General features: G+C 52.5%; 3 protein-coding genes across 3 annotated transcripts; all 3 read right to left on the reverse strand.

Annotated features, from left to right (window-relative positions):
• Nucleotides 1–30,583: 30,583 nt before the first annotated feature.
• On the reverse strand, nucleotides 30,584–30,769 carry KRTAP8-1 (keratin associated protein 8-1; the record flags this gene model as incomplete). Its single annotated transcript, XM_081138640.1, has 1 exon — nucleotides 30,584–30,769. One exon carries the CDS (start codon nucleotides 30,767–30,769, stop codon nucleotides 30,584–30,586), a length of 186 nt encoding a protein of 61 aa, XP_080994766.1.
• Nucleotides 30,770–38,709: 7,940 nt separating this feature from the next.
• On the reverse strand, nucleotides 38,710–39,031 carry KRTAP7-1 (keratin associated protein 7-1; the record flags this gene model as incomplete). The annotated part of the gene is made up of 1 exon (XM_081137680.1): nucleotides 38,710–39,031. Exon 1 carries the CDS (start codon nucleotides 38,971–38,973, stop codon nucleotides 38,710–38,712), a length of 264 nt encoding a protein of 87 aa, XP_080993806.1. The 5' UTR covers nucleotides 38,974–39,031.
• A 17,164-nt stretch (nucleotides 39,032–56,195) lies between these two features.
• Nucleotides 56,196–56,981, reverse strand: KRTAP11-1 (keratin associated protein 11-1). Its single transcript, XM_081138967.1, has one exon. The coding sequence runs from the start codon at nucleotides 56,949–56,951 to the stop codon at nucleotides 56,523–56,525; it is 429 nt and encodes a 142-aa protein (XP_080995093.1). The 5' UTR covers nucleotides 56,952–56,981; the 3' UTR covers nucleotides 56,196–56,522.
• Nucleotides 56,982–70,992: the final 14,011 nt, after the last annotated feature.

Here is a 70,992-nt window from a genome sequence, read left to right on the forward strand (position 1 = left end):
CACAAAATAAAAGGCATCTTGAGGCTCAGACTTTCGTCATTACTGTATGTGCCCATTCCCATGCCCAGCAGCATCCCCGCCCGCCCGCCCGCCCTCTCCAGCGCTGGCTTCAAAGCGGCACATAAACTCTGTAAGGCCGAGAAAACAGATTCTGCCCCAAATCTGGGAGAAGCCGGAGATCATCCAGCTGAGTGTCCTGCTGAACATCCGGCCTGCGGACAACCTGCTCTTCCCCATGAGACCGAGACCGAGACCACGACCACGACCACGACCACGACCGTGACCGTGACCGTGACCGTGACCGAGACCGTGACCGTGACCGAGACCGTGACCGTGACCGTGACCGAGACCGTGACCGTGACCGTGACCGAGACCGTGACCGTGACCGAGACCGTGACCGTGACCGAGACCGTGACCGTGACCGAGACCGAGACCGTGACCGTGACCGTGACCGTGACCGTGACCGTGACCGTGACCGTGACCGAGACCGTGACCGAGACCGTGACCGTGACCGTGACCGAGACCGTGACCGTGACCGTGACCGTGACCGAGACCATGACCGTGACCGAGACCGTGACCGTGACCGTGACCGAGACCGTGACCGAGACCGTGACCGTGACCGAGACCGTGACCGAGACCGTGACCGAGACCGTGACCGTGACCGAGACCGTGACCGAGACCGTGACCGTGACTGTGACCGTGACCGTGACCGAGACCGTGACCGTGACCGAGACCAGAGGCCCGGTCAGGCTGCTCCCAGGCTCTGACCTGCTGGCTAACCATCCACGTATCTTGTTTTAGGCGACTGGGTTGCGGCAACTCGTTACAGGGCAGCGGGTGGTTAATACACGTGCAAAGCCCAGGGAGCCGCAGAGCTGAAGCAGCTCTGTTCTCAGTCTCGCGTCGCCAGGTGCAACTTCTCGGAAGCCCCCCCTTTACCCCGCGTCGCGCGTGACCGCGAATCGTCCTCCCATCGACCACGAGCGTCTCCCCGTAGGAGCCTGTGCACCTCCGTTCCCGCCTCCCCAGGTCTCACCTCCGTACTCGCGCATCCGACGTCCCCGTGAAGTTCACCGTAACCGGCCCGGCCGGGGTGGCTCCGCGGCTGAGCGTCCGCCTGGGAACCAGGAGGTCAGGGCTCGATTCCGGGTCAGGGCACAGGCCGGGTTGGGGGCTCGATCCCCAGTGGGGGCCTGCAGGAGGCAGCCGATCGGTGTTTCTCTCTCTCTCTCTCCCTTCCTCTCTCTCTAAAAATCAATAAAAATGTATATTTTTTAATTTTTTAAAGATCACCATAATTGAACTAATTGTCAAACTCAACTGATGTTTGGAAATAATTACTCTGTTCTTTTATGAAGAAGCAGATATTTAAAAGGGTCAAACCCCGGAAACATAAGCTCTCACTTTCAGTGGCTTTATAAAGCTTTGCCTGGGTGCTTTATGTAATAATTCATTTTTAAAATGTAATGAAAGCAATCCTGGGTCACACAGAGGCTCCGCCAGGAGGGATGAGCGGCATTTATCCTCAGGAAGCATCCTGTTCGGGGAGATTTCTATCTGCTGCCTTGCGAACAGTGGCAATTCCTCCTCGAAACTCTGTCATCACCGAGGATCTTGAGGACGCGGACGATTAAACCTTGGGCTGTAATCGCCCCGCTCTAAGGCCGCGCTTAATTCTCGCGACACTCGCATCAGACGGGCACTGCCGTTCCCCATCATATATCCTTTAAAATACAGTTTGAGGAAGAAAGTAAATTTTTCAACATCGCCAATCAAACAAATAAACGGCAGAGAGAAGATTAAAACCTCGAAGCTGGAATCTTCACGCCGGGTCCTGGAAACTGGGTCGCTCTCTGCCAAATAAATTTAGGCTCAGAAATGTCCAATCTCAATGAACTAAAACCGCCGCTTCTCGAAACAGGAGATTTTAACGGCAATCGATGCTCCTTTACTATTTCTCTCCGAGTCGGAGGCCCCCGTGACTCAGAGCGTCACCCACCCCACCTCCCACCGTCCTCCTTGCTTCCCATGGGACGTTTAACCCCCATCAATACCGGTTTAATTTAAATGATTCTATCCTAAATCTAAGGAGCAGTTTGAAACCTTTCTAATTCCCCTCCCAGAGGTCACCACCCTGTCGATCCCGGTGCCGTTAACTCCAGGCCGCCAGGAGGCGCGGGGGGCGCCCGCCTTCGGGAAACGGAACTTAACTTGCAGGTTATTTTATTTTTAGTGAGGAAAGGAAGGTCCCAGACGCACGACCTCGGTGACGGCTGCAGAGAGAACCAAATCGCTCCGCATGTGAAGGGAGAAAGGGGGGGGTCTGGGAAAGGAGGCGACGTGAGGAGGGTGGTTAATGGGGAGACAGCTGACCAGACGGAACCCCCCCATGCGGCGGGGGGCAGGACGTTTATAACCCTCGCTGTCTCTTAGCCAGGGCAGGAAAGCGCACGTCGGAAGCGCGGCTCAGGCCTTTCCACAGGCGAGCACAGCTGTGCGAGCACCGTCCCGATGGAGAAATTCAGCATCGGTTCCCGAGGCCCCCACGGTGCCCTCCCCCTGGTGACCCCCATTCGCTTCACTCTCTCCCCGAAAACGGGAAACCAGGGCGCAGTCGACATCATGCCCTTTGACGCCACACGCCGGTCTTACCTGTCTTCAAATTTCACGTAAGCCGAATGCACCCCCCCCCGATTCTTCTGTGCATTGTGGTGACTGGACACTTCTCTCCCATTTGCAACATCGAGGAAACGTGTTTGGGTTCGTTTCTTCATGGGGCAGGGCTCCGAAAACGCCGTGTTTTATTTACGCGCCTTACTGCTGGTGAACATCGAGCTGTGTCAGGTTTGGGCTGCTGAAAATACCGCTCCCAGGAATACCCGTGTGTCTCAGTGAGCACACGCACGCCGTTCTCGGGGCGATGGTCTTCAGCATAGGGTTACTCGGTCGTGGGGTTTGCACGAGCTCATTTTAAAAGACACTGTCAGGAAAGTTTCCAAAACTGTACCAACACAGGTCCCCTGTGGCAGTGAACGGAAACACACCGACCCTGATCGTTACCCCGACGCTGTGTTCGCTCCCTCACTGCCTGCTGGGCGGGGATGAGTCCGTATTGCGGGGACTCCTGAAGACACACACCTTCCAAAGTGTTCGTTGGCTATTGAGTATCCTGTGGGCTGAACTGTCCAAGCTCATGTTCATTTTCCTCCCGGGTTCTCTTTTTCTCCTGATAAATTTATACTTTTCACGTAGTTTGGATACAAGTCCGTCGTCAGATATAAGTAAATATTGCAAATATGTTCTGAGCCTACGGCTTCCCTCCTCCCTGCGAACCTCTCTCTAGAGCACCTTCAGGAATATTGAAGATTAAGTTCAACATTTCCTATAGGACTCATCAAACGCCTAAGACCTGCTCCCGCCGGAGTAAACCCGGCAAAATCCAACACATCATCTCAGCATCGACCCAGACGCCGCCTCCTCCAGGGGGCCCTCCCTGCTTCCACAGCCTGACTCTCACGTCCCCTCTGAGGCTGCGGCCCTCTGTGATCCTGACCACGACCCGTCATTATTTGCTCCTTGATTACCGGCCTTCCTTACCGAATTCTGTTTGCTTACCAGGGATGCTTTCATATTTTGTTTATCCCTAAGTCCTAGCCCGACGTTCGGTTTAAGGAGGCACTGAGCAAATTCAGGTTAATGAAGGAAAGAATGAGCGAGACAATCAAGTGATTAGTGAAAGACAAAGAACCGTTAGATCTGATGATACTTAAGACCCTTTCCATTCTAATATCCCATTTGTATTATGTTAATAGAGAGATTAAAAATTCAACAGTAATAGTTCAAAGAACTGTAAACATTAACAACTGTATTTGACTGTAAATCCTCCCGCACGCGAACCCATGTTTTTCTCAAAAGAGTCCCGTGAGAAACGATTTCTAATTTGCAAATAAACAGACTATGTTCCTGCAGGGCCACCCCGCCCTCCAACACCAGGGCCAGGGCCAGGTCTTCTCAACCCAACATCGATCCTTTTCCCTCTGAAATAAAATCACTCGTTACTGAGCTTTTCTTTACAAAGCTCACCTTCTGCATCTTCACAGTAACAAAACTTAGGACTTTCCTTTTACATCCACATTTTTTTAACTTCCTTTCTGACCATCGCTGTCGTTGAGCCACGGACACGTCTTAACTGAACGGCCTTCACCGGCTCTCAGGGTGGCTGCCAACCGCCCTTCAGTCTCAGGATGATGCTCTTGTGGCAAAGCTACACCTACTTGTCCCTGGTGCTGGAGGGAGGGGCCCCATTACTTTTATCACTAGGGGGCTTGTAACATTAGAAGCTAGGGACAAAGGAAAATAGCTTTTCTGGCAGTTTTCATTTTAAATCTTATTGATAAAGTGTCGTAAATCCGCCGCCTCCTGGTGAAAGACCTTTTATTCGAGCCTCCCTCCGCCCTGTTTAATTAGTACGGGGGCTACGCTCCCTCTTTTCTACAATAATCTTCAGAAATGTCAGTCCTTCCAGACTCCAGAATTGACTGCCAACGTGTTTCCCACTGCCGTTTCCACCAAGTAGGCTTTATGGCAATAATCTTTATTTGCATGAGTTTTCTGCCTGCCTCCCTGTGGTCGTTAGACCCCTGGTGAGCGCTTACTAAGCACGGACAATGTAAAAGGCACTGGATGTTGAATTTGAGAAACAGGTGTCCCTGTCTGCTGCTTACCTCCCTGTTTCAGCTTCCCTTGGACCCCGAGTGCCACCTGCCTGGGACGCAGGGCACCCCTCTTTCCTGGAGTCCCCTCTCCCTCGGCGCTCCACTCCGGCCTCGCCTTCCACGGCCACTGCCCTGGTAAAAACTCCAGTAATGACCACGTCCCAGCCCTCGGCCACCTCTGGCTTCCTGACAACATGCCTGTCTCGGTTCAATCCTGCTTCTCTGAACATTTTTATTTTTCCTATGCCTCTCTTTGAGCTTTATTTTAGGACAAAATCACTTTCTTTTTCCTCAACAGAAATGCACTTCCATTTCTCATACCTTCTTTTTTATTGAATTTATTGGGGTGACCCTGGTCTACAAAATCATACAGGTTTCAAGCGTGCAATTCAACAAAGCATCGTCTGCACGCGGCGTCGTGTGCCCCCCAGCCACGCAAGGCCTCTCTCCATCCCGGTTCCCCCTGCTTTGCTCACCCCCACCCCCTCCCCTGGTCGCCACCACACGGCTGACTGTGCCCATAAAGACCCCAAATAGTCCCAGCAACCTGAGAAAGAAGAACAAAGTAGGAGGGATCACCCTGCCTGGTATCAGCTCACACTACGAGGCCACAGTAATCAAAACAGCCTGGCACTGGCGCAAGAACAGGCGTCCAGATCAACGGCACAGAGCAGACCCGACAAATAAGCCCAGGCCCTCCGGTCAGTTGCTGTTTGACGAAGGAGCAGGACACAGTGGGATAAAGACAGTCTCTCCAATACGTGGTGCTGGGGAAATGGAGCAGGTTCGTGCAAAAGAGTGAATCCCGTACCTTCTTTTATCAGAAACACGCATCCGGCTTTTCCTGCACACGAAGGTGTTTACGTTATGACTGCTCGTGGCCTTCGCTAGATACATTATCCTTCTTAACCCGCGGACTTCACGTAAGTAATTAGGGGCTGGCAAACTTAGCTTCTCCGGGACAGAAAGCCAAAAGGAAGTAACTTACGGTCAGTAATAATGTTCTAGGATTTTATCTTGTTTGGAGAATGATCTATATAGTCAATAAAATTCATTATTTAATTGAACGAAACTCCCAACTTTTAAGTTACCCAAAAAGATTTGGGGGTTCTAGTTTTTAAAGCACAAGCACCATAAAACATAATTATCGCACCTAAAATTTTATCCCATTCTTACCTATCCTAAATCCCTTATTTATATTATATTTAGATTACTCATAAAAGCTCCCGAGATATTAGACAAAGTCAGCCACCATCTCAGGGGAATTTCCTTGCTGACAAATTTTGCAACAGAGGACACGTGAACTTGACTAAATAACCCAGGTAGAATGGAAATATCCTATTTGAGTTGATAACTCTAAAGGCATGCCTGTGTTCATTAAACTGACAAACTAATTTTAATTCTGAATATTTTCTCAGACCACATGAACCTGAAAAGCATTTGGGTTCGTTTCTATTCTATTTCTGGGAATTTTCAGGAATACGTGGTTTACACAAGCACTTGATTTTCCTGAAGCCAATGAACTAGATCTTTTACAGGTTAGTGTTGGGGACACAATCGAGAGGTAGAAAGACATCATGTCCCTATAACGTGCACACGTGGGCACACAGGACAGGCAGACGGAGGTCTCATAGCTTTCGCTTTAAAGATTTTAGTCACGTCTCAGGCCCAAAACTCCAAAGAGCAGTTGGATCCAAATTGTATTTCTGACACAGGTACTAAGATTACCTGTTCAGATGGCCAAGGTTTGGTTTTGCTTAGTTTTGTTTTAACTAAAGGTGTTGTATTTGAATGTTGCACAGGTCCTTTTAGAGCTGGGGGCTTTTTAAGTCATTTTATCTTTAAGAAGCCTCTGCAAACCATCGAAAAATGTCTCCATTGTCTCTGAAGGGTTTGGGACCCTCTCTTTAAGGGTGCACCGGGAGGCACATCTGTCTAAGACCAAGGTTCCCCAGCACGGCCACTGCATTCCTAGGTTACCAAAAACTCACCCATTTTTCCAGAAAGACACAAGGTGCTGGTCCAAGGACCAGGTGGGGCCCATCTCACCCTTGGAATCCCTAAAACGTCTTAACTAGAAGGGCCCTGGTTTCCCACCACTGACCTAAAACACCAGGAATCGCTGTTCTTCCCTTTAGAACAGAATGGGGACTGATCAAGAGGCTTCAGCAAACAGAAACAGGAGCAGCAAGCGAAGGAGTGATCACCAGGCAGGGCATCGGCTTCGTGAAAAAATAAAACAGCCCGGCCGGGCGTGGCTCAGCAGTTGAGCGTCGACCTAGGATCCAGGCGATCGGGGTTCGATTCCCGGTCAGGCAGGGCACAGGCCCGGGTTGCAGGCTCGATCCTCAGTGTGGGGCGTGCAGGAGGCAGCCGGTCAATGACTCTCATCATTGATGTTTCTCTCTCTCTCTCCTTCTCTCTCTGAAATCAATAAAGATACATATTTTTAAAAAAAGAAAATAAAGTTCCAAATAAAAACAAGGAGCTCAAAATACAAAGAGAGCAGAGCTTGGACCCAGGGGAGACCTCACCCTCCAAGCCCGGGGTCGCGGGCGGTCAGCGGGCTCCGTGGGCTCCGTGGGCACCTGCGCCTGTCTGCTCACCAGCCTCAGAGCTGTTCTCAGCGTCTGATCACCGAACAACGTCGACTTTAACCATAAAACAGCCGGTTATTTTACCAGCACAATGGGTTTACCCGGGGAATAGTGGGAGAAGCAATTCAGCACCAGGAAACTGGCAGAACGCACAGGCAAGTCCCGGAGGCCAGGAGGGGTCCTTTATGGGGAAAGAGGCAGCTGGGAGGAGTCGTTTTGCGTGAAAGGCCCTTGGAGGCCCAGGAGGGTCCAGGGGGCCTTTCCCGCTGGCTGGGCTTTCGGGGGCCAGGAGGATGTTTCCTGTTGGGGTCTGTGGTCAGGTCTTCCTGGGGGGGTGCAATGGACCGGGAGCGGCCGTGCCCCGGGGCTCCCCCTTCTGGCCGCCTGACCCGCTTCACTTGTTTGTTTTTATTGAATGTATTGGGGTGACAGTGGTTAGTAAGGCTGCACGGGGCCCAAGGGCACATCTCTGAGACACGGGGTCCGTACATTGCGTTGTGTGCCCACCACCCGAAGTCGAAGCATCTTCCGTCGCCACGTATTTGGACCCATTTTAAATGACGTTTCCTTTATTCTGTGTCACACGCCCAGGCCACAGCCCTGGGGGTCATACTTCACGAGGACGTCCCTTCAACCACCAGCATCCAGCAGTCGTGGGGCCTGGCTCTGCCTCCTCCGTATACCCCCCCCCCGGGCTCTGCACCCCCTCAGGCCTCGCCCGAGTCACGTCGTCATTGTCACCTTTCCTGCATCGTTGACATAAACTCCTCGATCTTTCTAGCACCAAACCATCCTGCAAACCACGGCTGTCATTTTTCTGACTTACAGGCCTGACTGTGTCTTCAGCAATCCGAGGCTCCCCGTCGCCACGGAGTGAGACCCGGATTCGGAACCTGACATGGACCCTGCGTACGTCCCAACCTTGCAAACCGCTCCCAGCGCCGCGGGGCGGCTGCTAGACCACGGAGGCTCGTCACGGGCGGCTGCTGAGGTCAGGGGGCCGGGAGAACCCCTGGTTTCACGCTTCTCTGCCTCGTTCACGTGCTAGTCGCCCGCTGGAATCGCGCCATCAGCTCTTCCCCCGTTTGCGCAGGGGGTGCCCGGCCCAGTTTTCCGTTACTGGCTTTACCAGCGAGTAGCGCGGGTTCAGGAGGGGCTGTTTTACCTGTTCCTGTTACTCACGGTGATTCTTACGCACAAAGATTCATCGACAAGCCTTAATTACAGCTGCAGGGCACCTACAGAGCGTCCTCGCAGCACTCTGGGACAGCCTCCATCTTGGTGTTTATTTATGTTTTTATAAAGTCTATGAACACCTTGGATGCCGTAATTTCTTTTTTTATTAATTTAAATTCTCCCACTGCCTATCACAGACAGCAACTGGTATATCTAAAATCTCATTAATTACTTGCTACGTGGCACAGAATGGAATGGACTGGAACAGAAGGGAAAGAAATGAGACGGGATGGATTCCAAGGGGGGGACGGGATGGGATGGGATGGGATGGGAAGGGAAGGGAAGGGAAGGGAAGGGAAGGGAAGGGAAGGGAAGGGAAGGGAAGGGAAGGGAAGGGAAGGGAAGGGAAGGGAAGGGAAGGGAAGGGAAGGGAAGGGAAGGGAAGGGAAGGGAAGGGAAGGGGAGTAGACTGGGTTGGAAAGGAATTTGATCGAACACAAAAGGCTAGTTCTTGCAGCGATGTCCAGTATGAATTGGACAAAAGAACCAGTGAAGTCATAGAGAACCTTCAAGAGGTTATGGCACCAGACAAAAGGCAAGGGATTTCTGGCCTACAGCATCTGAAATGTCTCTCCAAAGAGGAGGCATCTCCAACGTCATGAGACGTACAGACCATCTGGCCAGAGCCTGGCGCTGACACTGAAGGAGAAACGGGCGATGTTGTTTTCAGGTCTTTGCGACTTCGTGACAAGGGCGTCATGTCAGCGCTTGTTGTTTTTTTCTTTATAGCTAAGACGACCTTGGCTCTCTGTTGTGAGCTCTGCGGATGAAGGAAAGTTTCCCACAAAGCGCAGTGAGAACACGGCCCCGTTTATACAACTGGGCGAACGAGCACCGACACTTATCTCCGCCGGGTGCTCCACACCCAGGAGACGCTCGTAAAAGGGGGATCTAGTTATTAACGTTGCACCTTTGGCTACGGTGGCACCATTGCAATCCCTCATTATCAGCGCGGTTTGCAGCCATTACATCATTTATTTTGTTATGTTAGCGTAACAGCAGGCGGGGGAACCGCGACGGGGTAAATGTGGGCGTGATCCTGCTGGGAACGATCCCACCAATTCCGCACCAGACAGTTTCCTTCCCAGAAGCTCTGGGTCACCAGCCAACTGTAACGCTGAACGTCAGGCAGAGCACAGATTTCACTGATAACTACAAATTACTGATTTAAAATTGCAGGGCAGCCCGAGGAAGCCAGCGCTCGGCTGGTTCCTAACCCGTGAAGAGCAGGGCCTGGGGAGCACTGAGGCTCACGGCCACCGACTCGCCACAGTCCGGCTGAGCGGCAAACCACGTGTGGTATCTGATACCAGTCTCCTTTCCCGTGCCAACGGCATGATTTCGCCGGGTTTTTCAAGAGAAGACGACTGCAATATTTTGCATCTGATGTTGAAAAATTAAAAGGGAATTATCGCAAAGAAAATACAACTGTGCCCCTACCGCATCCTATGAAATGTTTGTATGTAGCTACCAGCTGAAATCCATGAAAGGACCCACGACGAACCAGGCTTTGAAACGGTGAGCCAGCCCTGGCAGGTGCCGCTCAGCGGTTAGAGCGTCGGCCGTAAGGGCATGTACCCGGGTTGCGGGTTCGATGCCCGGGCACAGTCGGCACACGTGTGGGAGGCAACCGATAGCTGTGTCTCTCTCACATCGATGTTTCTCTCTCCCTCCCTCCCTCCCTCCCCTCTCCTCTCTCTCTAAATAAAAAAAGAAAGAAAAAAGTCAACAAAAAACATATACTCACTCGGGTGAGATCAAGAATTAAAAAAATCAAAACAATCATTTCTGGGTGGTCAGGTCCCCTGAACAAAGAACAATTAGAGGAACCGAACGGGAGGCTCCACGTTGTTCGAGGCCTCAGAAGAGCACATTGCTGACAAATTAAATGACTCTCCATGTTGAAGAAAACACCATAAACAATTGCACCGGGGGCCAGCCGGGGGATGCAAGGCATCGCCCCGTCCTTTCACGGCTGCGGAGCCGGGCGCTTACGCTCGGTCAGCGAGAAGCGAGGGCCCCACCCCGGGTCCTGCCCCCCTTCCCCAGGCTGAACGCTCCCTCCTCTGAGGAACTGGTACCGTTTGCCAGGTGAATTCACTTAATTCCAGTCTCCTCTCCCTTCCCTCCGACGCTAGCAAGGTTCACCTCCCTGCCTTCATTTTAAATTTGGAACCGACACTTCCAGTAATAAATGTTGCAAAATAGGTGCACAGTGAAATAAAGATAAATTGAAATAAATGCAAAAATATAACTCTCATTGGCATCTTATCTAATCCAACTCGGAAAGGACTGGGGCTTTCACCAACTGAACTAGGAAAATACCCAGACCTTGTGTTCCTATGATCAAAGTTCTTATTGAAACCTGAAAAAAAAAATAGTATTCTAGCACTTCAATTATTTAAGTGTTTAGTTCCTACACACAAGTGTCTACATATGCCAAAATTTCTAATTTTCAAATCTTTTTCACAGTCCTATAAAAAAGTATTGATTATGTGACAGAGAAGCCTACCCTCCATTACTAAGAGCCCCTCGGCCATCAATTAATGCAATCAATGGGCAGCCAGACCACGGCGCTGAGCACGCTCTGACTTCATCGGCGATTGAAGACTCCAGCTTAGCGCTGAAGAGGGAACCTAAAAGAATCAAATCTGTTATAACATTTCACCTGGCTGATCAGAGTAAATATCTACCCTACCCTTTTGGGGGGTTGGTTTGTGTCCAGTGAAATGTTGCTCCCCTGGGTCTGCAGAAACACGCTCTTGGGTAGGACCAGAGCCGCAGGCCGCAGGGGAGGGCACGTGCGCAGAAACAGCCAAGACTGGGGTCCGTCTTGGAATTGTAGTCAAGTCCCTCTTACATGTTACTTCTAATATGCCATTTTTTTCATGTATATGCAGATTCTCTCATTTTATTTTTTCCAAGATCTTAGCCTACTCGCCCGAGGAGTTTCCTACCTCGATTCACTGAAGTATAAGCCATATTTCAAGCATGAAGACTGAGCCTGAGCCACAGAAGAGATATAAATAGACGTTCTCAGTTAGCAGGAAGCCTCTGCAGCTTATTTCCTAATGGACTCACTAAACCACTCGCCCACAGCCCTGCTTGGTCATTAACTAGTCCTCAGGGTAGTTCAGCTGACAGCAATTGACAAACACAGTCATATTTTATGTTACAAGAGTAAAAAAGCCTATGATTTTTATAAACGTTGTGGTAGGCAGGAAATAATAATTGTTCTACGTTATAATAAACCAAGACTAAGCGGGAGGTTTCTCAGATAATACTGGTCTAAAGCACTCGAAATGTAGAAATTGAGCCTGTGAGACATTACAGACGAAAAGGAGAGACCCGAACAATACGAGCTCTTCCGCCCGGTCTCCCCTCTGCGCCTTTGTGTCCCGCTCCCCAGGAGGACGGGTTCTTCGGGAACATTCGGCTTAGATGTGACCTGGTTGTAAAGGTAAAAAGAACCGAAAGTCTTTAACAAACACAAGCAGAAACACATCCTGTGAGGTGAATCTAAATGTATTTATTTAAGAACTGTGCTAATACATATAAACTACATCGGTGGGGAGGTTTGGACGGCAGAGTGGACACCCCGAGAGCAAACGCTTGAACATTTCTTGCATCCAGGTGTTGGGAGCTCTGCCCCGGGGCTGAAGAACAAGCTGCCGTGTCCTGATGTCCTCGGACCTGCCCACAAGTGACCGAGACCAATGTGAGGAAAACCAGCCCAGCCTCCTTGACATCGCCCAGGACACCGGCGAAGGGCGGAAAAGCTTCGGGAGTCAGACGTCAGCAGCAAGACGGCCAACATCTTTGGGAACCAGACGGCCCATAGAAGGAGCGGCCACAGCAGAGGCGCGTCCACAGCCACAGGTGACCCGCGGCCACCAACCCGCCCAGAGCCTCAAGCACAGCCAGGCTCTGAGCTGCGTCCTGGTTACAGCCACAGCCGAGGCCGAGCCCACCTTTTCTGTGCTCGTGCAGTTTCCACACGTGAGATTCAGCTTATGCGTCAGTGAGTCTAGACAGGGGACTGGGCAGGTCAACTGTCAGAGCCCCGTTATGTCCCAGGGATGGGACGGGGCATGTCCCAGAAATATAAGAGCCGAGGCCACACGCACAGGTCCCCTAGAGTTCCCGCCAGAACTGAAAGGCACTGGAGCGGCAGGTGACACCTGGCTTTGTCATAAAAGGAGATGACGCCGTTCAGAGCTCAGGGGCCCTGCACCGACCCCGCCTGCTCAGCCTCGGCCCCTTGGTAGTTTGTAGTGTCTCTGAGAAAGGTCTGTCCCTGCAGTGAAGGGACAGAGTTTAGTTGGGTTTTCCCCAAATAAATCTTCAGGGTAAAATAGGAAATTATATTTTTATAGAACTAGCTCTCCAGTGTTACCCTACAATGAGCGGGCGAGGGCCCCACGTAAGCCCGAGTCCACGTGCGAGTTCCCACGGCAAACCCGGGCCTGTCTCCCCGCCCTGCCGCTTCACCTCTGCCCACAGGCTCAGCGCCTTCCTCCTGCGGTTTTCCCGCATCAATTAGCCGGGAAGCTTCATCCCACGAACGCTGAGGCCTCAGAGGCAGAATCCTGTCCGCGTCCACCTGCCTTCAAACAGCTCCCAGCGGCGAATCGGCCCACGTGCCACCAAATCTACAGAGTTAATTGATGGGAAGGTTATCAACACAGGCATCAAAAACCATGCTCTGCAGTGAATAATCTATTTTTTTCTCTCTGTATGTCTTCTCTAACTTGTTGGTGGTTCATTTTGATAATTTATGCATCCTTTAGGTAACTGTTTTGTATATTTCTCTTATTTCTATTATTCTAAATGCATTCCTATGGTAAATGCAGTAAAAACTGTTCCACGCTTTCAACATAGACTCCAAGTTTCTGCCGTTCGTTCTGTTTCCCTTTTTCCAGGGCCAGACATCACTCGTCCTCTGGCCATCCCCAGATGGAGCCGTAACACGGTCATAAATATGACGCATCTTAAATGGGGTGTTTTACGGAGAGATGGAGGGACCACAGTGCAGCCACCCCGAGAGCTCGAGGGGCGAGCACCCGGCTCGCTGGTGCCAGTGTTAATATTCCCAATCTACTCCCGGGCGCTGCGCTTGGGTAATAAATTAGATCGGTGTCCTGTTATCAGTGACTGGAGGGCCAGCCTGCAGGTCAAATCCAAGCTTAGTCATCGACCACTTGGATAAATTTGGACAAGTGCCACCTCTCCGTCTCTCGGTGGCTTCATTGGTTGAGAGTAATTGTGTAAGTGACCGGATTAAATAAACTAATACACCAAGCACTGAGAACAGTGTCCAGAGGTGGTAATTATTACATTAACCGTTAACTACGGCTACGATGGCGGAATTACACTCAGAGAGTGAGAAAGATGACAAACGTGGCCTCACAGCCGATGGCACTTCAGGGATAAAACAAATAGAAATGAGAGAACGGACCGGACAGACTTGTTGGATTGAACACAGCACTGAGGACAGGACATGCTCACGGGGCGCTTGGGGCTGTAGGTCTTCCAGAAGGGAATAGTTATTAGCTTTGCTGCTTTTTACCTGCAGCAGAACAGATGCTAATATTTCATAGGAATATGAACAGTTGGCTTTGACTATTAGTTTCACAGTCATGGAATTTACAGATAGGATGCAGTTAGACAGTTCCGGGGATGAAACAGGTAAATAAGTTGATGTTGCTATAAGGTAGCTTCCAATTTAATGCTCTATGTATTATTCTATTTTTGGAAGATAAAAGTGGAACAAAGATACTTGCCCCCAGGATTATAAAGGCATTGCGGAAAGTGAGAAATACAGTGAATGCATTTTCTGGAAACTTGGACTTGCAGAATGGCGTAATATGCCACCTGCTCGTGCTTCTGGAAGGGTGGGAACTAGAAGCATTTTTTAGGGAGGCCTGCAGCTCGCGCCGGGTGGCTGCACCTGGGCCAGCAGCACTGACACTGTTCATTGGTTTGTTCTTGTTTTTTGAATCCCCACCTGAGGGCATTTTTCCGGTTGCTTTTCAGAGAGTAAAGGGGGAGAGAGAGACAGAAACGTCGATGGAGAGACCATCAGCTGGCTGCCTCCCCACACGGGCCCGAGCCTGCAGCAGCGGATCTGAAGTCATTAGCCCACGTGGTGTTGTTTCTCTTAGAAACGGCAGCCTGCGGATTAAAGCTGATTAACCCTGACTGGAAGCCCGGCCTGGTCAAGGAGCACCGTGCGCTCGTCTCCCCGAAGGAGAGCCAGGCGCGGCCTCCACACCCCGAGGGACAGACCAGGCTCTGGCGGGACCAGGCGTCTCCCTCCCTCGGCCGCTGCCAGGAGCTCGGACCCCCCGCAGGGAGTCAGTGGTCCCAGGAAACAGCAGTCGGAACAGCCCGTCACCCAATCAGACATCCCAGGGAATTCCCACCCTTACGCCAGAGTGCGAACAGCAGCTGCGAGGAGACACCTGTGCTATCGTTAGAATACAGGAGATTTTAAAAAGCCTCCCAGGAGATCCCACAGAACAGCCAGAAAAGCCTGGATGAGGAAAATCACACTTCTCCGTGGGGCTGACCAAGAGCAGGGAAGGCAGGGAGTCCTCCTTGTACTGGATTCAAGGGAGAAACGAGCCGGCCGGTGCGGCTCAGGGGTTGAGCGTCGACCCGGGAACCAGGAGATCGGGGTTCGATTCCCGGTCGGGGCACAGGCCCGGGTTGGGGGCTTGATCCACAGCAGGGGGCAGGCGGGAGGCAGCCGATCCATGACTCTCATCATTGATGTTTCTCTCTCTCTCCCTCTCCCTTCCTCTCTCTGAGATCAATTTAAAATATATATATATATTTTTTTTTTAAATGAGAGAAAGGAACCCCAGACAAGGGCAGGGAGCCCCGGGAGCCTTCGTCTCTGAAGGCAGGTGCCTGCTCCAGGTGCAGGCAGGTCAGACCCAGGGAATTTCAAGGTAACCCCCGTGGTTTCCAAGGGGAAGGAGAAGCCAGCTCCCGGACGCCCCCCAACTCTCTGCAGCAGCAGGGACTCGAAGGCTAAAGCCACGAGCACCCCCAACGCCGCCCGGGAGCCAGGAGAGAACACGTCCCGGCTCCCGCATCCGGCTCGCGAACACCCACCCCCGCCACCCAGAGCCAGTCCCGCTGCCTCCTCGGGGCCTGACCCCATCGCGACCGGCGGCTCCGGGCCGTGACTGAGAACATATAACACGGGACAGCAGCCAGGGACACGTCCCGTCCCCGACGCGCAGCTCGCCCGCCGCGGGCGCAGGAGCCCAGTCCCGAACACACCTTATCTCAGCGCTGGCCGCCCGGGCCGAGCCCGGCTCGCGATGGAAGTCCTTCCAGACAGACAGACAATACCCGCGTCTGACGTATTCTAGCGCTCGGCACAGTGTTTGCCCCGATATAATCTAGCGTCGCAATTGAAAATCGTGAGCTCGATTTTACAGAGAAGGAACGTTTTCCACACGTAAACGCGGCTCCCTCTTTCCCTCAAGCTGTCGCGACTGTCGGCCTCCCAGGGGGACCCTCACAGACCCCCCTATTGAACACTCCAGACCCCCCAGACTGTCTCATTAACTCTCATTTCTCCCCAGAGTTCTTTTCGCCACGTGACAGGGCCTCTTATTTATCGTAAATGCCCGACCCCCTGCTAAACGGAACGGCTGGCAGTGCCGGGTTTCCATCCAGAACAGTCACCGGTGGGGAGCAGGTGCCCAGACGTATCTGCCGAGCGAAGGCTCGCGGGTGAACGAGGCAGGTGACAGTGTCGTCAGGGCTGGAGCCCGAGACCTGAGCCACTCGCACAAAACAAAGATAAATAACCACGGGGACAGCGACCACACTCCTGTTATGCAGGAGGCGACCCCCGCAGTCCCGTCGTGACTGTTAACAAGGTTCTGCCTCGGTCCGTTCAGGCTGCTCTAACAACACACACACCGGGTGGATTATAAACAACAGAAATTAATTTCTCACCGTTCTGGAGGCTGGACGTGGGAGACCCGGGTGCCGGGGGGTCGGGGGGGCCAGTTCCCAGTCACCGCCTCCTCCCTGGGGCCTCACACGCAGAGGGCACAGGATCCCGCAGGCCTTTCCCATAAGGGCCCGAATTCCAATCACGAAGCCCACGCTCTTAACGCAAGCGCACCCCAAAGGCCCCGCCTCCCGACAGGGTCGCGTTGGGCATGAGGATCCAGGGCATGAATCCGGGGAACACGAACGTTCAGTCCGCAGCGGCCCCTTGGAACCGACCGCAGTGTTCAGTTGGGATGATAAACTATCACCTGTTAAACGCCATGCCAGGAAGTTTGGATTTTTTTTTCTCACAGGCAGCTGGAAGCTAACAGGACTTACAGCAGGTGAGTGACATAAGCAGACAGGTGTTTACAACACACCATTTGACGGCAACCACACGGTTGAAACGGCGGAGAGGGGCCGGCAGTTTGCAAAAGAGTCAGGAAGCCAATCTACACCTTTCAAGCTGGAGACGGTTCTGGCCGACGTGAGGCGCCGTGGAGACCGTGAGGAAGGGAAAATCGGAGACGGAAAGGTGGGGGACGTGGCAGCAGGATTGGGGTTCACTGCTCAAGGCGCTCACAGGGCAGGACGGGTGAGCGATCTCAGCCTGGGCGCGGTGCCCACCGGGAGGTCGTCCACGGAGGCGGTTTAGTCGGCAGTCGTGACGAACGGTTGCCGGGAACACAGTCGGTCTGGCCAAGTTCAAAGTTCATTTTGTCCAGTTTCACATTCCGAGGGTTTGAGGAGTCACACGGGCCCGGCAGCTAGCTGGTGGCAGCCCCGACGCCGTTTGAAGTGGCCCCACTCATGTCATTCTTCAGATGTGTCATGTTTTCTCAGGAAGACGAATTAATGTCACGGGAATACCGTAAGTTTTAGAAATAATATGCCCTTGTGTCCCCCCCAAAATTACAGGAATGACTAAAAGGCACCATAGAACAGACATAATCCGTCGTCTGGGCACGTATGGTTCGTCCCCTGGCCACTAATGTAACCTGTGAACGCTCGGGGCCACGTCAGCAAACAGTCTAAAACGATTGTCATCCGGCCCCTCTCTGCCGCCCACTGGACGCCACATTTTAGGTGGAGACATGCACGCTGTTTGTTCACCCCCTAGGTCCTCAGCTCTCAACAAGTTAAAACCAGAAGGCCAACCTTCAAGGACTGAATGTTAGGAGCATTAGGTATAAACAAAAATATGTTCAGTGCTCCAGAGACTTTCTTAGGGAATATTTATGTTGTGGATCCTAACGAAGAATGTTACCTTGTTTGGGGGACATTGGAAGACTTGTCTTTGGACATTTTTGGTACCAAATAGATCAAAATACTTCCACGTTTCACCGGTGATCAAATGGACAGGACCCGGGGGAGTCGCCATTCTAAAAGAAAGCCCAAAATCTAGACATGGCTCTGAGCAGCTCTGCAAACCATGAAAAAAAAAAAAAAAATTCCACCCAAATGTGAACCTCTGAGAATTTAAAATCATAAACAAGTCAAGCAGAGGCGAGATCAGGAAAGTCAGCAACACTTGGCAGGTAGACGCTGCACACAGACAGAAACCCGGGACCCCAACTGAATACGAAATGAAATACATAAAAATACCACAAAACAGACCCCAAAAGTCACAAAGGAGAGTCAGCCACTGCTACTCTAGGAGAAAGAATACTTTAAAAAATTAGCGTAGCCCGGCCAGTGCGGCTCAGTTGGCTGAGTGCTGACCTGGGCACCAGGAGGTCACGGGTTTGATTCCCGGTCGGGGCACAGGCCGGGTTGTGGGCTGATCCCAGTCGGGGGCGTGCGGGGGGCGGCCGGTCAGTGACTCTCATCATCGATGTTTCTCTCCCTCCCTCCCTCCCTCCCTTCCTCTCTCTAAAAATCAATAGGAAAACTATCCCCGGGTGAGGTTTAATAGCAATAAAAAGCACCCAGAGACGACGGCTCCGCGAGCTTTGCAGGGCCCGCAGCTGCTGTAATGAATCCTGTGCTCAGGGGGCTGTTCTACTGCTGGCCCCTGAACTGAAGGCAAGTCCAGGAGAGACACCAGGACCGTCCTCAGAAGGACATTTGAAGGGAGCCTTTCTGCCCCTTGCCTGTCCCCCTAACGGTAAAGCCACATAGGCCACATCGCTTATTCAACAGGTCCCTGGGCTGGGCTTTGAAACAGACAGAAATTCCCTCCCGTCTCCAGCCTTCTGCCTTCCTATTGCTTTTATATTATTCGAAGGGCTGATCTATCCCCAGAGATTCACCAAAGTGCTGGTTTATCAGCAAAACGCTCTGAATTGCTGAGCAAGCACAAGGTAAGCTGCGTGGAGCCGTCCCAAATAGACGTTTAGAAACTGAAGAGCAATTAGCGCACGTGGCGGAATAAATGCAGCAGGCAGGACACGTTACTTCCCCGGGAAACGGAAACCGGAGGTGACCTTCACCCTCAGAGTCACTCACGAGGTCGCGTAACCGCAGGGCGCCCGCGAGAGCAGCGGCCGTCAGAGGCCGTCAGCGGGGCCCGGGGGGTCGCCGGGGCTGGGGGAGCCCCGAGACGGGTTGATGGGGTCACAGGAAACATCCTGGGAGGCGCCTGCGAGGATCTCCCGACACCCTCGCCGACACCCCGCTGCTCGCTTGCCGGTCCTGCCTCTTGTCAAGTCAGCGAGAGTGTTTGCTGCCCCCGAGGAGCCGAGCTCAGCTCCCGCCTGTCGCCCGGGTGTCGGCCTCGCTGCGTTTTATTGACGGACAAACAATGTTTAGCTCAACCAACGGTCAACTCACAGAAAGGTCGCTGCCCCTCCTCCGCCTCGATTCCCACCCTGTTGGTGATTACACTATTTTTATTTTTATTTTTCCTGTAGTTGAGCTGTGATGTGGGGCATGGATGGTGGTGAGAATCTTTGAGGAGAAACAGAATTTAAAAAAAAAAAATAGATTGAATATCAAAATATACAGTATTTAAAAGAGAAGACAAGCCTATTCATAAATGTGACCTTCTAGGAGAAAATACACAGGAATGTCCATGACCTACCTGGTGGTGAAATTTACGTTAAAATCGTTTCCACGCCAGCAGCTGAGGGAAGCGAATCTTAGAAGCCGTCCCCGGGGAGACGGAGGCAGACACGGGCCGGGGGTCGGGGGCCGTGAGCGTCTCGAAAGCAAAGTGAAAGGCAATGTTTTCAGCACAACGGCCGAGACAGCCGGTCAGTCCATGAACTGACCGTCGGGATGAAATGAACCTGTTTCGGACACACAGGATCTCAGAGGGGTCACCCAGAGACCCGCTTGCTCAGAAAGCCAGGAAGGGTGTTTGTCACCAGAGACCCCGAAATCCGAACCCCAGTCCGGGCAACGGGGGGGGGGGGCGGCTGTGCGTCCGCCTCCAGGGCCGCAGCCCGATGGGATGGGCAGCTCCGGGGGGAGGTCTCGGGGGGAGGTCTCGGGGGGAAGGTGGCACTGAGGGGCTCTGACGTGTGCGGACCTCCTGGGAGACCCCTCGGTTCTGCCAAAGGGACCGACAGGGCTTCTCACGGGACCTGCAGGCAGCTATTGGTTCCCGGGAAGGAACCGCGGTTCCCGTAGACCGTGGGTTTAGGGTGAGCGTTGGGCGTCCCCCAAAAATGTACACACACTGTGAACAACTATGAAGGCAGCGTTGATTAAAATGCATTTCGTTTTCGAAACTGAGCTGTCGGCTGTCACGGCGTGCATACATTTGGGGGGCGCCCTGTGTGTCCAGCCAGGCCGGTGTGAAAATACGCGACACAGCCGGGCGGGAAGGCGGGGAGAGGAAGCGCGTGCGTGTCTCGGACGAAGGACGTATTTTTTAAATCTTCATTTTGCGTCGTCAGAAGCCAATATATTACGGGCAAACTTGAGAAAGCAAAAAAAAATGTAGAGTAAAATTATGTAGAAATAATTCAGTATGAAAAAAATGCCTGAAGAGCTTGACCATGGTGGTCACTGGGCAGAATGGGCGGCGGGAAGGGGCAGGTCAGGGCCGTGCTGTTTTTGGCTGTTTTGCTGTATAAGTTTCTTTTAATGCTTCGATCATTTTAATAGTTAACTAACAATTATAGAAGATAATTTCAACTCGCAGTGAGAGCTGTGAACAGAGGACTTGAGGAGGGGGTGTCAGGGCCGGCCCCCCAGGGTTCACGTACCTGCAGCGGCCTGGCCTCGGGCGCTAAGTGTCCTGAACCTCAGAAATGTCTCCAGCCTTTGACTTGGTGTCTCGGCTCTAACCGGAGTCTAAAGCCGGGAGATGATTAAAGTTGGGCAGAGCGATTATTCGGTGACGTTCATTAAAACACTATTTCAGCCCGGCCGGGCGTGGCTCAGCGGTTGAGGGTCGACCTGGGATCCAGGCGATCAGGGTTCGATTCCCGGTCAGGGCACATGCCCGGGTTGCGGGCTCAATCAATGACTCTCTCATCATTGATGTTTCTATCTCTCTCCCTGAAATCAATAAAGATATATTTTAAAAAAAACACAAAAAAACTATTTCAAGTGGCGGTTGTTTGGAAACGTCCTAAATAAGTAAAACTGAGATTAAATGAGTGAACTGTGCTGTGTCGATGCAGGAAAATATGAAGCAGTCATTTTTTAATTATGTTTTAAAATACCGTTTAATTACATAGGAGAGTATTCAAAACAACCTCCCTACAAAGGCTATAAACTGTTTTCCTTTCCGTCACTGAGGCAGTGACGTTTCCCTCGTGAACAGCTCATATTTACGTTCCTCCCGACTTTCCTCGTTTGCCGCACTGCTCACAGGCTGTTTTTCATTTTCCTGCCGAAGTTTATCAGAACCCGCATTAACCTCACCTTTTCCTGTGGAGCTCACTTTCCTTCTGCGTCTTCTAACTCCCATCGCTCTTCTCTAGACACTCCTTCAGCTTCCCACGTCCTTAATGAAACTCCGATCATAAAAAGGATCCATATTCTGATAAGAGCTCGGGCAGAGCGCAGGGCGGGAAGATCGCCGGCTCCTGCGTGTCACCCCCGTTTCTCGCCTTCGTACGTTCCTAGCGTGTAGCTGGCTTGGCGTGTGCGGTGTTTCCCCGGGACGCGTCTCTCCCGTGCCACCTTCCATTCTTGTCACTTAAGCTTAGGTCGCCTATGAAATCGACTCCTCACCTTTGAGGTTCGGGGATACCCCCCAATTTAGTGTCACAAGGAAGGTGGTGAACACGTCGATGTTTCTCTCCAGACCAGCGTTTCTTAAAAAGTGATCCGCCCGGCCAGGCGTGGCTCAGCGGTTGAGCGTCGACCTGGGATCCAGGCGACCGGGGTTCGATTCCCGGTCAGGGCACAGGCCCGGGTTGCGGGCTCGATCAATGACTCTCTTGTCATTGATGTTTCTCTCTCTCTCCCTGTCCCTTCCTCTCTCTGAAATCAACAAAAACGTATTTTAAAAAGTGGCTGACCAGTGCTGGTCTATACTAACTGACGGACCAGTGCACTTGCCTTCTAGACCATGTCGTGGGCGTAGCTGCCTCGGCATCTCCCGGGCGGCCGGTTAAAGCGCAGGCTGCTGGCTCCGCAGGTCGGGGACGAGCCGGGGGCCTGAACGTTCCCAGTGGACGCCGACGCTGCTGGGCCAGAAACCACACGGCGAAAACCACGGTTCCAGAGGCGAGATAAAGAGAATTGTCCCACAGACAAATGTAGCTCAGAGCAGCCCACGTTCATCTAGTCGGTTAATTGTTCATTGAATTTCAGACAATACGTGATGCATATTTCAATACAGTTATTCTGTGTTATCTGTGACCTAAAAATCAATTGGTTTGATGTTATTACTGGACTTTGGACATTCGTATATAAATCAAATTAACCTGGACATCACTAAATCCCCATTGCCGATAGCACAGATGTCAGGGCGAACATCGCTGGGTGATGTATAAAAATCAACCTTCATTTTACTGGATTTAAACATTGTGGAGTTTTTTTACGTTAAAAATGTAACTGAAACTATGACCATTATAAACACATTTAAACAACAACAGAAAATAAAAAGACACTCAAACCGCATGTCCTACATCAACTCGGGTCAAAGCAGAGGTGCCCTCAGGATGGCGAACCCCTGACAAGTGCGTTAGAGCAGAACCTGCTCCGAACCGAGCCCCGGGCCTGAGCCCTGAGCCTCGGGAGAGAGATGCAGAGACGCCAGGCGGACGGGTCTCAAAGCGAAGCTGGTTCAGTGTGTGCAGAGCTGGGCTTGGGGCTCAAAGGAGGTGGAATCGCCCTGGCCGGGTGGCCCCGCCGGCTGGAGCACGGTCCACGCACCAGAGGGTCTCAGGTTTGATTCCCAGTCGGGCACATGCCCAGGCTGCGGGTTCTCTCCGGTCCCGGCGCTTACAGGAGTCAGCCGATCGGCGTTTCTCTCCCACATCGATGTTTCTCTCTCCCTCCCTCCCTCTCTCTCAACACATCCTCGGGTGAAGATTTTAAAAAACACAAAGAACTAGATGCCCCAGGAGGCCTCAGGCGCCCAGGTCAGTCACTGGACTCCTGACGACCAGCGTCTTTTATAGGCGAGTGGTCGGTAACTTCCGTAGCCTTGACCCCGGCCGTAGCCCACGGGGAAGAGACTCCGCTGTGTCGCCGCCGGTGGGTGCCCAGGGGACGCCCGTAGCCTCCCAGGAGCCGTTCGGGTTGAAGTCGTCTGGAAGAAGTCACCCCACGCTGCCCAGGAGATAAAGATTTGATCGGGCGGCTGGGTCGACGGCGACATCAAACCGCAGGATCCTTCCCGCCCCGCGACTTCCGTAAGCTCAGCGGAGGCCCGTGATGAAGGAACACGCCTCCTTCGTGCTTTAAACCAGAATTTACGTTCTCGTTACTCGCCCAGCTCTGACTGAAGAGCGACATCCTCGCGAGGATGGAAAGACGCCTGAGCTTGATCAGCTGCCAAAGTCACAGGAGGGTCCTTCTTTACGGGTCTGGCCCTGTAATGAGAAGTCGCTGCCGAGCCTTCAGAGTCTTCGGTTAAATCAGACTCCAGCTTCCAGGCCTCGCAGGGTCAGAAGCCTTCTGGTTGCGACGCCAAACCGTGAATTTGCTGCACAACCGGCTCCATAAAGCTCCCCACGGGGACGGGGGGCTGGATATTAAGGAGCCGGGGGAGCTAACAAAGCTTTGAAACTGGACGCGGGGGCAAAACAGGCCTGCAGTCAGCACAAACGTGTGCAGCCGGCGCCCTAATCACAAAGGGCCGGTCGCGCGGACACAGCGGGGCAGGAATTCTAGCAGGAGCGCCAATGCCCGCTGGTTCCGGGGAATTAAACTGTAAGGCCGATGCCAGGGCCAAGGGGAGCGTAGCTCAGCGCTCGGGGGGCAGAGGAAAGTCCTCTTTGTGATATAAATCACAGAAACAACCCGCGGACGCAGACAGGAGCCCTGGGTGTTAACAAATTACTCACGGCGTCCCGGCCGGCGTGGCTCAGCAGGTGAGCGTCGACCTAGGAGCCAGGCGATCCGGGTTCGATTCCCGGTCAGGGCACAGGCCCGGGTTGCGGGCTCGATCAATGACTCTCTCATCATTGATGTTTCTCTCTCTCTCCCTCTCTCTGAAATCAATAAAGATGTATTTAAAAAAAAATAAAAATTACTCACGGCGCGTGTTAGGGACAGAGGCTGGTCTACTCAAGGGTGGGCTGCTGCCGTGGGTAGAATGGGCTTCGTGCTAGTGGGGGGACTGGGCTCGGCTCCGGATTCGTGGGAAAGAGGGACTCGATGGCCAAGGAGCGGGGAGAGTCGGCGGAAGGAAAACCACTGGGAGGAGACTTCGGGGGCAGGGGTTGGTTTTAACAGAAACCTGCGGCCGGGCGGGAGCCCTCAGACCTGGGAGATGGGGGAAGACGAAGACCCGGACCAGGCCGATGTCCAGGGCGGTCAGACAGGGACAGGGTGGAAGTTCTGGTGCAACCGGCCCGGCAGGTGTCACTGTGCCGGACGATGCAGAGACCCGCGTGCGGCCGAGCCTGGCCGGGAGGAGCTCGGGGGAGCCCGGCTTGAGCCGGTCACGGAGGAAGCCCCTGTCGGGCGAGCGGGCCTCTCTCCCCGCTGGTCCCCCCTCTTCTCTGGCCTCGGCCTCTGCACCGTGTGTAACTGACTCACCCTCCCAGGGCAGAGGCGTCAAATCGTTTCTGACGTTGACGAAGAATTATACCGGAAAACGCTCCATATTTGCTTTTCTCTAAAATACCAAGAGGTGCAGTCGAGCGACTGTCCCTGGGAGAGCCGGGGGACGGAGGCCACTGCGTGAGGTTGTTGCTTCCGCCTCTCGGGACCCTGATCCAAGGCGTCCGCGGCCCCTGCGCCTTCCCAGGGCGGCGTTTCTGGGCTCGCAGTCCACACATTCGGGAGCCTCTCCCGGGTCCCAGGAAACCCGAACCTCCGAGCGAGCGCCGTCTGCAGGTGCGAACAAACGGCCTCAAAGGAGCTCACTGAATCCTCAGGGGCTCTTCATTTTAGTTTAAATAAACATAATATCCCGTCTTTTCCTCTATGATATATTCACTGGGGGCTCAATGTGAGCCCTAAGCTGTGCTTTATTTTGGGGACGCGGCGGGGAACAAGAAGGAGGGGGTCCCTTCAGGCGGCCCACAGACCTGCTGGGTTCTATGGGCGTCGACCCTGCTTAGCAGGCGGCCGGCGGCAGGCTCGGCACCAGGCCGGCCTGGGTGGTAACCCCGGGCCTCCCGCTTGGCGACCGACCGGGAGCGCGTCTTTGAACTTTCCGATTCCAGCGCCCTCGTGCGTCAAATGAGGTAACAGAACCTGCCATGCAACCAGCCTCGAGGGGTTGCTAAGAGAAATAACGACCTACTGCGAGCCCAGAAACGTACTCAGTGTTGGTTCTCTTGCGTAATTATTTTTATGGTTGAAACGACTGAAGAATCACGCTAGGATCGGACCAGAACGAGAGCCTCGCTCATGGTCTCAAATACAGCAGCTGCAGGAGGTTTGCAGGGTCCTGAAGGATCCCGGGATGAAGGCACACGCCCACCAAACATTCGGCTCAACAGTAACCAGGCCGCCCTAGTGATGGGCACGGGGCGGGGTGGTGGGCCGGTCAGTTGGTTGGTTGGTCGGTCGGTTTTAGGTTGATTTAGTGGCACATAAGCCACCAGGCAGCCGTGAGCACCGATGCCCGCCGGGCACCGGCGCTCACAGCTGGGCGGCTCCGGGAAGGGCCACCCTTGGGCTGAAGGAGGGAGATGGGAGCTCGGCAGCCACACCCGTAAGCGTGACCCGTTGCCAGCTCCCGCCTCGCTTCTCGTGTCTAACGCTACCGGCAGCAGCGGAATCCGACCTTCTCTGGAGAAGAAAACATCCCCCTTTCCGTTGTCGCCTTTCCCGGGTGCGGGAGGCGGGGCCGGGGTAAGTCTGCGGAAAGGAAGGTCCGCGCGACCGGGCTTCTCGCGCTGGGACGCTCTGCTCTCGGCCCCCCCTCTTGCTGAGAAACGGCGCTACGCCGACGTAGGACTGACCCCGCTTCACCGAGACGGGTGGGGCTGGAAGGAAAGCTGGTCCTCGAAGGAGCGAGAAGCTCGAGGACAGTGGGACAGAAGCAGAAGAGGAGATGCAGGGAAAGAAATCGGGAAGGCCGCCCGGCCGGGAGCGGTTGGGGGGGCGTCGTCTGCGCACCAGAAAGCGCTGCCGGTTCAATTCCCGGGCGGGCGCACACGTGGCTTCAGGGGTTCGATCCTCTGTCAGCGCGTGGGAGACACCCCCGGTCGTGGTCTCTCTCTCACTAAAAATCAGGAAGCGTGTCCTTCTACACGCCTGCGGTTGGCCACGGCCTGCCAGCTCCCCGTCCCTGGCTGCCTTCCTTTCACGGCCAGACACTTTGCTGGGTGACGTGACCAGACGCCTGGTGACAGGCGGAGTCCCGTGCGGGGAACTCGTCTCGGCCGGCCCGGTGACAGTCGGCAGCTGTTAGAAGCCATCAAGGTCGCCTTCGGAGATTCTTGGGAAACGTTTAGCAGGAGAGCCAAAGCACATTCTCTGCGGGCGCTGCCCTGGGAAACCCCTCGGGCTCAGGCCTCTCCCGCGAACCAAGCGGCGACTATACATCGGCGTTCCCACGCCCACCGCGACGGGGAGCCAGTGCCCCTGAGCCATCAAGGCCTCGGGACACCCGGCGACTGGAGGAGAGGCCTTAGAGTGGACAGCGGGCCCGGCGGGGAGCATCAGTGAAAGGCAGAGAGTGCGCTGTTGACGCAGGGGGTCGAATATTAGAAATAAATCAGAAAGGAACCTTGCAGCACGCGAGACCCCGCCTCTGCGCAGGTGCGTCGGTTACGGAAACGGGCCATTCAGAGGCCAGGTGAGGCCGCACAGGTGAGGTGGCGCCGGATTCTGTCTGGCGACACTTAGCCACAAACTCGTAACCCAGGGAAGGACTCAGGACGTTCCCAGCCGCGCCAGGCTTTCCAGGAAAAAATATTCTGAACCACCTTAAAAATATGGGAAGAAAGCACGTCTCTCCCTCTGTCTCTCTCTCTCCCCCAAAGGTGCTTCTGTAGATAAGATGCCTTAACATTCACATCGCCCCTCTCGGCTCCACAGGCCTCTGTTCAGCTGGACAATCTGAACGATGCGCAGCTTAGTTTTTCAAGTAACAAGAAGAAATAAACAATGAGCGAGGAAGAAGGAGGGAAACACGACTCTTCTTCGTGTGTGACCTTCGGCGATGAACCCGAGTCATCAGATGCGCGGACACCTGGCTCCCAGGCCACGCACGGCTGTGAAACACGGAGAAGCTACAAGACGTTCGCGGGGGGTGATCCACAAGCTCCTCGTGTTTGCTGAGGGAAGCAGGCAGTCCAGCCACACTCACCGAGCGCCTACTGTGTGCAAAGCCCTCAGCGCCGGGACGGAGCCACAGTTAGAGACAGACGCCTGCCGTCCCCGCAGACCACGGCTCAGCCCGAGCACAGCGTCCAGGGCTCCTCCTACTCTGGGTTTTCACTTTAACCACAAAACGTATTCATTCTGCTTCTATTTTCAGGAATCCTATGTAAATATGGATGAATCTCTCTGTCCCTAGATTCAGAACAGAAGAGGAAGGTGAACGGGGTGGGAACTGGAAGGCCAGGAAGGAAGGTCCTGGAAAGGCTCCGGGTCGGGGCTGCACAGGCTCCCGGCTCACAGAGATGTTTTTTTTAACACAAATCTAGGACCCCATAGAAAATCTTCTCATCAGAGTTTCCAAGCATGAATTCTAGTTAAACACGCTGAATGAGCCCTGGCTGGTGCGGCTCAGTGGCTGAGTGTCATCCACACACCAAAAGGTCGCCAGTTCTATTCCCGGTCAGGGCACATGCCCAGGCTGTGGGCTGGATCCCGGTAAGGGGCCTGCAGGAGGCGGCGCTGGATGATGTTTCTCTCTCTCTCTCCCTCTCCCTTCCTCTCTCTCTATAAATCAAGACAAATATATATTTTTTAAAAGATGGAATGTCTTTCTCAACCTAGATTCTTTTTAAAAAATCACCGAATGGCATCCAGCAGGGCGGAACACGTTCACGTTGTGTAGGAAAATATGAGTGTATAGAGCCACCCGACAATGTTCTGTTTCCTCTAACAGAGCCTGGCGTCCAGCCTTCAGCTCCAGCGTTGGGAGCGAGGGGCTCAGCAGACTGTGTCTGTGCACATCTGTACGTCCTTGGGGATGGAAGGAATGTTCCCGCCTCCGCCTGATGCTGTTGAGATGTAAACAATTTTCCTTTTCAGAACTCAGTTTCCTGAGCATAAATAAATATGTAAGAGTGTGTGTGTGCATGTGTGTGTGCATGCGTGTGTGTGCGTGTGTGTGCGTGTGTGCGCGTGGTGGCCTGAAACGGTGCATCTTACAGTGTGGCCCTCAGGTCACCTGAACTAGGACCCCCGGGGTGCTTCTAAAACTTCAGATTTCTGGTTCATCCATGTTGTTGCAAGTGACATGATTTCCTTTTTTAAAAATAATTATAAATTATTATAAATTAAAATAATTTTTAATTTTTTTTATTTTAAAAACGTTATAATTTAATACTATTCCACTGTGTCTGTACCACATCTCTCTTAGCCACATGTCTGTCTGTGGACCCTCAGGTCGTCTCCATGCCTTGCCTGTTGTGAGCGGGGGAGCAGATATCTCTTCATTTCCTTCAGGCACGAGCCCAGAAGAGGGGTCACTCGATCCGAGAACAGACCTGCCTTTAATTTTCTGAGAACCCTCCTACTGATCCTGTAAGTGGCTGAACCCAATTTGCATTCCCACCAACAATGCGGGAGGAGGGCTCCCCTTTCCCCGCCTCCTCGCCAGCACGTGTTCCGTCTTGCCTTTTTTAATCAAGGCCAGTCTGCCAGGTGTGAGGCAATCACTCGTCGGGGTTTTGGCTTGTGTTTCCCTAATGACTGGCGAGGGTGGCACCTTTTCACGCACCTGAAGCAAAGGTCACTGGACGAGGTGCTGGGTACGTCCCTTCGCTCGTTCGTGGTGGTCGTGTCATAAGGTGCACACCTATCAGATGACCCTGCTGCACACCTGAGACATACAATCTTTAATTTGTCAGTTATACTGCGGTTAAGCTGGAAAAACACTGAGGTTTCTGGACCACACTTCAGACACGCCCGTGAGAATTCCCCGGGGTGAGGCTGCCTGGGGGGCTCTGCACAGCACAGCCGCGGGGACCCTGGATTAGACTCTCTCCGGGTCTGTGCAAGCAGATTCAGTCGTCATCCAGGAGCCAGCTGGACGCCTTCTGGGCCCAGTTACCTCTCATTCCTGCGCAGCCCTGTCCTGGTCCCCCCGCGAGGTCGGTTAAGTCACATTCAGCCTGAGGCATAAGCCAGAGAGTTTCAAACGGGAGCTTCCAGGGGCTGCACCAAGGGTCTACCGGGAAAGGATCTGCTAAGTACATCCATGCACAGGATGCTTTAAAAATATATATATAACTATTGGGCATAACAAGGTGGGGAAAATGCTCTATCCTGGAATGAACTGTCCAAAGGGCCTCCCCGTTTCTGCCTGTGAGGTGGGTCGTACGCAGTAAACCGCAGGCAGAGGCTCCATAGAGAAGCTGCGGAGCCAAATCCTCTCCTCGCTGCCTAAAGTGTTGGGGGGGGGGGGGCTGCGACGTTCTTTATTCGGCTTGTAAAAGAAATACGGGCCTCGGCCCTGAAGGAACCCAGAGAACGGCTGACGTAGCTTCGGGAACAGTTTCTACAAAGATTAAGGAGTTTCCACCATTGTGTCTAACCCGGTGCTGTGGAGCCGAAAGGGAAACGCCTCCGGCGGTGCGAGAGCCGGGACTTGTCCCGTCCCCAAAAGACCACGACCCTCAGGTTCCTGCAGCGCGTCTGTTGCTGTCCTATCACCCGACTCCTTACACAGGGGACACGGATTTGGGAGGGAACAGGGTGGACGTCGTCTGCGCTGATGTGCAAACAACCCGAAAAGCCCCGACGTCAGGTTCTCCTGAGGAGGGGGGAGTGGCCCGGGGAGGGGGACACCTGGCAGTGAACCCTGTACCGCGGGCGCAGGGTTGGCGCGGACGCCGCAGGATTCCGGGACGGTTAAGGCAAACGTCTGTCTTCTCAGCCCGAGCGCCCCCCCCCCCCCGCCTGCCGATCACACCGAGGATTCTTCGCTTCTAACAGCACGTGAGAAAAAGACATCCACTCACCCCCCCCCACTCCACGCAGCAGAGCGTGTGCGCCGACCAGAAAGGAAACCCACTCAGGCGGGGGTGTTACGCGCAGTCAGACAGGTTTATTGAGAATTCGACAGGCCCGTCCGCCGCTCGAGGCGACGGGGGTCGTGAGGACGGGGGGAAATCCAAAGGTAACACAGGTCTGGGTGTCAAGTTCCTGGACACGTCCCCTCAGGTCACCCGGGCAGATAACCGGAGGAGGCCTGTGGTTTCCATCGTCTTCTCCGGGGTTCTGGGCGAGGTCTGAAGGGCAGGGACCGGTCAGCGGCCGAGCGGCGGGGGCCGGAGCGGGTGGGGGGCTCTGAGCCCCGGGGCCGGGCCCTCAGTACAGGGCGTAGGGCCAGTACCTCCGGTAGCTGAGGCACCCGCCGTAGCCGTAGCCACAGCCGTAGCCCACGGGGGAGTAGGTGCTGCCAAAGCCACAGCCCACGCTGTAGCCCAGGGGGTAGCCGTAGCTGCCCCAGTAGCAGCCGGGGAAGACGGTGCCGGAGAAGTTGCCGCAGTTCATGCTGTCGGAGCGGAGGGTGCAGGGGAGGCCTGTGCCGGGTGTGCTGGCTCCCGGCCTCCCCGCTTCCCTTATATACGGGGCCGAGGGGCGTGGCCCACAGCACAAGGCCTTCATTTTCATTCTTGACATCAATTTGCATCCCCAAAAAAGCTCATTAACTTGTTTTACTCTTGCCTAAGAAGTCTTTACAGTTGCTAAGTAAGCTCTCTGGGTAGGAGTCCTTCCAACACAGTGTGTCCCTTCCCTAAAAAAGGCAGGGCGGGGACTTCAAAGCCCTGGGACGTGGAGACCGGACCGAGGCGCGAACCTGTGCGGGGACCGCGGTGCCCCCGGATCAGGCTGCGAAACACCCAGAAACGGCCTGAGGTCGAACGGCTGCTCCGCCCGCTTGCTCCCTGAATTTCCACAGGGACATGCAGATGGAATTCCATTAGTACGTGCCGAATAAATTCATGAATGAAATCGTAAATACTCAGTGAGGCCGCCCCAGAATCGAGGTATTAGGGTTACTGGATTAGAGAATTCTCTTTGGGGCAGCAAGACCAATGCAATGGGGCTCATTGGAAAGGCTCTTTTATTTCGTGTCTGCTTGTAGTCACCCTGTTTAGAAAACTGGTTAAACATTTTACGTGAATTATAGGCCTCCCCCGAATTATCTCTAATATCACATTTCTAGACCACGGCCCGGAGACCACTGCCCGGACTACTAATCTTATAATTGTAAAAAAAAAAAAAAAAAAAGAAATTAAAAAAAGGAATTTGTGAACTGATCCTAGAAACGAATTGTCGAACAACTATGATTTGTTGGTCTGATACACTTTTTGACATAAATGTTGAAAATAATAACATAAAAAACAGAAAATCGAATGGGGAATTTTACCCTAAAATGTACATGTTTTTTCCTATGAGGCCAAAAAAACTAGATCATCTGTCAAATCTGATGATCTCGCAAAGGGCCGGGTAACAATATTAAATCAACATTATTTTACGCTTAGAATGACCACACGGCCCCAGAGAGGGAACGAAGGTCATTCCTCTCTAAACAGAAATGAATTCTCAAGTGTGACGTAAAGGGCCAGCGAGACCGATCGAAACTCACCTGGGCCGCGCGCGACCCAGTAAATGACCCTCAGACACCCGCAGCGAGGTCCCTGGCGTGGCCTTAGCCAGGAACTTTCAGAAAACACGACAGAGGAGGCAGAGAGAGGCGGGTGCGCAGCTCTCAGGCGTCGCTTAGGGGGCGCAGAACGGCCGTGTTTTCACGCTAGCCCCCCGCCTTGACCTCCGGCCTCGGAGGTGACTTTCCTGCCTGTTACAGCGGCTACGACGTGAATTTCTGGGAGCACCCAGAGGTCCCAGGTTCAGTCCCAGGACAAGGTGAGACGCGCGAAAAAACAAAATGATGGCGGCATTGTGACCACTAACAGCTTAATTACGGCGGAGGCAGCTCTGAGGACACACAGGGCTGCCCAGCACCCTCCCTGCCCACAAAGCTGTGTGGCCGCCGGGTGACTCGGCATCTAAACCCCGACGCTCCCTGTGACTTCCAGCCGAGTCACTCGGGGTTCAAACAGGCTCCGCCCCTGAAGCACAAAAAATCCAACAGCGGTCCAGCCCTGAAAACCGAGGAATGCTTGACGTGGTGTTTCTACTGTCCTCACATTGCCCTGCCTCACAGAGAAAAACGCTGATAACGTTGGCACAAGAAAATAATTAAACAAAAATAACACTGCCCGAGATAAAGGAAAAGAGATTTGAGCGGATGCCCAAGTGCAATTACGAGGCTCCGTCTGCACGAGCTCCCCCCACCTGCCCACAGCCCGGGAGCCTCGCCTTGGCCCCAGGGCGACAAGCCCAGCTCTGCGTCTGAGCAGTAACCGCGATTAAACATTAAAATATAACGTCTTTTAAAAACTGAAACGCCACTTACAGTTCTGAGTTTTGTCTAGAAATTCTACAGGAGGTCCTAACAGAGGAATATTTAAGGGGAAAACATTATTTATCAACCAGTCATTAAAAATATAATTAGTAGATGCCCGGCTGACGGCCGAGCGGTGGAGCATCGACCTAGAATCCAGGGGATCGGGGTTCGATTCCCGGTTGGGGTGCAGGCCCGGGTTGCGGGCTCGATCCCTAGTCGGGGGCCTGCAGGAGGCGGCCGACAGACGTTTCTCTCTCCTCGATGTTTCTCTCTCTCTCTCCCCCTTCCCCTCGCTCTAAAAAAAAGTCAATTAAAAAAAAAAGAAACATATTCACAGGTTTCAGGGGTTCAGAGTGAGCAACTCTGGGGGCTCCCCTCATCCAGCCTGACACCCACCTAATTCCAGCCACCGATTTATGGGCCTCAAAACTAACCCGGTGACATTTCCCTCCGCACGTCTGCTTCCCCAGCCCCAGTGTTCACAGAACCCACCCGGGGACACAGACACAGACTCAGTAGCTCCCCATGGCTTGTAGGGGAAAAATTTATTTTTTTTTTTAAATATGTCTTTATTGATTTCAGAGAGAGGAAAGGAGAGGGAGAGAGAGAGAGAGAAACATCAATGATGAGTCATTGGTTGAGCCCGCAACCCGGGCATGTGCCCTGACGGGGAACCGAACCCCGATCGCCTGGATCCCAGGTCAACGCTCAACCGCTGAGCCACGCCCGGCTGGGCCGGGAAAATATTTTTTAATCTTTAAACTGAACTAAAAGCCCCTGACTCACTCTGCTGAAGCTCCGCCGACGGACTTTCAGCTGCTTCTCGCCCTGAAGCCTGAGGCTCGCCCTGTGTCCACCTGGAATTTTCTTTTCTCATCAGCTCCTCCTGGGGGCTGACGACCTTCAGAGACCAGCTCGGTCCGTCCCCTGGGAGGCCCTCCTGCCCCCCCCCCCACCGGCTCAGGCCCACCTGGTGTGACCGGGACCCATCGCTCGGGGTCGCCCTTCGTCCCACCTTGTCTGTGTGGCCGATCCCGCCTCCTGACTCGCCCGCGTCAGCGAAACAGCGAAGCCTCCATGCCGGGCTCCCCGCTGAGCGTAACATAGACCTTCAATCACGATCAGTCGGATGAATAAGTGGATGAATGAAAACTGTAAACCTCGCTTGGCCACTCACTTATGTGAGGATTTAAGGAAATCACTTTTCTGGCCCCAAGTCATTCAACTGTAAAATAAAGTCAATTGGCTTCCTGGGACTCACCGGCTTAACCGTCTGTGAGCCGAGCCTCAGAATCGCTGATGAGCCGAGATTACGATCCCGCCCTCCCTCCGTCCCTCCGTCCCTCCCTCCCTCCCGCCCGCGTTTGGTCGGCCTAGCTGGCCACGGGAGCTCCTTGCTGGCTGTGCTACGCGCCTGCTAAGACACACGGACGTGCTCCCAGCCGCTGTCCTGGGACAAACCAGAGGCCGTGGTGGGATCCCCGGTGAGACGCAGTGAAAGCCCTACAAGAGTTTCAGAAGTTTAGCCTGCGCAAGACTCGCCCGGGCCCAGCCGCGCTGCCCAGTGGCCGCGCTTCATCCCTGGGCCACGAGGTCGTGGTTCAGGCCCGGGTTGTGGGCTCGATCCCCAGGAGGGGCGCGCAGGACGCAGCCCATCAATGTTTCTCTCTCCCTCTCCTTCCTCTGTCTCTAAAAAAAAATCAATAAAAACATATTTTCTTTTAAAAGGAACGGTTCCAGATACTTGTTTAAATGCACATTTCTGAGCGTCAGGCTCTGAGTCATGGGTCTGGGGTGGGGCTGAGGGATCTGGCGTCCTGGTGAAGGTGGGGCTTTGTCGCCCCGAGAAGGCTGCGTGTCCTGGAGGGGTGTCGTCTTCAACAAACCCACAGCTTAAAACCGGAGGAGAGAAAGCAGACGGCTCCTTCGCAGGCCCGACAACCAGAGTTGACATGATATTGTCACCGGCAACTTTGCGCCCAGGGGCCGCCGGCGACGTCGGGAGGCATTTTTGTTCGTCATGACTCGGGGATGCTGTTCACATCGGATGGGTGTAGATAGGCCGGGGGCTGCCAAACCCCCCGAAAGCACAGGACGGCCCCCTCCCCCTCTCCACTCCCCCAACACAAACCTATCTGACCCAAAATGTCCATAAATCTAGGTCGAAAATATGCCAAAGTCAAGCTCAGTGCCGTGCGATGTGACTGGCCGGCACTCTACCCAAGTGCCGGCCAGAACCTGCTGACCGAGTCCCGGGGCTCCCCTGAGACACAACTCCAGCGACTTGCTTTCTCATCGCGTTTGGGGCTCAGCCATGTTTGCGAGGCTTCGCGGTTAATTATCAGAGCCAGCCCCTAATTACTGAAGTTGGCTATTTGATGTAGAACCCATGTGGTTTTCTTGAAAAATAATAGGATACCACAACAATGCCCTACGCACAACAGGCTCGCCGGCCCCGTCAGAAACTCCCCGTGAGCCTCACAGCCTCCACGAAGCAGCAGTCCCAGGGCAGGCACGTTTCTGCGGCAGCTTTTGATCCCTGGTGGGCGTGGGGGCAACGTCAGCACCTCCCTCTGCGCTCGGGGTGCCGATCGGAGGAGCCGATCGGAGGAGCCGGGCTCTGCTCCGCGTGACCCGGGGTGAGACCCGCCCCTGAAAGTGTGCGGACCTGGCACAGCCCCACCGCCTGAGCCGCTGGAGGAGCCAAGGGGGAGAAAGGCGGCCTCCTGTTTCCTGGTGCGGAGAGGAGTCTTACTCGCCCTTCCGGTGCCCTTTGGAAGGCCTGGGGTCATGTCCTTCTGATGACCTTGAAAGTAATGCTTCCTATTACTGCCAAGGAACAAGCGATGGCAAACTCCGTCTCCTGGAAGCATTGTCTTCAGAGTCTTTGCTGACCATGAACTTAATATAAAAATAAATAAATTTACATCTAAAAATGTAAGCCGGCCGGTGTAGCTTAGTGGTTGAGCGTCAACCCATGAACCAGGAGGTCACAGTTCGATTCCCAGTCAGGGCACATGCCCCGGTTGTGGGTTCGATACCCAGTCGGGGGCCTGCAGGAGGCAGATCAATGACTCTCATCATTGATGTTTCTCTCTCTCCCTCTCTCTTCCTATCACTGAAATCAACAAAAACATAGTTTTTTAAAAAAATAATAATATGCCTGGCCAGGCGTGGCTCAGCAGTTGAGCACTGACCTAGGATCCAGGAGATCGGGGTTCGATTCCCGGTCAGGGCACATGCCCGGGTTATGGGCTTAGGCAGCTGATCAATGACTCTCTCATCATTGATGTTTCTCTCTCTCTCTCTCCCCCTCCTTTCCTCTCTCTGAAATCAATAAAGATATATTTTAAAAAATAAGAATAAATAAATAAATAAATAAATAAATAAATAAAGGCTATAAAAAATAAATTTTAAAAAATTAGGACCTATGTCCCCAAGATTTCTCTAGCTTAAAATGTAAGGTTGTTCACTGGGAAAGTCTTAAGGACTCTGAAGTGGTGACGCCGGGCCCCGGGCGTGGGAAGGGGGCGCAGCCGACAAGCAGGACAAACAGGCTGCCGCGAGGGAAGGGCGGCCGGAGAGAGGAGAAGGAACAGTCACAGCCGTACAGATGCCCATCGCCAACACCAGCGCCAGAGCCCAGAGCACGTCGCTGAAAAGGAGCTGGTGCCTGAGAAGAGGGCGTTTTTAGAGACGACGGTAGCCGGGGCCGTGAGGGGTTGGTCGGGAGATGCTGAGAGGGCCCCGTCCGACGGGCCTCAGAGGCGAGCGGCGTTTCCACTCACCCCCAGGAACTCCCCTCTGCACTTTCAAGGGCTTTCCCTCTACCCTCCATGGGAATAAAATAGCAATAAAAATGTTTTCGTACAAAGAGCAATGAAAAGTAGAACAAAAGTATAGGAAAATAATTTTTTAAACCCTTTTTCTCTTTCTGCTGAAAATAATACCATTTTGTCCACTTTTTAAAAATCAAGAGTGAGCCCTGGCCGGTGTGGTTCAGTGGTTAGAACATCAGCCCACGGAGGGACTGAAGGGCCCCGGGTTCAAGTCCAGTCAAGAGTATGTACCTCGGTTGCAGGCTCGATCCCCGGGCCGGCTTGGGGCACGTGCGGGCGGCAACCAATTGCCGTCTCTCTCTCTCTCTCCCTGAATTTCTCTCTCCACCGCCTCCCTCCCGCTCTCTCCATAAATCAATGGAAAAAAATATCCTCAGGTGACGATTAACAAAACAACACGAAACAAATATTAAACACCATGTATTTAACTTTCGAGGGCCAGGATTATTTCTCTCCCTGTCCCGGAATCTCAGGACGGTGCCAGCCTGTGCTACTGGCCAGCATCTGTTGAATGAGCGCCTCCCGCGGGTCGTCGGCGCCGCAGGCCGCGGAGTCTCTGTCATGGAGTTTACAGGCCCCAGGTTCTTAACCCCGTGGCCGGAGCCCGGTCGCACTCCACACGCACATGAGCGAGATTTTCCAACATGCTGGGCCCGTGAAGCAGTTACAAGCCTGGAACAGTTGTTGAGCATCTCTCTGGAACAGTCGGGGTGCGATGAGTATTTCATCCATGAACAAATTAGCTTTAACGCCAACATAGAGGATTTTGCTTCGATAAAGCACAGATCCCCCAGGAAGTGAGACGAGAAGTATCTCTAAGTGCCAACTATGTATCACTGCCAGGGCCTTGGAGGCAACATTGTTCTGATGCTGCTCCGCGCACACCCAGAGGGCGAAACACTGTGTCATCAGCTGCCGTCTTCCCTTTATTGACCGGATCTTGGAAACCCCTAAACACAGAGGTTCCCAACCGAGCTCCTTTAGTTAAACTCTCCCAACATTCGGTGGGTTCACACCTCTCTAGAGCTGAGCTCTATCGACCGTAGGAACAGGCGAAAGAACCAAAAGGGAACTGTCACTAACGAGAGGAAACGAACTTTCTTAGCGCTTAACAGCTGAAAACCGTGCCTGTTTATAATCAGCATTAAATTTAGGACTTTTGTTGTTGTTGTAAATCCTCACCTGAGGATATTTTTTCCATTGATTTTTTTTTTATATATCTTTATTGCTTTCAGAGAGAGGAAGGGAGAGGGAGAGAGAGAAACATCAATGATGAGAGAGTCATGGATCGGCCGCCTCCTGCACGCCCCCGACTGGGGATCGAGCCTGCAACCCGGGCCTGTGCCCTGACCCGAAACCGAACCCCAATCTGGATCCCAGTCGATGCTCACTCAACTCCTGAGACATGCCGGCCGGGCTCCATTGATTTTTAATGAGAGTGGAAGGGAGGGAAGGGGGAGGGGAGGGGAGAGAGAGAGAAACATGGATGTGAGACAGACACACCGATGGGTTGCCTCCCACACGGGGATCAAACCTGCAACCCAGGGGCATGCCCTTGACCAAGAAGCAAACCAGAGACCCTTCGGTGTGCAGGCCGACACTAACCACTGAGCACACCAGCCAGGGAAAATTTACGATGTTTTAATGAAATTTTAAAAAATTGAAATCTCCAAAAAAAAATGACAAGATGTGAGGCACCCCCCCCCCCCGTACAGTCTGAAATCGGAATGAGGTTTGGTTCGAGCCGACCATTACGGGGGGACGCTGGTTGCCGAGGTCCAAAGCACAAACGCAGAGTAAAGAAACAACCAAAACAAAGACGTTGGTGCTGAATAAATTAGATTTATTAAGAGACGGACAGGGGACCCCTCCGACCCACGCCCGGTCTGTGATGCGTGGACGTGCGTGCAGAAGGAAACGTACAGGAGCAGAGCACCCGAAAGAGGCCAGCGACTTGCTTTGCTGCTAAAAGTCGGGTGCATCGGAGAAAGGCGTCCTCCTGTCTTCGTGGGAGGTGTCAGCCCAGCGTCGGGCGCCTGGGTGGCCCGCACGGAAGACCAGATGTCAGCGGGAAGTCAGCGAGGAGACGGAAGAGGCATCTGCCCGGCGCCTGGAGGCGGGAGGACCGTCGTTGCCCTTCGGGTCCTGCCGCATCCCAGCGCCTCCAGAGCCCGGGCCCTTCAGTAGGTGCTGTAGCCGAAGCCCGAGCCCGAGCCCCAGGGCCTGTAGAAGCTGCCGCCGTAGCCGCAGCCCAGGTTGCCGAAGTTGCTGCCACCGAAGCTGTAGCCCAGGGAGCCGTAGCCGGTGCAGCCGAAGCCATAGCTCAGGGGGGAGCCCAGGGGCACGACGCAGTTCAGGGGGGTGGCTCGGTAGGTCCCGTGGAAGTTGGTTCCGTAGCAAGGGTAGCCGGGGAAGTAGTTTCCGCAGCAGAAGAAGCGGGTCATGGTGGCAGGAGCGGAGGGGGCTGGATGGACAGCGAAGAGTAAGGTACCGAGTGGGAATGAAGCTCTCCTCCTGCACAGGGCTTTTTATACCTCAGCCTGGTGGGCTGGGCACGCGGGGCCAGACAGCTGCCCATTAATCTGCATAAATAACTCCAGCGTTTGCTAATAAATGCACATAAAGCAGCCCACAGACTCGTTGCCCACATTTTTGTCGGCTTCTTTGTTTGCGAAGGAATGTGTCCAGTCATCAGGCCCCAGGCTGCCCGCCCCACAGCTGGATTCTTTTCATCAGTGTCCACGGTTTAACTGCTGCTCCGAAGGCATCGCAAGACTCTTTGAATCCCCACTGTAACCTCCTAAAAGAGCTTCAGCAACAATGTAAACACCTCTGTGGCTTCTTGACGTTCTCTCCACATATTACTCAAAAACTCTGCCTGCCAACCGTGTGGGCACGGAGTTTCTCTGCAGAAAGCAATCGCCGCTCCAGTTATTTGGAAGTCACGGTGGCGACTGCAAAAACACTGTGGATGGACTAACTGCTGCTGATGGCTCCCTTTGAAATAGCTCACTTTATGTTCTGCAAATTTCACCTCAATGATACTTTTTAAAAATTTTAAAACATCGCAACGCAAATCCATCAGGAGTCTTTTTGCAGAGGCTACAAGAACACCCAATAACAAGACGGCTGTGAACAGCCAACCAGTCATTTTCCTGTGTTTCATTTATGAGCATGCTTGTTGACACGCTTTTTTTTTTTTTTTCATGGAGAACATACAGTCCTCGGCTGTAAATCACCGTGAACTCTGCCAGGCTTGTCCTGCTGCGGAGATGCCACACGGGCTGAGTGGTGGGGGCTTAGTTTCAAAGCCGCATTACGCCCGGCTGGTTTCTCACTGACTCCTAGTAACACACGCCCGGTTGCCACTGTGATTTACTACGAAACACTAGCTACGTTTAGGATGCAGCACCTACCTCTGCTCACACTTGGCCCTGTGTGGCCACATCGCAGGACAAAGGTAAACCAGACTGAGCTCAGCAAAGCTAAAAATATTCCAAATGAAATGCCTAGAAAACAACTTCAGGGACATAAGCACCTGGATTCTCCGGAAGTAGGAAATGAAAACTCCCTGGACACCAGCTCCTGATGGTTACTGCCCCTTGATGGGGGGTCACAGAGCCTAACAGGCGAAGCTAACTATTCCGGTCGGATATCGCTCTTTGCTAAGCTCCCGCCTCCCTGGGGCTCCCTGCCAGGGGAGCTACCCGACAGATCACTTATGTCAGTGGACATGGTTTCTTTTATTCTACAAACCGATTCCTTGTGGTGAGTTTATAGTTGGAGAGAATCAAAAGAGAAGGTCTGGCCCTGCTCGGTGTGGCTCAGTGTTTAGACCATCAGCCTGCACACCAGAGGGTTAAGGGTTCGATTCCTGGTCAACGGCACGTACCTGGGTTGCAGGTTCGATCCCCTGCCCCAGGTGGGGTGCGTGTGGAAGGCAACCAATCAATGTGTCTCTCTCACATCGATGTTTCTCTCTCTCTTTCCACCCCCATCCCCCTGTCCCTTCCACTCTCTGTTTGAAAAATCGATGGAAAAAGTATCCTTGGGTGAGAATTAAAAATTAATTAATTAAAGATATGGTCTATTTTCAAAAGGAATGAATTAAAATGATAAGAGGCTGTGTCCTCAAGGGTGCAGGTTACGCAACCTCTACGTACATAAGCTGATCCGTAAAACTCAAAAAGATGCCTGAGGGTAGGAGAGGGCAGAGGTCGCGCCCTTGTTTAATTGGATGGTTGCCGGGGAAGTGTCACCACTGATGCCACCAAGTCATCCTGTTTGAACCTGTAATTTGCACCTCCTGCCACCAGGGGGCAGTGGTAATCGGCTCGTCTGAGCTGCAGGACGGTTCCCACAGGCAGGCAGAGGCCCTGAAGAAATTGGGAAAAACAAAGAACGTGCTTGAAATTCTAATTTCCACAGCTCTGTCCTCTCCGACTACCCCCATGAAATTCTGGAAATCTGTATTTTTAATTTGTATCTCGGTGATTCTCCAGAGTAATAAATCATCCCGATATTTTCAGGCGACTCTTTATGAGATTTCGAGGAATCTGTCTTTGCCTGGCTGGGAAATGGCCTGGAGCCTCGTATCTGCTTTGTCCACTGGCAGGCGTGCTCAGCGTCCGTCACCAGTGGCCTGTTTCCTGCTGCCTGGTGACGGATGGGGACCATCACCCAGTGTGCTCTGTTGGATTTTTCCAGGACACTCCTGAATGCTGAGGGAAGGACAGCCACGTGGCCAGGTGTTGTCCAGAGGTAAACCCACCTGCACTGGCCTACACATTTCTTACCCACAAATAAGAAAAAGTTAATTAATTTATATATATTCCAAAAAAAATGTATACACACTTTAACAGCTGATGGCTCAATTTTCAAAATGAAATGAATTTTAAAAAACACTGACTTTATAATTATTCAAAGTGTGTGTATGCATTTTTTGGGACAACACATACATATGTGTGTGCTTGCATGTGCATGTCGTGTGTGCGTGTGCATGTGTGTGTGTGTGTACATATATACTTCTGTTTTTTTCCATTTCCCTATCTCCTTTTGGCATTTCCCAAAGAAAATTTCAGGCCCAGTATCTGATTGTTATTCAACCCTTGTTTCTACTTTAAATATGATGAGTAATAAATATTCAGGGAGGGCTCCCCTGTGCCAGGTTCTGCTCTGAGCACTTTGCATGTACTGCAGATACATTTTACTAACTTATGTGGCAGGAAGACATACTGTCACTTTTCCAAGCACTTATCAAACGTTAATTTAATTTCTACAATGATCTTATGATGTGGGCGTTATGATTTTTTAATAAGGAAACGGACGCCCAAGAGCTGACGTCTATTGCCCGATGTCACATGGCTACGAATCAGCAGAATCAAACTGCTCATCCATCCATGTGGCTCCACTGCCTTTGGTGTTATCAGCAGTTTAAAGGGCTTGTCTGTAAAGAGCCTCAGATCACTGTTATATTCTTGGTAATGTATCAGCAAGGAAAGGCTAGATTTTGCAGCTATAACAAATAAACCAAGATCTCGGTGCTGGGAAAGACCAGAGGTTTACTTTGCGCTCCCACAGCACATCCCCCTCGGGTGGGTGGGTGTCTCGGGTGGATGTCACTCTCATTCAAAGACAAAAGGTGACAGACCTTCCATTGCCTGAACAGAGTGAGAGCTGGAGGGCACATTAATCCAACTCTGTCCTCATTTTATATATGAGGAAAGTGAGGTCCAGGGAAGACAATGAACTATCCAACGTCGCAGTGACAATGTGGAACCTAAAACCAAGAGCCATTGAGTCCTGTCCATTACAGACTTGAATCCAACCAACGGCCAAAAAATTTTTCATTCCACTTTTTAATATGTTTTTGTTGATTTCAGAGGGGAAGGGAGAAGGAGAGAGATAGAACCATCGATGATGAGAGTCACTGGTCAGCTGCCTCCTGCACGCCCCCTGCTGGGGTTGAGCCCACAACCCCGGCACGTGCTCTGACCGGGAATGGAACCCTGACCTCCTGGATCATAGGTCGGTGCTCGACTGAGCCACGCCAGCCAGGCAAAAAAAAAAATTTTTAATTTCTTTTCTGCACCTTACCCCCTACAGTCGACAGGCCTAAGGTGGCCTATGACCCTGCCCACCTCCTGGTACGCACAGCCTTTGAAAATACTTCTCCGGAGTGTGTGTGGAGCCTGTGACCTGCTTCCGATGGTAGAATATGCTGACAATGACAGGCCGTCACCTCTGTGACTACATCACATAACCCTGTGACACGTCTTGCTGACAGACTCTCCCTTGCTGATGTTGACAAAGCAGCCGCCATGCTGTGCAGGCCCCACGTGGCGGGAAACTGGAGTCACCCGCCAGCCACACACGCAGCTCTGTCCCCCGAGAGCCCGCGCTCGGCTCTGCTCTGAGGCCGTCTGTCTTCCAGGGCTGTTATCTTGGGTTTCTATGGAGTTATCACGTTTATTAATTCACTATTGGGGTGACACGGGTTAATAACATCATGTGAGTTTGAAGTGTGCTCTATAGTACATTCCTGCATCTTGTATTGTGCACTCTCCACCCGAGGTCGATTATTTCTCCTACCACTGCCGGGGAGGTGGCGGAGCGGAGGCAGGGGCCCGTGTTTAGTCCCTCATTTTGATACAAGGCCATTTCCAGGGTAATTTTCACTGTGTTATGCTGCCTCCCCCAAAAATCCATTTATAGACATTTTTCCTGGAACTGAATTCTGGCGGGGACTTTTTATAATGGTTTTTGGAAGTACTATTCGGCCGCTACAAATTGTATTTACGAAGAACACGGAATGGCATGGCCAAACGCTCACGCTGCAACGGTAAGCAGTAACGCGGTATAAAAACTGTATACTGAGTTCTGTCCTCAGGCAAAACTGAAGCCACACTAACGAGTGGCTTTCACAAGACACAGAGAGGGGCTCAGAGCGGACCTGGGGACGCCCAGCAGAGCGGTGCAGGGGTGCAGGGGTGTCCAGTTACTCGGTGCTCCAGCTACCTCCAGGGCTACACTGTATCCAGGTTTGCTTGTTGGTCGCTGGGCTGCGGTCACACACAGACTGTGCTAAAGCTACATTTTAATTTCTTTTTGTTTGTTTTTTAAAACTCTCTGGCAGGTATTTTTTTTTTTTCTCCATTGCTTTTTTCAGAGAGAGTAGGAGGGAGGGAGAGAGATAGAGAGAGGTGATGGGTTGCCTCCCGCACGTGCCCCAACCGGGGCCAGGGATCGAGCCTGCAAACCAGGTACGTGCCCTTGGCCGGAACCGGACCTGGGACCCTTCAGTCCGCAGGCGGGCGCACTAACCGCTGAGCCACACCGGCCAGGGCTAAAGCTACATCTTAGCAAACACTAGACGGAGTTTGGACTGAGTCTCTCCTATTAATTTCATGGTCGTTATGGGATTCCTCTAGAAAATGAAGCATCTGGTGTTTAAAGACAAAGACGGAGCCTTAACTGCAGGAACTAATTAGCATCTGCAGGTCACGTTCCGTCTACTAGAAAGAAGCCGAGAAGCGAGGTCCCTCTGCGGAACTGGGCCGGACCGAGGCTCGTTCCACTCGGGTGGCCTGTGCTTCACCCTAACAAAGGGCACCATTTTTGACTCACTGAGAGATTAAAAAAACAAAACAAAAAAGAATAAAGTAAATTCCTCCATCTCTGTTCAGAGTCATAACTGAGATTCCCCGAGTTTACGCCGGTAAGTTTTTTCCCATTACTGTATTAATAAATTTCTATTTTCTCTGCCAAGAATACTTGGAGGCGCTGTGAGTCCCCCACAGCCAATCTTTGTTAATACTCAACACCATATTCTAAAATTGCCTCTCTCTTTTCTCATAAAATTTCCACGCTCTTAGGGCCAAACAGCACCAGTCAGGTATGAGCAGGATGTGGGGCCTGAGGAGTCGGTGGGGAAATCCAAATAAATCAATTCTATTAAATTAACTATGTGACCAGCAATCCTTAATTGATGAAATTTTAGTCACAAAAAAGGGAGTGATTTTGACTGGGTGGAAATTGCATTTCAGGGACCATTAAGAGAGTCGTAAATCACACCCTAAGTCCTGTTTCACCTACTGCAAAGTCCACGCCGCCGGCCGCCCAGCCTCCTCGCAGGAGACAAACCTACAAAACCCTAAGTTCCCGCCCATCCCCCACACGCAGCAGAAAATGAAGTTGTCTGGTCAAAAGCCGGCTAGAGAGGACCACTGACGTGCAAAATAAGCGAGTCAGAGAAAGACAAGGTCCCATGATCTCACTCATATGTGGAATCTAATGAACAAAATAAACTGACCAACAACATAGATCCAGAGACGGGGAAGCAGGGAGCAGACTGAGGCATCTGGGGGGGCTGGGGGGGTTAACCTAAGAACTCCACGTGCACATGTGCATAACCGGTGGGCACAGACGATAGTGTGGGGAAGGTCTGGGGTGGGGCGGGAGCCAAGTGCAGGGGGAGCCATGGGGAAATAAAAGGGGGGACATCTGTAATACTCTCAACAATAAAGATAAAAATTAATAAATAAGTAAAACATAAATAAAATAAAATAAAATAAAATAAAATAGCAAAATTGCTTCCACGCTTTGGAGATTAAAAATCTTGAGACTGAAACCTCGTGTGAGATAATCAATCCCAGATCGTACCCAATGGCTCTGGAAATTAACATGCACCCTCATATTTTAGCAAAGTCTCGATCATTTACATGAAGCATGGACTTTCGACATACTGCTCATTACTGTCACCCAAGAGTAGCTGCTTCGAAGAAAACTGGTATAAAAATGATTCCTCCAGCTGGCCCAGGGTAGACGTGTTGAAAGTTTAACGGGTGAAATATGTGAACACCAGCGTTGATTGACCAGCCATGACTACTTACTAGAAAACAAAAACAGGACATGTTTACCTCCTTTACACAGAGGGAACAGAGAAAACAGGTAAACAGGCCCCTCTGAAACTCGAGAAAAGCTTGGCCTTGGCGGTTCAGTATGAAAGGAGGTCGGTTCTGGACAAAGACAAGCTGGAGTCTCAGCTGCGTGTGCGGCGAAGCGGCTGACCGCGGCCATTAGCTGAATGTGCACCTTCGAAACGCTGTTGCACAGAACACACAGCCCAGCCCACAGCCTTGTCCTTGGCCTGGGGCTCAAGGTCATCGGAAGCCATGGTAGCCGAGAGAGGACCCCTTGACCAGCAGCTGAGAGCACAGACGTCCCACTGAGGATGTTACTAATGGACGGGTGAAGTCAAATCCATGGTCCAAAGAGGTCCCAGTGGCAGAAGGAACGGCCTGTGTCTGGACTGAGGAGCAGGGGTTAGGTTTTCCTAAGTCAGGCACTCAACAGCCACTGTTTGCTCAACTCTGACGTGGAACCGTCGGCCGTTCAATGAGACAATCAGAATGAAACATGCCCCATAAATAGTACAGAATAACTTACTGTCCACTACTCATAATTACTGTGAATACTCTTGCAACTAAGAGTGAGTTCTTTAATTCAGTAAATCAAATTCCATTTGCATTATGTATATATAAAGCCCAAGGAAAAACAGAGAGAGTTTTGAAATCTCATATTAAAGGTTTTAGAAAACAAGGCAGGGCATAACCTGATAAGTGACTCTCTGATAAATTCTCGTCATATTAAATTAGATACAAATTATGCACAGTTAAGAATTCTACAACTTGATATCAAAAAATGAACAATTTGATCAAAAAATGGGCAGAGGACCTGAACAGACATTTTGCCAAAGAAAACATAAAGCTGGGCAACAGACACATGAGATGTGCTCAATATCACTAATTGTCAGGGAAATAGAAATCAAAACCACAGTGAGGTATCACCTACACCTGTCAGGATGGTTGGTATCAACAAGACAAGACGTAACGAGTGCCGGCGAGGCTGCGGAGAAAAGGGGACCCTCGCACACGGCCAGTGGGAGTGCAGGCCGGGGCAGCCACTGTGGAAAGCAGAGTGGAGGTGCCTCAGAAAATTAAAAATAGAGCTACCATATAATCCAGCAATTCCACTTCTGGGTACTTATCCAAAGAAACCAAAAACACTAATTTGTAAGGATATATGCACCCCTATGCTCATTGCAGCATTGCTTCCAATAGCCAAGAAATGGAAGCAACCTAGGTGTCCAGCGATAGATAAAGAATATGTCACACACACCATGGAATATTACTCGGCGATAAAAAAGAATAAAATGTTGCCGTTTGTGATAATATGGATGGGCCTAGAGGGTGTTTTGCTAAGTGAAATAGACAGAGAAAGACAAATACCATATGAGTTAACTTACCTGTGGAATCTGAAAAACAAAACAGAAACAGGCTGATAGATACGTAACCAACCGATGGTTGCAAGAGGAAAGGGGCAGGGGAAGGCGAAGGAAAAAACAAAACAAAAAATTCTGAACTTTATCGTCATAAGACACATTAACATTTGATCACTGGGTGAGATTTTAACAGTGTTTATAGTGCAGATGACAAAAATTAAAATTTTACTTAGCTAGGCTTTTATAGTAGATTTTATCATATGAAGAGAGCACGTGCTATAGACATAGTCTTGGTTTTGTCATTTCTCTCAGGTTTTATTAATGATGTCACAATGTATCAAGTCTGACTCCACTTTGCCAGGTGATAGGCTGCACTCCAGTGAGCTCCTGGAAGGACACTTCGAAAGGAAAGTTAAACCCTGCTGGGTGTGGCTCAGCGGTTGAGCATTGACTAGGATGCAGGCGATCAGGGTTCAATTCCTGGTCAGGGCACAGGCCCGGGTTGCGGGCTTGATCCTCAGTCGGGGGTGTGCAGGAGGCAGCCGATCAGTGACTCTCATTGATGTTTCTCTCTCTCTCTCTCTCTCTCTCTCCCCCTTCCTCTCTCTGAAATCATAAAGATATGTTTAAAAATAAAAAGAAAGAAAGAGAGAGAGAGAAAGAAAAGAGAAAGAAAGAAAGAAAAAGAAAGAAAGAAAGAAAGAAAGAAAGAAAGAAAGAAAGAAAGAAAGAAAGAAAGAAAGAGAAGGAAGGAAGGAAGGAAGGAAGGAAGGAAGGAAGGAAGGAAGGAAGGAAGGAAGGAAGGAAGGAAGGAAGGAAGGAGGAAGGAAAGTTAATAAACATTAATGAGGTGAAGGAAGCACGTTGTGAGCAGGAGGAGGAACAGGACTCAGGCTGCTGAGATAGTTTCTCAAACAAGGAAGAAATGACAGTTACCTCTAAATATCTGAGGAGACGTTACAGTTACTCCCAGACAACAGAAGTAGAAATAACTGCCAGCAGCTTCCGGCCTCGATCTCGTGCTTCCCGAGAGCGGAGCTGACGCTGGGGGAGGGAGTGGGCAGCGGGCGCTGTTGAGGGGATGCAGATACTGAATCGGGGGGGGGGACCGTTTCCCCACATCTCAGCCCAGGCCCCTCGCAACTCAGACGTTAGGATTCTGTAACTTTGTTTCTTTTACAGCTCGATGTAAAACATACGATGCATTCAGCTGAAATATGGCCACAATTTTACTGGTCCTTGGTGTTCTGCTGGTGTTGCTCCACAATTTAGAGATGAGATTATGCTTTGCAGATAAAAAGAAAAATCTCACCCGGCCGGGTGTGGCTCACCGGTTGAGCATCGACCTAGGACCCAGGAGATCAGGGTTCGATTCCCGGTCAGGGCACATGCCCGGGTTGCGGGCCCGATCCCCAGTTGGGGGCATGCAGGAGGCAGCCGATCAATGACTCTCTCATTATTGATGTTTCTCTCTCTCTCTCCCTCTCCTTTCCTTTCTCTGAAATCAATAAAGATTTTTTTTTAATTAAAATTAAGATTTTTTTTTTTAATTAAAAAAAAATCGCTCAGAAAAATTGTCGTCTTACAAACAGAAACTAAGAAAAACTCATGAACGTCACACACTCTCGTGTATGCGCAGACGCGTGCGCGTCCCGTCTGAGACCTGTGCAGGGACCCTTGCCGGCTTCCCCGGCTGTGGACATCACTCAACATCCCCACTGCTAATTAAAAGTAAATGACTCATCGAGCTAGAGAAACGGCAATTATCCTCTTGTCCCCTGTTTCCTTAACAGCAATTAAGTTTCGCTTCCTGGGAGAGGCAGGCCTAGGAATTGACGCTCCCAGCCCTGTTCATTCCCTTTGATTAGTTATTGACGACCCTGGAGAGACTCCTGCGCGGAGGAGGCCGATTCCTCGCCAGCTCCGCCTCAGGCCCTGTGAACAGCCTCCTTCATCACGTGGTCCCCCACCTGCCCGCGGCCGGACTCACCTGCGGCCACGCCCAGAGCATTATCTTGCAGGTGACTGAGAGGAGCGCGGAGTCCAGACGTGCGGAGGTTGCAGGCTCTAATTCTAAGTAACAAAGCTGGTGTTTGTGTCTGAATCGCCATCTGTCGGCAACCTGTGTTTATTTTTTGGAACTGGCTTTAAATAATGTCGTGAGGGAAGGAGGTGTGATTAATCATCTGCTTCCAAAACCCACACAGGTTTCGCCCAGATGACAGAACACATCACGTTATATGTAAACCCGGGGTTGGAATAACGGTGTTTATTTAGGAAACAGAAACGTTCACAAAACTCAAAAAAGCAGGAAAGAGGAAACAGACACAGGATACATTTGAAGAGAAAAACAACCCCCCATTCAACATACAGTGAACTTTGTTCTTTCTATAGATACAATTACGATTGTGAAAAGTTATACATAGTAGCTGCTGCCTAAGCTTAGGGCAAAACGTTTACTGCAGGTTTACTATAAATAGACGGATGAAACACAGTAGGTCTTAGAAACTTTGCTGAAATCTCACAAGATAACCCTGTTTTTACACCCTTCGGAGGAATTCTGCAACAAACGAGAAAATACAGGGACGGAAGCTCCTCCCGACCGCGCTCTGTCTCCTCACCTGGCTGCTCATCTGGATCTTCCATCGCGTCTTTAATAAACTGCTAAGTGCAAGTGTTTCCCTGAGTTCTTTGAGCCCCTGGAGCAAATTTACCAAACGGGAGGAGGGGGGATCACGGGAACCTCCAAGTGTAGCCAAGTCAGACAGGATTGTGGGTAACCTGGGGACCTACTATGTGCAATGGCCTCCGAAGTGGGGGGCAGTCTTGTGGGACTGAGCCCTGAGCCTATGAGGTCAGATGCTGTCTCCAGGTAGATGGGGTCGGAACTGAGCTGAATGTGGGACACCCAGCGGGTGTCACGGAATTACTTGGTGGGGGAACCCCACGCGCGGGCGACCGGCGGTGTCAGGAGAGGAGGGCTCTGTGTGAGAGCGGTAATCGTGGGAGAGGAAAGGAGACTCACAGGAGGGCAAGATGGGTGTGTTAAACAGTGTTCAGAATTTCCTTCCAGAAAAGTAAACTCATTAATCAACACACACAGAGCTCAGTCGTGAGTAAATAAAATCTGGAATTTTGACAACTACAGATGGCATCTGTTACATTGGAGGGACCGAGACAGCAGTTTGTCATTAGCTAAGAAATGGTTATCGAAGCTTGGAAAACACAAAACCATAGGAAAAATCTGTCTGCGTTGGAATCCGAGCGTGGGGCTGGGAAGACGCCACTGGCTTGATTTCCGCTGCATCTTCCCGTTTCAGGACCTGCCGCCCTCGGCCAGAGCCCGGTCCCCTGGGGTGACACCACCGTTATTTCTGCTTCCTCCGGGGCCAGAAGTCACTGAGCCGTGGCCACACCCACCGGAGCGAAGCCCCAGCGAGAGCCCGGGGAAGGCCGTCCCAACCCACAGAGGTGACCTGCGCGGGCCCACGAGCATCACCACAGAGAAAACCGAAGACGGACGAACCGCAGGGCGGACAGGACCACAAAAGCTAGAACAGGACAGGAGTTTCTAGAGCACAGGGTTTGTCTCGCTGTGTCAGGAGTGGGAAGGAGGCTGCTTGACGCAGGAGATGCCGGAGCCCTTCTCCCGGGCGCTGCAGGAGGTGACCTCACCTTGGGCCATCCTTCCCCACCGCCTGCATCGGCTCATTTTGAAGAAACATCTGTTTAAAGACGCAAAACCTTAGGGGCCACTGGAGGACACGATGTCTGAACTGATTTCTGGAAGGTGGTGTAACCGGTGGGGTGATGAGCGGCGGAGCTCCCAGGGGACAAATAGAGACAGACTCACCCCTGCTGTCCCAGCTCTCGCTCTAGGTAACAGACGTTGGTGGCATAAAACCAGAGCCACCTTATCACGCTCATGGTTTTGCGGGTCAGGAACTGGGAGGGACCGTGGGCAGGCGGCTGGACTCCGCTACAGGACGCCAGGGCCTCAGGCGGGGAGACGGGAGTGGGGGGTGGGACTCGAACAGCCGGGGATGGGGTCGCCCGACGGCTCGTCCTCTCCTTGTCTGGCCCTCGGGCTGTGAGGACTTAAAGGCGATCTCAGCGCAGGCTGTGGATAACCCACCGCAGACGAGGCCTCTGCGTGGTCTTGCTTCGCCCAACCGGGAGGGCCCTGGGGAATCTGAGGTTGCTTCTGGTCCTTGCTGGGATCTGCTGCGGGCCCTCATCTCTCGGGGGGACCCGCAGTCTTCCTTCCGCGCTTCCTGGGGGGGGGGTGTAACGGCCCAGGCGTCCCGGGCGACTTTCTGTTTCGAAGGACTCGGCCGTTCGTACAGGTGAGTGGTTGGTACAGACTTGGAAAGACCGACCCCCAGCCCAAGACAGTATTTACTTTTGAATGTTCTGTTTCAAAGTCTACGAATCGCTTCGTGGGTAATCGAACTCCTTCAGCAAACTTACGAATTAGGCAGCGAGGGTTTTACTTCCGAAGTTTTACAGGTGGGAATGGTTTCACCTCTAGGCGTTAAGTCACCTGCTCGGGGCTGACTAGCTCATGAGAAGTCGTGGAAAAGTGGCTTTTTCACCCTAAAGCCAATATCCTGTCCACTACACCTTGATAATTTTAATCAATGATTAGGAGCTAATCAAGTCTGGTTATGAGATGATGAGAGTGCAGTAAGAATATTAGTTTGGAGAAGAGGTTATAATGGGGGACCCTGCTGGCAGCTATCATCACGCCGGGTCCGAGGCCGAGGTGGTGTCAAGGACACGCGAGGGAAATGCTGAGAAAGCGCCAACGTGTTTTAAACAGGGTGTGCATGGCTGCCCCGATTTTGTCAGATTTTCTTAGGTCCTTTCCCATTTTGGATTTTATTTAGACATTAGTTTTATTTCTGTCCACTGAACTACATTATGCTTCTTCCTGCTTGTCCATTTAGGATAATTTTCTCGGCAATTTGGTTCTATTTTCCCCCAGAAGACCAGCAACAACTCCTCATCTTCCCACCAGGTAGGATGTAGCCTAAATGAAATCTAATGAAAAGTCCCAGGATTAAAACTGGTTCCCACACACACGCACACACATGCACACACACGCGTGCATTTATGCCGACCCCGAAGCCCGTGGCACGGATGTGAGCTCAGAGGAGACGCCCGGAGGACACGGCACGTGCACCGAGGAGACCACAGGAGACGCTGTTGGTCTGGCAGGGGGGGGAAGGGCAGCTAAGAATGAACCTTGAAATCTGCAAAACCTTCTTTTGAAACAGTAACGATTTAAAATATTGCTATCATATACACCTTGAAAAATAAACTTAAACGGCTGACATGGAAAGCCACACGGTAACGAAATCACCCGCGTCCCAGTGGTATCTGCGCCCTGATGCCTGGCTCCAGAGAGTCCCTGGTCCTTCAGGGGGACAGACGCTCAGCATACACCCCAGGCTGCAGCCCTCACTCAGGGAGGCGCAGGTGTATCGGCACATGAAAGCTTAGGCGACTCTACGGTAAAGAAACCAGCTTAAATTATAGTCACCAGCATTTTCCAAATTTATTTCACCTCATTTTTTTTTGAGGGGGGAGAAGAGAGGAATTATTATTATTATTTTATAGTCCCTGGAACGATAGCTCCACATAATACTATTCTAACGTGTTGTGAACATCTCCTATGCAAAATAACTATTTTGAGTTTCAATTATTTTTAAAAAGACCAAGATTTCCTTTGAGCAAGAGGCAGTCATTAGGTGCATGATATGAAATAATTCAGGAAAACGACAAGATGCGTCCACCATGTCAACCGAATTAGTCATTACTTTTATCAAGAAATATAAAAATATGCACAGAAACTGCAGAAGCCACAGAGATGAAAAGAGAAGAGAAAATGCTGATTTTTAAAACCATCTGGGCGTGGCTTTACCTTTCCATGTCATGCAGCCTGCGTTCTGGGCGACGCCCGTCCGTCTTCCTGGCGCCGAAGCACCGGGTGCCTGACACAGCGTTGGAGACGTTCGAAACCAAGGCATCAGCAACGGAGACTGAAGATCCGGGATCTACTAGCAAACTGTCCAACAGCCAAGGGTTTCAGAAGGAAGTGCCGCGGCGGGGACACGGCGTCTGACCCGTAACGCCCCGGGCGCCGCTGGGGACCTCAGACACAGCTTCCAGTCTCACAGCCAATGAAGGACAGCGACCGCGCCCACGTCTGCCCCTGCAGCGCAGCTCGAGGCTCGGGCTCCACACGGGCCGACGTCCCTCAGACTCGAGGGCGGGTGCCGGAGAAAGGCTGCCGCCGTGGGTCGGAGGGAGGCAGGCGGCGAAGGGACAGGTGCCCCGAGTTCCAGTCGCCTCTGACCAGGAGCCTCTGTCTCCTTTCCCTCGGGGAAAACAATGTGACCTGCCCGGCCGGCGTGGCCCAGTGGGCGAGCGTCGACCCATGGACCAGGAGGTCAGGGTTCGGTTCCCGGTCGGGGCACAGGCCCGGGTTGCAGGCTCGATCCCCAGTCGGGGGCGAGCAGGAGGCAGCCGATCAATGACTCTCATCATGGATGTTTCTACCTCTCTCTCCCTCTCCCTCTCTCTGAAATCAATAAAAATATATTTTTTTAAAAAGGCATGACTATTTAAAAACAAAAACAAAAAACTTACTTGCTTTGCATAGAAATTAAAGCACTTTCAAGGAATCATATAAAATATATACTATATTTTGAAAGTCCCGAACTGCTCATCAAAATATTCCACGGCTCAGTCAGCACCCTCCGCTCATAAATGCAGTCGATCTCTTCAGGTGCCTTGGCCCAGAGATGTGGCAACTTCTCATGATTTCATCGAAAGCCGCTCATGTGAAACATGGTCCAGAGAGAGTGGCGTTCACCCTCTGGGCTCGTTTCTCTGTGTCACCCAGCACTGCTGTCCCCCGGTGCTCCCTGAAATACCTTTCACAAGCGATAGCCCCACCTTTTTATACTTCGAGGTTAAAAAGGTTTATGGTTAAAGAAATAGATGTAGATAGATACATCGATAGATGATAGATGTATAGATGATAGATGATAGATGATTGATAGATGATAGCTAGATAGATAGATAGATATTGATAGATGATAGATGATAGATAGAGATAGATAGATAGATAGATAGATAGATAGATAGATAGATAGATAGATGATAGCTAGATAGATAGATAGATATTGATAGATGATAGATGATTGATAGAGATAGATAGATAGATAGATAGATAGATAGATAGATAGATAGATGATAGATAGATAGATAGATAGATAGATAGATATAGATAGATATAGATAGATGATAGATAAGATAGAGAGAGATAGATGATAGGTAGATGATACATAGTAGATGATAGATGACTGGCAGAGAGGTGATGGGCAGACGAACACCTGAAGGTGTGTTTCTCTTGCCGTCAGGATACAGAGTAACAATAAACGCCTGAAAGGGGAGAGGAAACAGCTCATGCTGAATTCACTGGACCTGAGCTGCTCAAACGTTTGCCCTCAGGACGCCTCTGGACTCCAAAATTAATATCACATCAAACAAGAATTTTACAGATAAAATGCAGGACCCGTCACATCTTAGTTTCAGATAAACAACACCATTGTCGTATAAGTACGCCCCAGATTCTTGTGCCAAATGGACACACCTGTCCTAAAGCATGATTACGAGAGACCCCAGCTGGCAGAAGGGAGAACGGGACCCAGCCGAGGACGGTGCAGGGACGGTCGTCCCCCTTATCCAGCTTCACCTTCCATGGTTCCAGTTACCCACAGACAACCTGGCCCAAAAATATGAAATAGAAAAGTCCAGACATAAACATTCATAAGTTTCAAACCGCACGTGGTCTGAGAGGTGAGAGGAGACCTCGCACGGCCGGCTCCGTCCCCCCGGGACGTGGCCCATCCTTTGTCCGAGTCTCCAGGCTGCGCACCCGCCCTGCCCGTTGGTCCCTCGGTAACTGGCTGTCGTCAGATCCACTGTCCTGTCATCACGGTGCTTGTGCTCAAGTCACCCTATTTTATTGCCATAATTGTTCTGTTTTATTAGCAGTTACTGCTGTTAATCTCTTACTGGGCCTAATTAAACTCTGTCAGAGGCACGTATGTGTGGGAACAAACAGCACAGACAGGGTTCAGTACCGTCCACGGCCTCAGGCATCCACTGGGGGTCCTGGAATGTATCCCTGAGAATAAGGGGGGGCGACTGCAGGGAAGGTGTCCTGAGGTGACAGGGACGAGCGATGGATCATGAGGTAGGAGGTGGCACAGTCACAAAAACCCACCCAGAGCCCTCCAGGCCGGGGGCACTTTTACATCCCTGAGAGCCCGTCGCGAGCCCGAGCAGGTATCCACCGAGGCCACGGCCAGCTGGCAGAGCCCCTCTCGCCCTGTCCCCGGGCCTCAGGTCAGATATTCCGGAAGCTAGTTCCAGTCTCAGCTGTTTTCATAGCCGTGTTACAGACAAGCGCCGTAGGAGAAAAAGGCGGGAACTGGTCCGTGTTATTGGTACTATAATGCCTGATTTAGTTCTATTTTATAATTTTTTTAACCTCGCTGGGGTGGGGGAAATAAAGTCTACCCCTAGACAACAATGAAAGACAGATAGGAGGGAGGGAGAAACCGACCGTTTTCTGGAAATTCTCTGACACAGCACCTGGGCCGAGCACTCGCAGGCCCCGCAGGGAGGGAAACGCGGGCGCGTGGAACCCGAGGGGAAGGTACACAAGGTCCCGAGAGCTCGCTCCACGCGACGGAGCGATGAGATTCACGAGGCGGAAACCATGGTGTTTTGTTTACACCATGTAGCCAGCAGCCCGACAGAGCCGGGCCTGGAGGCGCTTAGTGTCCGTGGGAGGGAGGGAGGGAGGGGAGGGGATGGTTTTGTACTGAGCTGAATATAACGCCCCACAGGCAATGGCCAAGGGCCTTCTCAATGTCTAAATTTCAATTTTAAGTTGTTGCATCACCAGCCATCCGCCTGGTCACGGGCAGACCTTCCCACAGGCTTCCACCCTGGTCCTCGGATGAAGGCCTCGGACCCCCCACCGGCCCCCGCTGCGGCCTCCCTGCGCTCTCCCCGCACCACCTGCGTCCCCAGGTCATTTGTCTTTTTCCTACAGGGAACTGACACATGGAGGGAGCACAGGGGACAGGTCCCTCTACCTCCCTACTGTGCAAACGCCTGCCGACCAGGTCAGGGCGAGACGGCCCCTGGCTGTCGCCGGGCCCAGCGCCGGACCCGCCTCCCGTCTCGGGAGAGAACCTCAGGCCTGGTCACCGAGGACGACTGACAAGGGCAAAAACCTCACAGACAAAGAACTCAGCCGAGACATGTTTGCGATGCTGAGCAAGGCAGGTTTATTGAAAGACACAGAGCGAGACACGCTCCTTTCCCAGAAGCAAAAGTCAGAAGCCGGGAGACACAGCAGCGAGTGGAACCTGTCGGGACCCCCGGACACCGGGCGTGGCCGGGGAGGCTCTGGAAGCACCCAGAGGGGTGGACGCCGCCGGGATCCACACTTAAAGGAAGCTTGGTGCTGGCCGGGAAAATCAGGTCGCCAAGGGCCGCTTAGCAGCCAGCACAGGGAGTCGGCAAGGGGCAGCGATGAAGGGTTTCCATGGCGGGCAGTGTGCGAGGAGGTCCTGGGGGCAGCTGGCAGGTCGCGGGGTCTCATCTGCTCACGGCTCCCACAGCTCAGCAAGTTCTTCGGCAGCTGGACACGCAGGGCCGCTTGTACGTCCTGGGGGCACCACCACCCGGCTGGCACGCAGCGGGGGTGCCGCCCTGGGGCTTGCAGCTACTGGACACGAAGGTGAGCGGCCGGCTGCAGGCCGCCGAGCAGGGGCTGGAGACACAGGCGGTCTGTCGAGAACAGGCCACCCGTCCCGGGCTGGGGACGCGAGACATCGGCTGGCAGGCAGGGGGCTCGCAGCTGGGCTCCTGCCCGCAGTGGTCCAGCAGCCAGGAGCCGGTCTGGAAGGAGCTGGGCAGGCAGATGCCGCTCAGGCAGTCGGCATCGTGCGTGGTGCCCGCGGTCACCGGGACCACAGGGACCCCAGGGACGGGGCAGGCTCCGGCCGCCGGCCTGGCCGAGCGGTTCCTGGGAGAGCAGTGGTGGGACATGGTGCGGACGGAGGATGGAGAGCGGGCGCGGCCTGCTGAGCTGGCTCGGGGGTGAGTGGCCCTCCCGGCTCCCCAGCCCGTCTTATAGGCCTCGCTGGCGGGCGGGGCTCCCGCCGGCTCCTCCGGGCCTCTCTGGCTCAGACCAGCTTCCCTCAGAACATCTGTGAATCTCCCGGTTAATTGGCTCCGAGAAGCCTCCGTGCTCGTAAAGCAGGTTTAGTGGTTTGGTAACTAGGTTATAAGGCTTCTGTGCCGACCTTGGGCCTGGGACTGAGGAGGCGGGTGGGCAGCTTCAAAGTCACCGGTCGCCCGGCCCACACGTCACCCTGGTGCGTCTCGCTGGGCTGCAGGGAGCGTCCATCCGACGGTGACACCGAAAACACCCCCCTCGTCCGGTCACACTCTCCTCTCCGACCAGCGCTGATTACAGACCCCACGGTGTGGCTGGTTGATGCCTGTATTATGTCTTAAGCATGACTCGGTCAGTCTGTCGTAGCTAACGGGCTTCTAAGGGACAAACAGCCTCCCTAAATGTGCTTCGAGACGACCATGACATCACCTGTCCGGAAAAAAGACACGAGCTGCTCAGGAAACTAACCCAGGGGCAGAGCACGGAGCCCACGGGGAGGCCCGAGGGCCGGGGCCCAGGCACCGGAGCCGAGCAGGAGCGACGGGGGACGGCTGGGTCGGTGGCCACGTCCCTTCCTAAGCAAGGCCGACCGGCTTGACTCCTGAAAGTCGTAATCGAATGGGGTAGAGTGACTCATCAAACCCATTCATGTGCCGGCGGAACAGCCTCAGTCAGTATCTTTGTTGCTGTTAATCTTCCCCAGGGATGTTTTTTCCACTGATTTTTTTTAGAGACAGTGGAAAGGAGGGAGGGAGGGAGAAGCCTCTACGTGAGGGGGACACATCAGTCGGCTGCCACCTCCTGCACGCACCCCGGCCGGGGCCAGGGATCAGATAGTATTTTAATAATTATTATGTTAATTTAAAAGGTTACAGTCTCTTCCTCCATAGGTGCCACATATATTCAAAAGATGTTTTCACGCAGATACTTACGGAGAGGATGTGCTTCTGTCATGGACAAATCCAAGACTCCTGAAGGTCGTGTCTCCCGCAGGGAGGGGGGAGGGGAGGGAGGCAGGTGAACGGCGGGTGGGGTAACATTTAATTACTGTTTCGTTCTTGGGGACACAGACAAAGATGTCATTCTCCTGGATTTTCATCTCACTACAATCTAGTCAGTTTCGACTAATGCCTTTTGGCCACCTGCACACAAGCATCTCAACTCCGGAAAATAAGTCACGTCGCCACGATTGCTACGTGGCCGGTGATATTTTCACATCAAAACCACTCCGAGGTCTGACTCATTCCGTCAGCTGGCTTTCGTGGGCGTGGGAGGGGGCAGGAGTGGATTTCCATACATTTGAGGGTTCCAGGTGACCCCATTTCAAACAGAACTCGTCAGAAGTCCCTGTGCAAAGGCCCCACTCACCCCACTCATCTCCCTTCATTCCACGGAAGCCACTTAGAGCTCCCGAGTCTCTAATCGGAGGCTAATAGCACCCGACCAGGCCGACGCTGCGCCCTGAGCTGTGTCATAATTCCCAGGCTCTCCCTCGGGACCTGTGGTGCTCTTGGGTGCAGGGCAGATTCACGAGATGACCACTTTCCTCGATGTTGCGACATGCTCTCCCCACCGTGGGGAGGGCCCCGGGGTGTCTGAAGGGCGGGGTTCCTGGCCACGGGGGCTGGATGAGTCGTTCTCAGGCTTCTACCAGCCACAGATTCGTGGGCCGCTGTGGAAAACGACTATAACCTCGTAAATTAATCAGGGGCCCAGGAGAAGTGAAGTCAGCAGTCAAGTGACACAGAAGTTTTCATTTCCGATGTCCACGTTCCCGGGATCACAGGGTCTCGTAGATCATTGCTCGGCCATCATCCGTCTTTTCCACTGAGTGTTAAAAATTACAAATAAGCCCCGGCTGGTGTGGCCCAGAGGACCAAGCACCAGGAGATCCCGGTGCGGTTCCAGGTCGGGGCACGTGCCCGGGTCGCCGGCTCGACCCCCAGCAGGGGCCGTGCAGGAGGGAGCCCATCGATGTCCCTCTCTCATCAGTGTCTCTCTCTCCCTCCCTCTCCCTCTCTTTCTAAAATCAACGAAAACATATAAAAAAATTACAAAAAACAAGGGTCCTAGAAAAATCTTCCATCAACTTCAGGCAAAAAGGACGAGAGTGTTTTCTGAGCACGGACTGTCTTCGGGACCTGGAGCTGGCGGCCTCGCACTCAGCGCCGCGCCCCAGAGCTTCCCGTCAGCGGAGCAGGTTCCGCGTCCCGTGAAGCAGCTGAGGTTCACGGAGGTCAAGGGGCTCCCCAAGGTCACAGTTTTTATTTGGCCAAGTTGAGAGTCAAATAAAACAGAGCCTGAGCTTCAAGCAGCGGTTGGGGAGATTTAAACACGATGAGAGGACTTTGTTAAAGTTAGAGCAAAGGTTTATTTTTTAAAATCAATCAATCGGTGTTTCGTCAATAACAGGATATGGTCCGTATTTCTCTTCACTTCCATCAACCAATTAGCAACAACAGAAATAAATAGAACTTTAAAGTATTAAGTTCCAAGCGTGGCCATCCTTACACTTCATGACTTTTCATCCTCTATACCTTCGGAAAGCGTTATTTCACTAGAATACAATGTACGGTCACTCAGTACAAAGCGGGAGCCACCGCTTGAAATTACAGTTATTTATAATGGTGACGCATGCAACTAACTGTGGAGAACAGCAGAGATGTGAATTCGTTTTTCGGGTCTGGGGGGCAAGAGCTTTCTGAAGAAGCAGGTTTCGCAACCCCTGGCCTCCCTCGGAGATGAGCTTTCGGCCTGTTCTGGTCGCAGAGGAAGCCGAGCCCACAGTTCTCGAAGGAATTGGACCCGCAGACGGCCTTCCGGGCGCCGCAGAGTGCAGGCTCCTGGGGAACGGCTGGCTGGGTCTCCCTCCATCCCACGCGGGGTTAGGACGCCCCTCGGCGTTCCTGTGCGTTCGATTTTCAGAGGCACCGTGTAGACCCAGCGTGTGGATCCCCAGCCAACCCCGGAGGCTGAAGAATCTCGCCACCACTCTCACCCCACGGCGCTGTTCAGTGAAACCAATAACTCAGCCCTTTGTTGGAACGTCACGGAGCCACCGACGGCCAGCAGCTGGGCCTGCGCCGCCGCGTGGGACGCGGCTCAGTGACAGCTCTCGAGGACCGTTCTCGCGTCCACCGAGCACGAAGCCAGGGCGGGGGCGTGAGGAGGGCGGACTGGGGGGGATTCGGGAACGGCTCCCATGATCGTTACCCTGGACGGGCGATGTGCTCTCGCCTGCACAGAGCCATGGACACCTCGCACGGCAATTATCGTGGCCTGGAAATGGGCGATTCTCTCACTCGGCCGGGAGTCACAGACACCACACAAGCCAAGTGTCTGAGAAAAAAATGAATCAAGCGTGTGTGGGAGGCAGGACGTGTGACACGCAGGTGGGATACTCTTCATCACCGCACTGGGGATAAGGCCGACCGACGCTAGTTAAAATTTAAAAATGTAAAACAAGCCCTGGCCAGTTGTGCTCAGTGGTTAAAGCATCGACCGGTGGACGGAAGGGTCACGGGTTTGATTCCTGGTCAAGGGCACACACATCAGTCACAGGCTTGGTGCCCGGCCCCAGGCGGGTGCATGGGGGAGGCCACCAATCTGTGTCTCTCTCACAGCGACGTTTCCCTCTCGCCCTCCCCCTCTTCCACTCTCTCTGAAAAATCAACAGAAAAAGCATCCTCGGGTGAGGATCACGGGGTTTTCTCAGCCTGCACTTCCTCCGATCCTTCCACTCTCAAAGCGAAGCTACTTCTTATCTCTTAAGAAATATAAAAAGGGAGCAAAAAAAATTTTTTTTACAAGAGAGCACTTATTTGGTAAAATTACAGAGGTGGAAGAAGCAATTTCTAGAAGAAATGGGCTTAGGAAGCACGTTATAGAGGCAAAGGAGGGGCCCTAGGCGCTTGGGAGCGAGGGTGCTAATGATAAGGCGCCTGGGGGAGCGGAGGGGAGGGGAAAGGAAGACGCATGGAGCCAAGATTTTAAGGACATTATAAAGCGCCCAAGGCTGAGGGACTTGCGCCACAAAACTGCACTGAAACTCATTTTCCAGACTCTTTTCAAAAACCATCGGTCCTGGGAAGGTTTGCGTCTTCGGGGCTGGAGGGAACCGTGGGGCAGAGAGCGGAGACGGGGGAAGCGAGTGGAGACCGCAATACAGCTGCTGCTCTGCGGACTCGGAAAGTAGCCACAGGACTTGTATAGAAACGGACATGAGGAGAGGGTCCAGGCTAGGAAACCCCAAACTGAACCACCATTCCTTTCTCTCAATACCCGTTTTCAAATTCATGTGGTTTTTCCTGTCCGTCCCCCCCCCCCCCCCCGGGGATCAAAGCCAGGGCTCTGTCAGCAGAGGTGGGTGAGATCCCAGGTGTTCTGGCCACAGCAGCCTCTCGGGCAGGAAAAGCCACGTGCAGTGGGCGTGAGATTCAGCTGCAGCCTTTCAAACCCAGGAACAGCCTCGCGGACACAGAGAACATTTTGACGGCTGCCAGGTGGGAAGGGGTTGGGGGGACCCGGTGAAAGAGGCGAAGGGACTGAGAAGCAGGCGCTGGTGGTTACAGAATAGCCCCGGTGGTTACAGAATAGCCCCGGTGGTTACAGAGTAGCCCCGGTGGTTACAGAATAGCCCCAGTGGTTACAGAATAGCCCCGGTGGTTACAGAGTAGCCAAGGGGCTGAAGCACAGCCAGGGAGTTCAGTGAGTAACATTGTAACAGCTGCGTGTGGTGGGGGCCACTTTGTAAGTATATGATTATCTAACCACTATGCGGTCGGAACACCTGAAGCTAATATAATATTGAATGTCAACTGCAATTGAAAAATTTTTTAATTTTTTTAAAGAGGTGAACCCACTTGTGACCAGACCTGAGTGATGTTTGCGTCCAGTGCCCGAGAGTGGAGGCTGCGGGGCACTCGAGCCGTATTTTCCTCCCAGGTGCAGAACAACGCTGCCCACTGGGTCCCGGCAGGGTGATGCTGAGGGCGAGGGAGGAGGCAGCCTCGTCTCAGCATCCCCTGGCTGGCCTGGGCCTGGGCCCTTCCAGCACGAGCCTTCCTGGGCCGATCTGCCGTGCCGACCAGAGACAGGAGTGAGCGTTGGGCCGGCGCCATCTCCCACCGTCAGAACTGGCTCTCGGTGCCCCAGTCCAGGTCTCTCGTGCGAGTGATGAGAAGCCGAGCGCCAGGGAGGGAGCACCCGTGCCAGGCGCCTCGGACGTTCCCGGTTCTCACGGGGTTTGCTTTGCAGAGGCTGCCGCCAGCGTCGCGGAGGTGCAGCCAGACGCCCGTCCTTCGCTGTGGGGCCCCTCACCCACCCCTCGCTTCTTGTGCAGGGTTCTCTCTGATGCCGATGAAGGGGCGTCTGTGCTCACGTCCTTGGCACACTGTGTGCACCCGAAGGTGGGGCCATGGGTGAGCAACGGGAATAAAAGCAGTGGACAAGTGTCTCCGCCTCCATCCTTCGGTCCACGGTTCTGAAAGGATGTCAGAAGGTCCGGCGGCATCGCCCAGGTTGCTGGCCATGGTGGCCGCCTTGGTAACGCTTCCTTGTGGGGCTCTTTCTCCTCCCGTTTCCCTCCCAGGCACTTCATTCCCCAGAAGAAAAATCCCAAAAGCACTGTCTCCAACTCTGCTTTCAGGGGAACTCAGATCGAGGCACAGCAACGCTTTCTTCTGGTTTTATTTCTCACCGAACACTGTCGGCCTCCTGAGGCTGCGGACGACGGGTGCGCCCAGGGCTTCCTGCAGCCGACGCGGAGGTGGGGCGGGTGGGAGCCCAAGTCACTGAAAGCGACGGGCCCTCTGCCAGTCCAGAGGGTCAGCTTGCATTCAGATGGAATTGCTTTTGCAATTTGTTGTGGGTTGGAGATTATGACGGGAATTAATCCCGGAAGAGCATCTGATACCAGTAGTAACACTGAGAAGAGTGGGTGGTTCCAGCCGCTCACTGCCTCCCGCTGTCTGCATGGATTTCATACGCTAAGGGGGGTTTCCTCGGGACGTCTCCTCTGGCACTGAACTCCCATTGCTCCGCGTGAGGGTGAAATCGAGCACAAACATCTCATGTGTTCAGACAGTGTGTCTTTCCCTGCAGGCAACCAAGGTCAAGGTCACGGCTCAAGGTGAAGGGCTGGTCTTCTCAGACCACAGTTGTCCAGGACATTGAACTAGGAAGTGAACTGATCTAAAGCCAGTTGCTTTTACTAAATAACAAAGGAACTAAAGGTTGACAGAGTGGCTGGTCAGGAAAAGAGCCAACGGGGCTGGACAGCCGATTTCATCTCTCTCTCCATCCCTTACCGTCAGTGTCCTGTCCCCTCTGGACATCAGCACAGCCGCTAACGTTTCTCTCTCTGCCCAGAAACCCTCTGAGCTCCACAGTAAAAATGAGTTTGGTTCTGAAGTTTTCTGACTTAGTTACCATTCTAGGTACAAACAGAGCAAATGTGATGGGGAAAAGCCCAGGAGAAAAAAATCTAAAATACAATATAACTAGAAAGAGCTAAAGGGAATGATTCATTTGTAATATGAGGGATTAAATTATTCATGGTATGTAGTTTAAGAAGGGGTTGCAAATTTAGTGAAGTCCCAGATTCTGGAGCTCAGATTTAGAAGATGGGCTAGTAACAGAAGTTAATTAAAAAATCCATCTAAAACTAAAGAGAGAAGATATGTGGACAGATTCAGAAATAATCACCTTTTGAAGAGACGGCTTCTAAATTGTTCTTTTCCAGACAACACTCAGGTGAGATGATAATTATCATGAGAGAACCTGCAGCCCAGCCGTGGAAATGAGCTAAAGGTAACGCAATCTTTCCCCCCCTTTTTATTGAATTGATTGGGGTGACCTGGTTAACAAAATTATACAGGTTTCAGGTGCACAGTTCCACAAAACACCATCTGTGCGCTGCGTTGTGTGTTGACCACCCCACGTCGTCTCCCTCCATCACCATTTATCTCCCCTGTACCCTCCTCCGCCTCCCCCGCTTCCCCTGCCCCCCCCCAGCAATCACCACACTGTTATCCGTGTCCATGAGTTTTTTCCCTTTTTTCTTCTTTTTGCTCAGTCCCTCCACCCCACCCCACCCAGACCCTAGCCGCTGTGGAAAGCAGTACGGAGTTACCTAAGAAAATTAAAACCAGCACCGCCTTATGACCCAGCAATTCCACTTCTGGGAACTTATCCAAAGAAACCCAAAACACTAAATCGAAAGAATCTATGCACCCCTATGTTCGTAGCATTATTTAAGATAGCTAAGATCAAGTGCCCGTCAGTAGGTGAGTGGATAAGAAAGCTGTGGGACATTCACACATGGAGTACTACACAGCTGTAAAAAAGGTAACACAATCTTTGCAGAAGTGCAGAGGCCCCAGGGCATCGGATCAGCCAAGCTGATGCTCTCACTGTCCATGAGGCAAACACGTCTTTTTCGGACTAAATGAGCATGACATTCAGACCATCCGACTCTTGAACTGGACTCTTCAAGTGGAATTCTTACATTAACTGGGGTTTCCAATTGGCCTACCCAACTGGAAATAAAATGCACTGAGTATCCAGCACAAATAAGTCAACCTGATCTCAGTGTGAATTAAACGTCCCCTCTAGTTACCCAGCAGACTAAGTGTGGCTGACTTCACTCGGTCCCCCACCTCCTGCTAACCCCCCGGGAAACTCGCAAAATCGAAAGGCCTGGGGGGCTGAGCTGAGGAGCAGAGCCTGGCCCCTGGCGACCGACTCCCTCAAAGTGCAGACCCCAGGCCCGTCTTCCTCCCCCATGACAGTCGTTTCCCTGCAACAGGCAGAGGTACAGGTTTCACTAACAGGCCACTTTCTACGATTATCTAGTCAAGTCCCCCTTCTCCGAGCTCTGTTAGCAACTGGAATTCGCTCAAGTTCAAGGGTAGCAGAGGTTCGACTGACTGAAGCACCTCTGCGCCTAAGAGCTTCCAGTTTCCTACTTGCTCACTGTTGCAGACCTAAATGTTACACTGTATCAGTTTTCATTATCTTTTTCATCTCCCACTGCCTTTTCTTTGCTGCATATTTTAAATATCTTCCCCTTTCATTATCTACATCGCATATCAGAAGCCACCCAAAATTACCCTGTGAGGAGTCCTGCAACCTCCCACTTATCTATAAATTTAAATGCTAAATTCAAAGGTCAATTTACCCAAAAAATCATATGCCATAATGAGCTGCCAGGAAAAAATATATACTGCAATTTCAGATTCATTTAAGCAAAGACACAATTTAAATAATTCATCAGAACAATGATTGCTCGTTGCAAAACAGCTCTCCATTGATCCTGCTCACTTATTAGTTCCTCGCCCTTCTGATGGCACCAAATTCAAGGTGCATCTCACAAGTTCAAGAGTGTTCCCCGACTTTCCCACTGACTCACCGCCTGGTCTCGGGCTGCTCGTTAAACCTCCGGGGCCTGTTTCATGATCACCTATAAAACAGCGTTTGTGGGATCTGACTTCCAGGGTGGCTGCGAGAACTGAGTCAGGGTTTGCACAAGGCTCTGTGAGTCACACATAAAAGACAGGAAAGCAAACTGCTATTGAGCCAGACAAACAGTTCCCATCCCGATCATCTTAAAAGTAGGGAGAGGGGAATATCCCCAGCTTCCTAAAGACATTCAAGGAGCACCGTGTTCCAGGGAATTTCCTAAACTACAGTGGGCATTTCTAGGAATCGGAAATGTCCCTCACAGGTCAGAACAGGGAGAGGCAAAGGGGGGGAGACGTGGAGTCAGCGGGGCTCTGGGCCTGTCCCTAACAGTGTTTCCCGCTGGAATCCGGCCAAGAGAATTACAGACGAGACGTCCTGCTGGTCTCCGGGCACCCACCCGACCTCAGGTTGACCTTACGCTTCCTAAAATCGGAGCAATTATTCCCACGTCTGAAGGGTAAGTAAATTAAGAGATAGCCTGTTAGGTTCGTCCTTAGACTAGAGGACATTAAACCTGAAAAACTAAATTCTAACTAGTACAAAGGGTGGGGAGGAGTCTGAGCTGTACTTTAAATTTCCTGCAGACACCGTGGGGGCGGCTCTGGGGGGTGACTTTTCACAGCTTGTGCAGTTACGTGTTTGACGCTAACCAATAATTCTGTTCAGCTGTGTTGTACTTATTTCACCTGTAAGGTACAGCTGCACAGGAAAGGGTCAATTTTTTCTATTATCAGTTGGTGGATTTCCATATCAAAAAGACTCCCGGGCAGTCTTGGCACAGAAAATATCACAATAATAATGAACATGGTTAGCATTTGCCCTCTTCCCACTAAGAGAGCGCCTTCGAGGCAGCGACGCGCCCAGTGTGGGTGGCGAATGTCCGTGTCTCGGCCGTGACAGGCATCGTGGGACTAGAAGGCAGCAATCGGTAAAGAATTTAAAAATTGGAGGGGGGGGGGGTGTAAAGCAATCACTATAATTATCTATAATTATTTTTTTTAAAAAACATTTAAAGCAAGGATGGCCGAGACGGGATGACCAAGGGGCTTCTGGGGGAATACTAAAATTCCAGTTTCTCAGCAGCCTGGCCAGATTTTCGTTACAGGAAACCCAGTCATCCAGGTGACCTGTGTCATTAGGAAAGACAAGCCACAACCACTGTCTGTTTAAAGTCTCTCCTAGTTCCTGTGAAGGTGACATATGAAAGCTCAGCTGTGGCCCTGGACGGCGTGGCTCAGTTGGTTGAGGGTTGTCCCGAGTAACAAAAGGTTGCGGGTTCGACTCCCAGCCAGGGCACATGCCTGGGCTGAGCGCTCGGTCCCCAGCAGGAAGCAGCCAGTCGACGTTCTTTCTCATGGATGTTCCTCTCTCCCTTCCCCTCGCTCTAAAATTCAGTTTTAAAAGTCTTTTAAAAAAAAAAAAAAAGCTCAGTCATGTGGCTTCAGTACCTGTGAGACCCTGAGCGAGGCATCGGCCTCCCTAAGCCTCCTGTGGGAATGGGAACAGTCACAGGACCCACCGCACAGCGAGGGATGGCGCCGGGGCCTCCAGATGCGCCACGAGCAACGTCCCCCGTTGCCCTTCCTCGTTTGCTTACGGCTTTGCAAGGGTTGGATTCTTTGGAAGGGTCTGATTTTCCCCCAATATTTAATTTATTTAAAATTGTTGTAGATTCTTTTTATTTTTTAAAAATATATCTTTCTTGATTTTAGAGAGAGAGGAAGGGAGAGAGAGACAGAAATTCCAATGATGAGAGAGTCATCACTGACCGGCTGCCTCCTGCAGCCCCCAGCTGGGGATCAGCCCACAACCCGGGCCTGTGCCCTGACCGAAATCGAACCCTGACCTCCTGGATCCTAGGTCGACGCTCAACTGCTGAGCCACGCCGGCCGGGCAATTGTCATAGGTTCTGAATGACAAATTTAGCTACGTGTCTATAGCAGGCGATCAACAAAATACAGAGCCCATGTGACTGGGAATACTTAAGCTCCGTTCCGTACTCTGAGGTCCTGGGTGGGGCTCGAGGTCCCCACACACTCTCACGCTGTCCCAGCTGCAAGCAAGGGCATTGGCTCCCGGGATCCTCACGCCACGGCCAAGAAAGCTCACTGGGCTGTCACCTGTCGCCATGGTGACAGGCATGAAAATAAGACTTGGGGGTCTTCAGACGTGTCCAAAGGAATTCTAATGACAGTGGAGGAGACGTGTCCCTGGGAGATGCTGGTGGAGACCGTGACGGGCTGGTCTAAGGCAGCCCACAGCCAGAGCAAACTGAGGCTCGCCCGTGGTCCCCACGCGGTGGCCGGACCAGTATCGTCCTAGCAGCCAGCAGCCAGTTTGTAAGGACCCGTCTTGTTCGGGATCCTGCTTTGACAAGCTCTCTGGGGAGAAGGTGAGATGCCCAGAGCACCTTTGTCAACAGAAGCCAAGGTCACAACGGGCGGGTAACCTTCTCGGCCCCCAGCACGGAGGAACTGAGGGGGGAGGGGGCAGAGCCACAGGGAGGGGGAGGGAGACGTGAGGCACCCGTGGGGCAAGGCCGGGGCACCCCTCAGACAGTCCTGCAGGGGCTCTGACGTGAAGAAACTTTCAGGGGCATCTGTTTTCCAATTTGAATTCGCCCGGGTTGTTGCTCCGGTTCCTTGATACCTGTCAATGCTTCACACCGTGTGTGCACATGTGTGTGTGCGTGTGTGTGCACGTGTGTGCATGTGTGCACATGTGTGTGCGCATGTGCTGAAAGGGACGTCACCTGGGTCCTCAGCCCGGAGTGCGGCGTCCTGCCTGTCCCCCAGGAGGTTCTGGCCTTTCCTTTTATTGTCCGCAGCCACCAGTGGTTTTCAAACTTTCCGCGCAGCATCTCTGCGCCTCGGTGACCTCTTCCAGGTTCAGCAAGTGCGTCTAAGAAAGAAAACGCCAGCCTCCCCTTCCTGAGCGGGGCTGCCCGTCGCTCCTCTAGTCACCTCAGGCAGATCAGCCACCTCGCGAACGTCTTATCCAGGTCGGCTCGCGGTTCTTAGCGCCAGGTTTAACCCAAGGTCCTCTGCTCGTCATTTCTGGAGAAGAATTTGTTCTAAAACCCGGCATCTTCCTTGAACCTCCCTCCCAGGCCTCCCCGCTCAGCTCCGTCCCATAATTTCTCACTTGGGACTTTCTTTCCCCTTTCATCAAACCGGGCGCCTCGCGTCTCTTTCCCTTTCTCGTGGTTCTGCATGACCCTTACATTTCTCCCCCGCGTGCCTTCCAGGCCCCTTCCACACCTTTTGTATGCGGGTGGGGCCAAAGCAGGTTTACCATTGTTCGTACGGAAAATCACACAATGATGAATAAATAATAAGGCAAGAATAAACTCTGTTTCGTGTACTCACCACGGGAAACCTCCTTTGGCCCCACCCGTAGGTGCCCCTCGGACACTATCTACTCCCACAGCTGAACTACAGGGGTCATGGCCACGGCTTCATCTCCAGTCTCAACATCACTTAGGCTTACACCCCATATTCTTAACTACCTAGAGGCATCTCCATTATTCATTCACTCATTCATTCATTTTAATACTCGAGGATATTTTTTCCATTGATTTTTTTTTTTTTTTTTTTTTTAGAGAGAGAGAGGGGGAGGGAGGGAGGGAGGGAGGGAGGGAGGGAAACATCCATGTGAAAGAGACACATCAACTGGTTGCCTCCTGCACGTGCCCCACCCGGGGTCAGGGATTGAACCTGCACCCAGGTCCGTGCCCTTAACCAGGAATCGAACCCGAGCCTTCGGTTCATGGGCCAACGCTCTAACCACTTACCACGCGAGCCAGGGCGAGAATATGTCCATTTAGATGCCCTGTTCCCACCCCTTCACTAACCTTCCCTCACCTCCCTCCCCAACTTCTCCTCCCAGCTCAAGGGTCGGGACAGGGTCCCCGACACCAGGAAGGGGGGAAAGGCGCAGAGAGCCCGAGATGCCAAGCAGACTAGTTAAACTGTTTATCGCCTTTGTGGATTCAGGAAATAAATATTAAAGATTATTCCAAGTTTTCTTGCCCAGAAGATGTGAAAATACCTCCACTTGATATGAATTAGTTGTGTGAGCAGAAAGCAATTTGGGAAGATAGGTGCTATTTTCTCGAGTTTCAGAGACGTCCTGACTCCCCGGGGGTGCCTGACGCGAAAGGGGAGTTAAGAAGGGTGCTCTGTAAAAACAAAACGCAGACACCAGGCTCATGGTACGTGACTTGCAATTAAAGTGAACAGAAAGGAGGCCTATCATTTCATTTTATCAGCACTGATAAAACAACGGAGTTTAAAAACACTTGGCAGAAAAGAGGGCCGTTGTGTTATTTGCACGCGAGAGCCAGGTATTTTCTCCCGGTTCTCAGTCTCCTGCCTTCTCGCCGGCCGCGTGGGCAGGAAGCGCCCTGGCGTTTGCGTTTGGTGGGATGCACGTTGCACAGAAGGGTTCAGGCCACTGCTGCTGCTGCTGGGCTGACATTTAAGCAGCAGGGGGTCTGGCTGGAAACCTTCCAGGATCCTAACGCCCGGCAGCGGGGATCCTTCGCCGGGGCCCAGGGCAGGCGGAGCAGGTTAAAGTCTCTGACCTCTGGAGGTTTCCAAAGGGCAGACTTTATTACCGGCATCCCCGGTGGGCGACTGGGGCGTGGGCGGGAGGAAGGGGAGCTGAGCGGGGTGAGGGGTCACTGCCCAGGGACCTGGGCGCGGCCTCGGTGCTGCCAGAAGCCGCTGAGAAACGGCCCTTCGACCGGCCTAGCGTGAAGCCAGGGAATTGGCCTCGGGCTGCTCTTTCAGGAGAATCCAGGTTAGAAAAACAAAGCCATTCATTTGATTAATACAATCGACCTCTTCTCTAATGTGTTTTTTTAACTTGAAAACTTGAGGTGCAACCCTGAGGACACTGTTGTACCTGACAGGGCTGTGTTTATATTACGGAGCTAATGACCACGTAGATGTCACCGTCGCTTGCAACTTAACAGCCAATATTTGTCAGCGTGCTCTGTGCTGAGCACTCGGTTTTGACTCATTTAAGCTTCGGATCGATCCAATAAGGTGCGGGCGCTGCAGTTTTCATTGAACGGGTCAGAAGTTAAAAACAGCCCTGCCCGGGCCGGTTTGGCTCAGTGGTTAGAGCGCTGGCCCTTGCTCCAGAGGGCTCTGGGTTCGATTCCCGGTCAGGGGCGTGTGCCTCGATTGCAGGTCCATCCCCCCCACCCATTGGGGCAGGTGCAGGAGGCAACCGGTCGGTGAGTCTCTCCCACATCGATGTTTCTCTCTCTCTCCTCTCTCCCCACCTCCCTCTCTCCCACTCACACTAAAAAAAAAAAAAAAATCAATGGAAAAATACCTTTGGGTAAAGATTAACAAAAAAAGAAATAAAAAAGATAGTAGATGAGTTGCCCGAGGATACGTCTCTGGAATTAGCAGAAGTGGAGACAGAGCCAGTCAG

Source organism: Miniopterus schreibersii (genome assembly GCF_964146895.1).
Source record: "Miniopterus schreibersii genome assembly, chromosome: 5".
In the NCBI taxonomy this organism is placed as follows: domain Eukaryota; kingdom Metazoa; phylum Chordata; class Mammalia; order Chiroptera; family Miniopteridae; genus Miniopterus; species Miniopterus schreibersii.

What these genes read in the sequence shown, in the direction of transcription:
- KRTAP11-1 (XM_081138967.1), bottom strand. Translation starts at nt 56,951, where the DNA reads ATGTCCCACCACTGCTCTCCCAGGAACCGCTCGGCCAGGCCGGCGGCC.